General features: G+C 40.8%; 1 protein-coding gene across 1 annotated transcript; it reads right to left on the bottom strand.

Moving 5' to 3' along the window:
• Nucleotides 1-31,663: 31,663 nt before the first annotated feature.
• Nucleotides 31,664-54,800, bottom strand: LOC139463535 (cytochrome P450 3A5-like). Its single transcript, XM_071244804.1, has 14 exons — nt 54,727-54,800; nt 53,249-53,327; nt 51,496-51,548; nt 50,581-50,677; nt 50,237-50,353; nt 49,324-49,412; nt 45,365-45,516; nt 39,696-39,832; nt 38,985-39,093; nt 38,563-38,720; nt 38,243-38,331; nt 35,016-35,153; nt 34,454-34,604; nt 31,664-31,741 (listed from the first exon to the last, which is right to left on the bottom strand). Exons 1-14 carry the CDS (start codon nt 54,798-54,800, stop codon nt 31,664-31,666), a joined length of 1,521 nt encoding a protein of 506 aa, XP_071100905.1.
• Between the last annotated feature and the right edge of the window lie 17,289 nt (nt 54,801-72,089).

The raw sequence follows: 72,089 nt of genomic DNA, 5'->3' as shown, positions 1-72,089 counted from the left end.
TATAAACAAACATGGCGTCGCCCTCGTCATTCTGCGATCGAGTCAGAATTAACCATCGGGAATCTGGATAAACTACAGGGATAATTGCTATAATTATCAAAAGAACAGTCTAATATACTGAAAATCAGTGTCTAACTGTGACGTAGCTAAGGCAGTTTATAAGTTTTGGCAACGTTGGATATATAAATTTCGAAACAATTTTGCGAGGGCACGAGGCCTAGCCAAGCGGGATATATCTGTGCTTGTAGACCTCTGCGGCTTGAAACCTTCTCCACAAATTAAAATAGTTGGATTTGGCCGAAATATGTTTGAATTGTTACCTTGTTTCGTTTTGTCGCTGTGTGTACATCTGACTGCACTTCTTAACGTTATGACAGGACAGACAGACTGTCGTGGCCGCGACGTCTCATAGACTAGGGTTAGAGTAGCTTCCCTTTGACAAAGGGCAGTTACTCTAGCGGACAGACCAATGGATTGCCGCGAAAGGCAAGTAAAAACAATTGTTGTTTTGCGTATATGTTGCTTCGCCACTGTATAAGAAACAGATTTCAGTTGGAACTATATTGGCTACTGTCACTGTCCGACTGACACATCACTTACCCTGTGACGTAATAAATATTAATGCGCACATTCCAGGAAAACTCGCAATTTTTCGGTAATGTTTGTGAGAGAGGGAAAGCGATTTTCAAGCACAGAATTAAAGAATGACATTATATGACAAAGAGGTTACCACGCTTGTGTGTTTGGGGATGGTAAATATCCTGTATTAGGAATAAACACTATGTATTTAGCTCGCCAAGGCTCGCTAAATACAATGTTTATTCCTAATGCAGGATATTTACCACATCGCGTGATAACCTCTATTTATCTGCCATTTCTGAGGTGAAGAGGCAGCCAAAAGTCCCTACCCTCTCGGCGATTCAAATCCAATAAGAACATGGAAAATTGCATGGTCGAAAATATATGTACAATTATTTGAAGGCAAGTGTGTTAGGAGGTGAATCGTGTTGCTGTGTTCGTGGGATTACGATTCATGTCCATTTTGGCAGGATTTTTAGTGGGGTATGTTCCGATTTCGGAATATATCAGGAAAATATTTTGGAACAGCCCGTAGCTCTGTGTAGCGACAAGTCAGTATCAAAAATCGTTCATAGGAAGCAGCACAGAGGTTTACAGCACGGTTGTCGCATCTGGAGCATTACCCATGGTGTCATCATTGATTTTCAGTCATCCGTTCAAAGAATTTTCTTTCCTATTTTACCATTTATGCCCAATGGAATCTGTTTCGGTGGATATTCTCTTGCATTCCCTTGTTTTCATTGTGTTCACCGATAATCTTTTAAAAGTTGATTGTGCTCCCCTTCTTGCTGATCTTCGTCTTCATGCATATGAATCGTCATTTTTTCTGCTCGGATTAACAATATCAAAACAAGGCAATGTGACCTAGAAGTTTAACTTAAGTTTCAGCTATAACGGCCAATTCCCTGTCACTGGTTTACCCATCGGAATTAGTAAGCATTGAGACCAGTGAACCTGCCTCATCGTTGATTATTTCGATGTATGCATAACGATTCAGAGTGACAGAACAGTCCACTAGACTGTTTGACAATGACTTCAACCTTCCACTAATCAACATCTCCTTTGCATGTTATGTCGAGAATTCTTGCAGTAACTTCAGCCTTTGGTGTCTACGTTTAACAACGTCTGAGCTCTTCCAGCAAGATTTCATAGAGCGTCATACGACCCCTGCACACAAGTTGTTTGATCATGGTTACAGCATTTATGGCCTCGGTAAAGCTTTCAAAAAACGTTTTCGGTCGATATCAGGAGGACATTTCCAAATTTGACGCATCACTGACAAAAATGATGTCCGATGCAATTCCCTATTTCGACTTGTACCAGATTTTCCCGAGTTTTCACGTGAGTAAATGACTTGCATTGTGACGGGTGTTACCAGTGGGGCGGGATACGCTCGCGAACACCTGGTATCATCAATGATTCATAAACACGTGCCCAAGAAATAGTCGGAATCCTACAATTTAGCAAAGTTTTCTTATGAATACAAAAAGTGTTTTGTCGCTGTTACATATACAAGCAAGACTTGGGGTATTCAATGTGGACGACTTCCAAAGGAGAAGTTTGTTTGTAAGCGGCACAAAAGATTTTGTTTACAACACTAGGAGGCCAGCGTTGTCAGGAAGATGAATGGGGGAATGTGGGATACGGAGATAAGAAAATCTGTTTGAAACAGCATTTACCACTGTACCTGTTGTGATATATTTAGTCTCAATTTAAACATCCACCATTGCTTTGAAAAATCTATTAAGGGTTTCCTATTCAATACTACGAGAAAACATTCAGTCATACAAATACTCCAGATCTAAAATGCTAACGTGCGGCGTAATATTTTTAAATACTCGTTTTAATTAGTTGCGATCCTTTGTTAAAACAGTGTCTTAAACTTGAGGAAACTGTTTCTCCAAACAAAATGCATAATGAGATCGTCTTAAGCACTAATCACTGACAGAAACAGTGTGATCCTTTGATTCTACGAGGACCCCTAAAACATATTTCATTTGCTATGCTGCCTTAACAGGTAACACTAAGAAGAACTGTCTGCATGTATCAAAAGAAACACCCATCTCGGATGATTCTTCTTTCAAGTAAACAATGAATGTTAAAATTATTGTGAAACATCAATTGTGCTGATTTAATGTGAATTGGCAGCACAGGGAATCCTTCGTACATGGGGCCCCAATTCGCTATCGCTGTGCTGAGTTCTGTCCCATGAATTCGTCCGTGATTCGCCCTGATTGTGATCATAAGTTTCTCAGCAAACCCAGTGATCGTGGGTTTCACGAAAGACATCCGCCCAAGTCCTCCCTAACACACCATGAAAAAACTTAACTATTCTTTCAAAGTTAGATATTCACTCACTCATTCAAAGTTAATTGCTCAATCAAACAAAACACATACATATACAGTCGTTCCGTATCTCTACAACACATGGCTTTAACAGTCGTCTCACTTGAGGAACAGTTTAGTTAACATTCTCTTCTAAACTTGCTGCCGAGCTGTTATCGCTCACCACTGGACTCACTCACTCACTCATACTTTACATACACAACGTCAACGCCAGATAACGCCAGTCTCGATCAACGCCGAGATTCCGCTGGGTGGATGAGGCAGCAGAAATAAATACGTATTTTAATAACAATATTTCGTCTGCAAATATATCTTTAGATTCATATACACTACAACGCAAAAGTCTTTTACTTTATTCCGCAAAATTCCTGCGGTGACTACGCAGAATGTTTGTAAAAGGTTTGCGTAGCTACGCGGTGACTACGCAGAATGTTTGTAAACTAAACTGCGAAACTAATTACCCCTTTTATTTGACCAGTTAGTTTCATTACCCTCGGGCGTCGGCACAAGTGTGGTGTTGGAAGACAAGTTATACATGCAGATCCCATGTGGTGACTGTTTTTTACTATTCATATTGTAATTTCATTCATACTAAAACACCATTCCTTTAAACTTTTAACTGACTACAATAGATAGAACGAGAACAAATAATGAACTACACTTAGATTATTCAATTATCAGCAGAAGACATATTGAATGAAAAGAACTAAAAAGGAATTCGTTTTATAATCATATTTAACAAAACTGCATGTATTATACCAAATTAAAAAACTAATACACGCCTTCTACACTTCGTTCCAATGGACCTGGATCATTCAACTCCCTCGCGAAGGTCGACGGTCGTATCCGAAGTGAATACATTCACGGTGTACATGTATATGTATAACTTTTAACTGCATAATATATATTCATGATAATCAATTATTCTCGTTCCTAATTCTTCTGAACACATTGTGATTTTAAATCTGCAAGCTGAAAGACAAAATCCTTCTTTGTGTAACGGACACAATACAAACGTAACTGCTGATAAAATATAATATATGCTTACTCCTTCACCATTGTTACGATTCCAGCTTTTGTTACCTTATTACTTCTGTTGTTCTTACATGTACATATATGCTCTCTGCCTCATAGCATCCATTCACCTGATGAGGGAGTAAGCATATATTCAGAAACGTTGTGTTCCTCATATTAAAGAACTTGATATCCATAAATTCTCTTCCTTATCAATTTGACTGATAAACTCATAAACTGTTAAAGTGAGTGAGTGAGTATGGTTTTACGCCGCTTTTAGCAATATTCAAGCATTATCACCGCGGGGCACCAGAAATGGGCTTCACATATATACTGTTAAATGCATTTCCTGATAGATACGATACATGTACAATTATACACCTACACATAAACCAACTGGTGCATGTACCTACATATGCCACTTACCCGATATAAACAGATATAATCGTATCAAGATACTTGTATACATGTAGACATGTTCATTCTTCTCAGAGGGTTTGGTAATTGTACACCTTTCTGTTTCAAAAGGTATCTGTGACAACCATTAAGTATTTGGACGCATTGAGTTTTGTCCTGGTTACCGATGGAACCGTTTGAAACTTATACTTAAAACAAATGCTACCTTCTATTTGTCAAATGGCCCCTACATTCCGTATTGTCTCGAGTCCGATGTCCACCTCAAACATTTCTACCGTAAACACCATCTGAAGTGAACGCTCAAGCAAACAGTTCTTTGTCTGGTTGTTATCAGTTCTGCGTCCTTTCTTCATCATCACCAAAACATAACTGATTTTTTAAACTATCATTCTAATTAGGTTACAGTACCATACACACGCTCCATGAATATAAGACTTCCACACGCATACATTGGTATAATGGGGGAACCCCCACGGTGAGTCCTTCACATGTTGAAAACTTCGAAATCCAGTTCAAAATTATTTATATCGCCTCTCCCAAGAGAGTGATTTCTCGATTATTGTAGTCAGATAACCGACTTCAATTTTAGAGACAATGTGCGAATACTCCTTCTGTTTGCGAGTAGACGATCCAGTTTGGTACTGGATTTAAGTATCCAATTTGTGGGTTGTTACTTCCGTGTATAGGTACTGGTGATTGTAGATTTGTCTTCACTGTAAATTAACCAGTTGTTAAAAATACAAACGAGTATACAATGTATATTTGCACACACCTGATGTCCAACTGTATCAATGGTAGCCCTATGTAGATATGATTTGCTGCAGGCAAATGATTTATAACTGACATTTGTTGTGTGGCAGTATCATATTGTATGTTTAGTACGTCGTGTTAATGCAGTTGAAGACGATCAAGGAGTCAAAAGATTAGTTGTTTACTCAGCAAGTGGTTGAGTTTATTGTGTCGGATATTTGAAGATCGGCGCAATACTGCATACTCCCAAGGTTAGTATATGAGATGTACATATGCATCGCAGTGTGTATTTATATGTGTATAGGGGTATGTGCAGGTGCGTATGCATGTGCGTGTGAGTAAGTTATTGCATGCAATAACGTATGTATGTAGAATTTTTAGGACATTATTTACGTTGTTTTTTTTATTATATCTTAGTCATATGTGTTCTTTCCTTCCTTGTGTGTTGATGAACACGTGGTACCATGTATGCATATTTATTTAACATGTCCGCACAGGACTGCATGGGTGAAAACCAAGGCCCACACAACGGGTAGGAGTTTCATAGCACATATCCGACAATAATGACCCTCTTGTATTTTAAATTTATGGCAGACAGCGAATGCCCAACTTCAGCGTTTAATAACACTGTGTAGTTTCACATTATTTCAGAGAACAGATGCCCAAATGCGACAACAGTATATTTTCCCTCAAGACTAGAATTTATATTTTCCATGGCCACTTCAGACCACGTTCCCGGAAGACAACAAATATATAATGTAATATATAACTAAACTAGGCCCAGTGAGCTGACACTTGCAGAACGATGGCGAGTAGTGTCCAGTTTAATCCAAGCATCTTGTTTGGCGCTCTGGGTTAGCTGTGGATGCTTACTTTAAAATAACCACTTGGTTTGAGCTAATCCGAATGGTAAATTAGGAGTATATTGAGTTCAGAAGATTTTCGGTCTTTCCAAAATAGTCATGTTATAATATTATAAGCTATTCTGCTTTCCTTCAAAGCGTGATTAAGTGTATTGACATTCAGCATCCCGTATGCTTTTCGTGAAGATCGTGTTCCATCATGCTTTCGGGTGAAGATCATGTGCCTCTATGCGTAATGCCATGCTGCTGCACCCCCCCTAAATCTCGAACCAAAATGGGTTGGGTTTTTTAAAATGTCTCATGCTTAGCTATTGGCCACAACTGCAAGTTTTATATGAAGATTACCACTGCATATTTGGCATGAAGTTCTCCACCGCAAGCTTTACATGAATATCACCACCCCGTGTTTTACAATCGTATAATTGTTCAATTTTCTGTGCTTTTGGCAGAGATTTCTTTGGAATAATGAAAGTGTTTTGTCGCTTTCTTTTACATAAATATCTCCACATAATCTCATAATCTCTTTGGCCATTTGGTTTTCTTTTCAAATAAATATTGAATAATTACGTACGCATTTGTCCGTCTTCATTTACTTGCTTCTTCCTTGGATCGGACACCGACAACATCACCGATGTCCAACTGCAGCAGTAATGACCACGCCCGCAAGACAACACTTAATTTCCAATTTATTCCAGACAACTGATGACCCACTGCAGAAATAATGGAGCTGTGTTTTAATACATTCCAGAGGATTGTTTGCTTCTTGTTTAACGCCGTACTCGGCCGTTCTATTTCAGACAACTGGTTTCCAACTGCGGCAATAATCACCCTTTTCAATATCACGTGTATTTCCATACATATTTTTGACTATTGCAGCAATAATGACCGAATGTGATTTTATATTCAGCATTATGGTTACAGGTAAATACCGACCCATTTGGTTAGTACAATCTCCGGGTATGTGTGGTGTCATTGATTAGCGTCCTTCATCAGTAATGAGTTGATCCAGGTACGTGTAGGTATCGAAAAAGTTATAATCTCCGACTCAGCATAGATTAATCAATTATAGCAGTTAATCAATACATAAAGTATTTGATTAGCAGTGCTACTACATGTACAACACATTAGAAATAGTTATCCACATGCGGTGAAATTTCTAATCAGCATGTGAATAAGAGAAAGTGACTTAATCAAAGCCATCGCAGACACCTCAAGAAACTTTCAGTTCAAGAACTTTATTCAGTATTATATTTACTACAATATAAGATACTTAGTGTCACATGTTTAAGAGAAAAGGGCATGCACACAAGAATTATATGCTACGGTGTGTGCACGTGTTACTTGGCATCTCTGTTCTCAGCTTCATAATGCTACCAGGTGGTGTATCTGAATGTGTAGTGTGTAGATGGAAGCATGCGTATACATGTAGAATATAAACCACTTGCCATTGGTCAGCCTACAACAACTCAAAACTGTCAAACATCTTTGTGTTGTCTGTACACTAGCCTATTCTTGTGAACTGCAATTTAATAAATATGTTTTATCAAAATATATTTTAATTTCTCTCCACCAATCTCTCTTATACCTTTTTTATGCATGTGTAAATTGCTTAATCTTATTGCTCATGTCACCGACTGATTTCAACCACATGTTTGGGTGTTCCCAAATCTCCTGTATCTCAAAACACTTCATTGTTTCTCCTGCCTAATCTAACGTTATAACATTTCAACTCAAGCCACCATCTAATTCACAACAGATGATGTTAAGAGATATTTTATTTAGTTTTATTGTCTTTGGCCAGTGCATATTTTCACAAACAGAACCGTTAGCTGATATAAGGAATGTAACATTCAACAACTTGTGAGAATATGGGAATTATCATTAGAAGGCTGGTGTTTTTTTAACTGTTCCCGCGCGATTTCAAACCAAAAGTGGCAATGCATGTAAACGTTGGTGTCGTGTCACAATAGTCACTAAAGTCTTCATCAATCGGCGGAATATCACATCACCCATTTTCGAGCATCTCCGCACCCTAACATTACCGATTTACATGGTATATACATTCAATGTAAGGTTTTACATTTCCAACCGCAGTGTACATGTTGTAGGAGTTTGTTATCACCCGAGTCTGCGGCTCGGTTACAAATGATCAGTGCACACTTTCTCCAGCACAATGAACATGGATGGAAATAAAATATATATGGGAGGTGATGATAACTGAATCACAGATAAGTTCAATAGCTTATCCCATCTCGGAATATTAATGGGGGGTGGGTAGGGGTGCGAAAGTTGTCACTCAAGTGTAATTACTGCATGTATGTCTTGTATGTACAATTCTTAAGTACCAAAGGTCAGAATAATAAACCTGGTTATTTATCATAATTTAATTATGATAAACTAACATTTGCTCACACATTACACTATAACCATTATACAATGATTTTGCGTGAGAGTTGTACGCATTATACATGTACATTACATTCTTTTTGCCACACTGAACTGATCATTCTAAACATACTGCGCTGTTTAAAATATCTGACCCTTGTATATTTACAGACAATATGTGAAATATGTCATGGTTTTTGAGCAACTGAGTATAATATCCTGACCCTGGTTTCATACCGCAAAGTGGGCGGTCGGGTAGCCTAGTGGTTAAAGCGTCAGCTCGTCACGCCCAGAAATGGGCGTCACACATTGTACCCATGTCGGGACGATTCCCGACATGGGTACAATGTGTGACGCCCATTTCTGGTGTCCCCGCCGTGATATTGCTGGAATATTGCTAAAAACGGCGTAAAACCACACTCACTCACTCACTCACTCACTCACTCACTCACTCACTCACTCATACCGCAAAGGGCAAAATATGGAAAGGCTTGAAAGATATTTTTGCATATGCAAAACATATCATAATACAGGTAGCTAAGTCATCAGTTATGACAAACATTGCTTGTTGGCAAACGTGACCAAACATACGGTGAAAAGGGTATGTCAAGGTGTCAACTACTTGGATGCACTGACGACAATTGATGTACAGAACACTTTAATGACAAACTAATACAAGATAGTAAGCTGTCTTACTGACCGGCTGTCTGATTGTAATATCCTGTATTGTACGAGTAAAACGTGCTTGAATTTAAATAACATGGGAATTGAAGTATATGTGTCTAATGCAATTGTGTATATACTAATCACTTTTGTAGGAGGACATGCAATGCACTTCATTGTTAATTGTTGTTATCTAGTTCGATGAACCTGCTTCTGACTAACACCTAATATATTTGCAAGGAAAGGGGGATTAAAATTGTATTTACTGCAATTTGTATTCAATTTTCATATTTTAAGACACTGTAATACATCTCATAGACTGCGTTGTGCCTGACTAGATTCACAGCTGTCATCATTCCCCAATGCCATTCGATCCCTTTCCGTCACACTCCCTTACCTAACTAAAAAAGTCAACGACCTTTCAAAACAAATCCTGCAATGATGTAAGCACATCCATCTTGCAGTCAGTTATTATTGTCAATTCCAATTACCTTCTCTGCAAACATCCCAGCCAGCAAATATGCTTGTTCAGCAAGAAATGGTTTCAAACATACAGTCGCTATTAGTAAGGCATCATAGACAAGACCTGATGATAAAGATGGTTCCTGACAGAAATATGTGAATCTTGATATTTCATCCAACTTAAACAGCTACTCTCCACACACAACCTCCTGCGATTGGCAAACATGCTCCTTGTTATGTATTGCCCCACTTGATGTTTAACTGTCTGTTACGTGTGTGTATTGTATATTTCTCCTGTGAATATGCCAGTGGTTAAATCTAATAGACAGGCGAGTGGGATTGATTGTAAAGATAGAGGATTTCCTGTCTTCAGTTATTATTGAAAACCTTGATATTGCATTGAAGTCTAGAGTAGGTCATGTCAAGATCATCGTGACTATTTTCACTTTCGGACGTAGTTTAACACACACACACACACAAACACAATGCCATTTTGCGTTGATTGTTTTCCTCCATGCGTCTCTAAAAGGTATTAAGCACGTATATAAGCGTCAGAGATGTCTCACATTAAGTCAACCTCTTTCTCGCCCGTACTTTAATTACCAAACTCTTGTGTAGAACGAATAGTTACTAATAACCATGTATAACCTGTATAATGATGATGAAAGTAAATAAAATCACATTCTAGTGTGGCGTCATTCTATTGTTGAAACGATCCATAAGTTCAAGAATGGACAATGGTTGTCAATTATTCATTATCCTGAACAAGCATTTCAATTGTACAATTGTTCAGAATAATGAATAGTAAAACTTGGAATAATGAATGACTGGAATACTTGGATAATAAATAGCTGGAATAGACGGAACTATTTGGGTTTTTTTGGACACTCAATTATTTTAAATTTTGTCGCCCGCAAGGCTCGGAGCCAGATCGAATGATAGCAATCACGTGACAGGGTTTATTTCCCTTTTGCTTGCAAATATGTTAGGCGTTCGTCAGAAGCGAGTTCATCGAACTAGATAACAACAAACATGTTACTACACAGCGATCCAGCCTTAGAAGAGATGCTTGTAGCGCGTAATACTCGTAGGCTTTTGATTGCTAAAGAGATACACCTCTACAAATCTTGGAAGATAAATTTCTGCATGCTAAACTGTCATGGTCAGTGGCGCGTGTCATTTAATGAAGATGTTGTGTTGAGCGATGAATTGAACGTATTTTAAGATCGTACACCACAACGCAAAAGATTTTGCGACTAAATTGCGGGTATGAGCACGAGTCTGCACCAGATGTTAAGAACCATGACGTCAGCGGTAAGGGAGACCATTAGCCGGAGACTGTTCTGATAAGATTTCTTCCATTTTACTGTAATCGTGGCCACTTGTCTGTTCCGTGTTGCTCCATCACCTTGATAAAACGTCCCAAGCATTATGTCAGTGCATGGCTGAAAGGTTAGGCAGGTTTGACGCAACTGAAATTCATCCACTATAGCTCACAAACTTGGTCGAGACAGGATACTGAAGACGATCGCGATGACCTTAAGTTGATATTTACACCATTTTATTCAACAGATGGTAAATGTTGAAGGATGCTGCTAGATATGCTTGAAGTATGGAATGTTGTGATGAGTGAGCAAAACATCCTTCACTGTTGAATGAAAGTTAATTGGGAGGCATCACTCGTATGAGGCGCTGTACTTTGCATTGCAGAGTTGTGTCCCTTATTCGTGTCATGGCACAGTAGTCGAAGGATCAAGGCCATGATTCGCGCTGATTATAATGTTTACCTCACTCACGTTGAAGGAACTGTTTACTTAAGTTTCTGCCAAGCTTTTATCACTCGCCACTGTACTTTAAGACACTTTAATCTTCGAAAACACGGTAACAAAATGGAATGGATGAACTACTACACCTGATAAAAACAGCAATCATGTACATGTTTTGAGACACCACCACATCATGACATAAACCACGCTGTGTTGTAAATGTACTGCAATGGGAGGTGTGTAACAGGTGGTGCGTCTTCTGCTGTCTGGGACATGGACGGAACATGCTCTAGAAATCAGATTATGACTATGTATTTGTATATAAGATATACAAGATCAACATTCACTGACGCGAGACATTGGTCATAACGTCTTTTTGTAGGTAGGAAATTTATCTTCGAGTTCTTTACCTACCAGGGACCTACGACTATCGTAAGGATGGTTCTAAGAAGAGTTTGCGCTGCATCACATATGTGTTTTTAATCTTTATAAACGATTGTAGACGATATTGATATTTTATTATATATTACATTGTTTGCCGATGAAACATCCCTATCTTCTAGTAAATGATACGAATATAGCAGCACATTGTCTGAATAACCTCTTGTAGAATATCCTCTTGGGCAGAAAACTGGCACGTCGATTTCAAACCTAATAAAACAGTATGTATTCAACTTTCATTGTTTTGAAAAAGAGCAACGCCACAGTTCAGGAAGTTCATTCTCATAAACATTCCGGACTTTCTCAACAAGAAGGTTGTGTGTGGAACGATCACATTGATAGCCTAGTAAGAAAGTAGGTCCAATGATTCACTGTCTCAGGAGCATTAAGTGTAATTTTAATAGAAAAAAACATGAGAAAATATGTATAAATCTTTCATATTACCGTTATTTGTTTATCGCTGCCACATATGGGACAATTACACAAAAGAACCGGCATTACTACTTGAAAAACTGAATGTTGAACTCAGAACTATTTTGGGAGTGTTCGTGGCACTAGTCACGGTAAACTTTATTCAGAAACAAATCTTACGTCATTAGAAGAAAGAAAGCATTTTCCAAAGTTAATATCTTTTATAAATTGGTTGACCGGATTATTTCTCATCCTTAATTCCAAAAAGTGTGTCAGATGCAAGTGGTTATAATTTGAGAGAGTGCTCACAGCTGCAAAACATAAAGTGTAAAACAAATGATTATGTCAAATCCTTTATTCCAGAAACAGCTAATATTTAGAACTCACTACCAACTGAATACACTACTGTCAGTAGTTTAAGGAGGTTTGATAAAAAATGGTATATACTTTGATGTAAATTATTGATCAATATTCTGTCCGGTTATACACTCCCATTTCAGGCTTGGCTGCAGCGATCTTAACGCCGACAAATTTGCCAGATTTATATCCGACAGCCCGAGATGTTGTTGTGGCTATCGCATGGAAGACGAACTTCATTTCTTTCTTACGGGTCCCTTAAACAGTACATTAAGGCGAACTATGTATTATTTCGTAAACGGATACGATTTAAATTCAATCTTAAATGGTAATTTACATTTAACGTCTGCAACAAATCTGGAAATTGGGAATTCTATGAGAGAGAGGGAGAGAGAGAGAGAGAGAGGGGGGGGGGGAGAGAGATGGGGGGGAGATACCCTTCTATGTATGGTGTTTAGTCTATCTTCTTGCCGATTTAGAGATTTTGTCTGAGTATTTATTTAATGTTGGCTTTGCTATATGACAGTGTGATGTTGTTGTGCTGGATGTAAACAATAACGTAGCTGTAGTTACGAAAGATAATCGAGTAATAAAACACTTTCAAAACAATAATTATCTTTAATGTCAATGATATAATGTATGATATTTTTCTCATGTCACATTCAATACATTGTAATCTGTATGTGTGTAATGTTTGGGAGAGACATTCAGATACGCAAAATATGCTTGTTTGCCAATCCCACATCAGGTAGGTCGATTGATGGCAGGACGACTGTTTTTCATTAAGTTTGATGATATTCTGCATCTTGTTTCTTCTGCGACGTTCTTCCGAAATGTTAGGTTTAGCCCCACAAAACTTTGCAAAACAGCAAGTGCCCCCAACGGTACGGCTGTCATATCGATAGCCTCGTTAAATGTGTCCAGGTGCCAGTCTGAAATACATGTGGGCGGTCGGGTAGCCTAGTGGTTAAAGCGTTCGCTCGTCACGCCGAAGACCCGGGTTCGATTCCCGACATGGGTACAATGTGTGAAGCCCATTTCTGGTATCCTCCGCCGTGATATTGCTGGAATATTGCTAAAAGCGGCGTTAAACCATACTCACTCACTCACTCACTGAAATACATGTAATATTTTAGTGTTTCGTTTTATCACTTCAAATTGATATATGGAGGTGTAATGTACATCCGGATCAGTTAGATTAGCTGGATTTAAGTTATTTAAGAAAACATTTAAACATATTCTTATACCTTGAATAATTCTCAGTCCCCACTTTGTGCTTTTCTTCATTGATTCAGACTGATATAAGTACTTATAGTGCACTAACTCAGTAGCCACTCTTTGAAACGCTTCGGGACGTCGTTTGACTGGCACGGACAATTTGGGGGTTGTAAATCTGTGTAATCAGAAACTGCTAACTCAACTACAATTTGGTTATTTTCTATGATGCCGAGATAGTCCCGTCGAAACTGTTTGCAATAACATCAGGAACGCCCATGTCAGAGTCTTATAAATACATCAATTGATCAAATTCATCGTCCCGAACCAGACTGAGTGTTGGCCATATCAATGGTGTCTTTGGCCAGTAGGGGTCGCTCTACGTACTCGGCGCGTTCGATGATAACAAACAGATGTTTAGGACAACAATTATATTATTAAAAGATCGAAATTCGTTATTTATTTATTCAGGTTTTGTTGCTTATATATACACAGGCAATATTTAGAGTGTTAAGTTTGGACAACTCCCGAAGGTGGAGTTTGTATGTAATCGGCACAAAAGTTTGTTTGCCCCACTTGAATGCCACAGAGTAGAAGACGTCAGGAGGGGTAAAGGACGCCTGGAGGAGTAAAGGACGTCTGGAGGAGTAAAGGACGCCTGGAGGAGTAAAGGACGTCAGGAGGAGTAAAGGACGCCTAGAGGAGTAAAGGACGTCAGGAGGGGTAAAGGACGTCTGGAGGAGTAAAGGTTGTCTGGAGGAGTAAAGGACGCCTGGATGAGTAAAGGACGCCTAGAGGAGTAAAGGACGTCAGGAGGAGTAAAGGACGTCTGGAGGAGTAAAGGTTGTCTGGAGGAGTAAAGGACGTCTGGAGGAGTAAAAGACGTCAGGAGAAGTAAAGGACGTCAGGAGGAGTAAAGGACGTCAGGAGGAGTAAAGGTTGTCTGGAGGAGTAAAGGACGCCTGGAGGAGTAAAGGACGTCAGGAGGGGTAAAGGACGTCTGGAGGAGTAAAGGTTGTCTGGAGGAGTAAAGGACGCCTGGATGAGTAAAGGACGCCTAGAGGAGTAAAGGACGTCAGGAGGAGTAAAGGACGTCAGGAGGAGTAATTGGGGAAAGTTGGGTACGGAGACAAGACGTTCCGTTCAAAGCATGATTTACCACTGTACCGGTTATTTAGTCTGAATTTCAACATCCACCACTGCTTTCAAATAGTTTCATATTTTATTCCCAGAGAAAACATCAAGTTATACTAAGGCTAAGGCTGGTTCTTGATATATTTTGATGTGTAATAACATTAGTGTTGCTATCATGTTCGATGAACTTGTTTCAAACTTACGCCTAATATAAACAAAATGGTGTTAAAATTTTGTGCAGTTTATATTCAATTTGCATATTTTAACTCAGCTCTGTGTCTGACTAAATTCACAGCTGTTATCATTACCCGATGCAGGTCGATCCCTTCCCTACACATTCCCTCGCCTTACTAAAAAAGTCAACGACCTTTCAAATAAATTACCTCAAGGATGTAAGCACATCCATTTTGCAGTCAGATCTTATTATAGCGATTTCCAAACACTTTTTTGTCTGCGAATATCCCAGCTAGCCGGGCTGTTTTGTTCAGCAAGAAATAGTTTCAAGCATAGAATTGACATTCGTAAGGCATTACAGAAATCAACAAGACCAGATGATAAATTAGGCCCCTGACAGAAATATGTGACGGTTGATATTTCACCCCACTTAAACTGCTACTTTCCACACACAACCTCCTGTAATTGGCAACCATGTTCCAGACATGCTCCACTTGATGTTGAACTGTCTGTTACTGCCGGAGTGTGATTGTATATTTCTCTTTTGCATTTTCCTGTGGTTAAATAGACAAGTGTGTGGGATTGATTGTTTAGATAGAGGATTTCCTGCCTTCAGGTGTTGTGGGAAATCTTGATGTTGCATCGAGGTCCAGACTACAGTAGGTCATTTACAGTCAGATTTACCTTTACCCTTTTATTATTATCCAAGGGGTAAGAGGTATCGCACTTCACTGTGCAGAGGTATGTCCCCTAGGCGAGTCATGGGCTCGAATCCACGATTCAGGTAAATTATATGCTTACAACTTTTGAGATACAATCGAGCATGTTTTTTCTACCAAGATTTCAAAGAGCGTCATACGACTTGTTACGAAAGTTGTTTGACCAAGGTTACAACATTCAAGGCCTCAGTAAAGCTTTCAAAAAGATTGATGGTAGACGTGATTTTTTAGGTGAACATATTCACTTGCCTTTGCATGTGTTTGTGATGGGTGCCACCGGTGGGGCAGGATACGCTCACCTATTCGCGAACATATGGTATCACCACTATTTGATAGTGATTCATAAACACATACCTATGTTATAGTCGGAATCGTCCTTGCGACTCTGCTTTATGCAGAGATTTATATTGGATGTAGAAAGGTTTTTGTCGCTTTAACATTCCCAAACTCAGAAGTTTAAAAACTCACATACAGATAAACAGGTGTTGTTTATTTAAGTTTGTGCCAAGCTTTTATCACTTGCCACTGTACTTAAAGATTCCTTTATCTTTGAAAACACGGTAACAAAATTGATGGGTTGAACTTCTCAACAACAACAATTATTTATAGTCTTGGAACAACATCACAGGTTAAAAACCACGCAATGTTGAAGTTGTGCTGTAATGGTAGGTGTGTCAGTCGGGGACAGGGAGGAACATGCTCTACAGCTGTTCGTTGTAAGCTCGAAATCAGATGATAAATATGTTAATCTATAATATTTCGAGTGCGAATAGATTTCTAGATTATTGTATATATTCAATATGCCTATACAAACGAACCACATTTATTGACGCGCAACACTGTTCAAAGCGTTTTTGCAGGTAGGAAACTTATCTTCCACGTCATTTCCCTTCCAGCATCCAACTGGTATCACGCGCTACAAGCTGGTTCTCGGCTTACTTTGCGTTGCGTCACGTTTGTGATGTGTAGAAACACTCTAGTTCAATATTTTCTTTCTGGAAATCGCTTAATATACTTGCAGACGAAATAAATATAACTCAGTTGTATTTGGACTGTACAATATTAATTGTTAATGTAAGAGAACAACCAGTCTAGATTATCCGCCATAAAAATATTTGGCGTATAGGGCAAAATAGCTGTAGAAGTATATAAGCATGAATCACTGGAAATCTGTGATGACACCAGGTGTTCGCTAAAAGTGTAAACATGTCCTGCCCTACCGGTAGCAGCCGCCATTAATTCTTTGCGATATGTCTGGTATATACCTCTTTGTAAATGATAAAGATGAGCAGAACTGTTATCATAACCCGATCCCACTCGATCCCTACCCTACACATTCCTTCACCAAACCAAAATATTAACGACGTTTCAAAGGATGTAAACGCATCTATCTTGCCGTCAGATCGTATCGCAGTGAATCTCAAAGATTTGATTATCTGCAAATCTCCCAGCAAACAGATTTTCAGCAGGAAAAAGTTTCACGTATAAAATCGAAATTCGTGATAATGCTAATTCCTGACAGAAACATAATTAGAGCTAATTTACACCCTACTTATAACACTGGTTTCCACACACACCCTCCTGTAATTGGTCCTAGTCATATACATAATAATTATTGTGCTCCACTTGATGTTTAACTGTCTGTTACTGTGTTACGGTGTTTGTTATGCATATTTATCTGGTATATGTATGAATATATAAGAAATAAAGTTGGCTCTACCCCCATGCGAAGTGTACTAAAGTGCAGTTTTGCCCTGAACTATCATAAACTCATAGGCAAAAGAACTATACACTTTTAAATTGTTTTTTTTCCCAAAAACTATCAAAGCGAGCAAAATGGTATAAGGCTTAAAACAGTTGCCCTAGAACTACACAATCGATCTCCAAAACGCAACGCGTTGGTCGTAAAGAAGCACGTGCAATGGCCAAAGGTCACCCAACAGATTGTCCAGGTATTCGTAAAATTGCACGTGCTAAATTTGTATAAAAAGACTTTGAACCGTTGCAAAGACATCACATGTAATAAAATTACACAAAAGATATGCCACGGTTAACTGCCAAACAAAGAGAGAGAGCCATAGGTATGAAGCCGATGGGAGCCAACCTCTCCCAGATTGCAAGAAACCTAAACTGTACACGTGAAACGGTCGTCAGACTGTTTCAACGCTTCAGACAGACTGGCTGGACACGAGTGACAACGCAACAGGAAGATCGGCACGTACCATCTGCTCAACAGGTTCGTCATGGCAACGGAAACGGCAGCAACAGCATTAGAACACCGTATCAGTCGACGCACGGTGCTACGACGTCTACGTGACGCAGTTATTACAGCTCGCCGTCCCTTCCGTGGAATGGCATTGACCCGGAAACATCCACGTCGAAGAGCTCTGGTATACTGTCACAGGGGGGAGGGGGAACGTTTGGTGCCAGGCTGCATTCAAGAAGTTCATCCCTATGGTGGAGTTGGTGTGATGGTTTGGGGTGGAATTTGTGGCAACCCACGGACGAGACTCTCAGCATCCGTGGCAACCTCAACGGCCAGCGAGATGATGTTCGTCAATCCGTGGTGCTTCCTTTCTATCGCCAACACCAACAGGGAAACTCCTGCAATCTGACAACGCTAGACCACATTCTGCAAGGCTTTTCCACGACTTCTTGAATACGAACAACGTCAACGTTCTTCCTTAGCCAGCACTCTCACAATATGCTGCAGGCAAACAAAACGGCCGCTGTTGCTCTTCCTCCGCCATGTTCGTCCCACGGCGACGTTATATTACGCCTCAAGCAGTCGATTCACCTCGGTTACGGTATCATGTGGTGCAACCAACTCGTTAAGCGCACTGTTTCATGGCTTACGTTTGCTGCAGTCTGGTACCATAAGTGGTGGCAAAAGTTTTTACAATAGTAAACCTCTAAACTCGCAATAACCAGCTACACCGATATGTTTTTATGAGTCAGCTCGTCCCCAGAATGCACTTTGGAATGTTTTGAGTCACGTGATTAGATTAAATAAATTAATATAAAAACCTAAATTTATATCCTACTTATTTCTGCGTGGGATTATGGATGCGGCCTATTTAAACAATAAACTACCCATTTTAGTGGTGTTGTGTTATGTGTACAACGCATTGTGTCTTTCAACGTAACGATGCAGGCAATTTCATGGAAGGGGTCGTCAGTTGACCCTATTCGATTTTCAATTTACATCACTGATCATTACAGATTTCATTTTAATCCCTTCTCCACTAAAACACAAGGATAGTCTTAAATTCGGCATCTTGTAGAAGTAATAAAGTTCGCTCTACCCCCCAGTGTAGTGTTTTGAAGTATAGTTTTGCCCTGGACTATGATAACGTCAAAGCACTCGAGCTTTAACTATGCTAGTTCAGTTCAGGACACTTTAGTACACTTCACATGGGTATAGAGCCAACTTTATTTCTTGTACACCGTAACACAGTAACAGACAGTTAAACATCAAGTAGGGTACTATAATCATATGTATATGACTACGGTCAATTACAGGAGGGTGTGTGTGGAAACCAGTGTTTTAAGTAGGGTGTAAAATATACTCTCAAAAAAAAGAAACGCAAAGCCAGATTTGTGTGAGGTAGGAAAATACATTCATACGAGGAACCGTACAAGGTAGTGAGCCAAAATGTTGTGAAGAGAACACTTGTTGATTGCAGTCATATCAGTTATCGGTACATAGGAAAAAGGCCAAGGTGAAGGTCAGCTAACATCAATAATGCGTATGTCCCCCGTTGGAATAGATAGCGGCCTGATACCTCGTGCCCATGGAAGAGACGAGTATGCGAATCACACCCTGGTGAATGGAAGCCCACTCGGCCTGCAACGCAAAAGCCAACTGCTGCAACGTCTTGGGCTGTGGTTGACGTCGGCATTGCAGTCTATCCAATTCACCAGACAGGTGCTTTATCGGGTTCAAATCCGGGGATCTGGAGGGCCAGGGGAGAACATCAACGTTATTGTTGACAGGACGTCTTGCTCGTAGACATGCCGCTCTTAAACGATTTTGTACGGTCTGGTCGTAGATTCTGTCCAGACTGGGTATTTGGAATACGGTTGAGGTGGCTGTGGTCGTCCCATGCTGTTGAAACCGAACCCATAGCCTTTTGATGGGGCTGGTCGCTATATTGGAAACCCTGGCTACAGCTGATCGGGATTCCCCTGCCTGCAAGCGGTTTATGACGTTGTTTCTTTGCACTTCTGTTAATCTTGGCATGTTGTTGAACTGTCACTGTTCGATTGAAGCAGATGCCAGGCAATCAAAAACTCTGTACTTTGATACCGTTCGTAGTGCTGCTGCACGTGCACTTCTGTTAATCTTGGCATGTTGTTGAACTGTCACTGTTCGATTGAAGCAGATGCCAGGCAATCAAAAACTCTGTACTTTGATACCGTTCGTAGTGCTGCTGCACGTGCAGTACGTGCAGCTCCATGGCCCTTTTGTTAATGCATTGGGTGCGTGTTTCCGAATCGTTCATGTTTCCCGTGTTTGTCCTTGTGATCATTTTGATCCGGGAAATTTGTCGCTTACACTAAAACACATTAAACCTCTTCAATTTGCACCTCTTGGTCCGCTAATTTTGTTTCAATGGCCAAAAATATACGTATTGCGATTCTATTTTTGAAGAGTATATAATTGTCTGAGATTACATACACTAGGCCAGCTGCCTACTCGTCCGAATTTAATTCACTAAAGTCTTGTGTAGACTGTATGGGATTATAAAATACCATAATCATGATGATGATGAAAGTAAATTTTAACACATATACGGCGTCATTCCATTGTTTACACAACCAATGGTTGTCAATGATTCATTATCCCGAACAAAGTAAATAATTTTATTAACTTACACTTGCAAAAGATGGAACTATTTCGTATATTTTGACGCTCAAGTGGATGATTTTACCTTTTGTGGGTAAAGGTATTGCCAGCGGGGCTCGAACCCAGATTGCCCAACGGTCAACCTCGGCTATGGCGACACATGACTGTGGGTGTGAAGCTTCATTGTTGGCACTATTGTTTCATGGAGAGTTACTCGAACATTCCCCTCTACCTAATGTGTTAATGTTAATGTCGACTTGTGCTACATCAGCGGTATGATAGTGAGCCTACTACAGTGTTCTGCGCCAAGTGTTAACAACCATGATGCCATCGGTAAGGAACACCTACAGAGTTACCCTGTTGAGATCAGACTTGTTCCACTTCATTGGCTTCTTAACTGCCGGCATGTTCTGAGCTGCTCTATTACCTAGCTGAAAGCACACCAAGAATTGATGTCAGCACATGACTGAAGGTTAAAGCAGACTTGACGTAACTGAAGTGGGCCCATCATATGATCAACCAGATCGGTCGCTGTGATTAGTTGTGTTCCTGAAGTATGTCATGGCACAGAAGTCGTAACATCAAAGCTATACTTCGTGCTGATTATTAAAGCTAAACTCACTGACACAACCTTAAAAGCCCCCCAAAAGACGTTAAAAACTCACATATAGATAAACTGGTGCTGTGAATATTAACCCTATGAATTAAAAAGTCGGCTCTCTGAAAGAACAGTTTATTGAAGTTTCTACCCAGCCTTTATCACTTGCAGCTATACTAAAGACACCGTTATCTTCAACAAATGATTGGATGAACTCCTACACGTGCCCAAAACAGCAGTTATTTATTTATGGTTTGGAACACCATCCCAGCATTAAAACCGATGTTGCAAAATGTACTGTAATGGTAGGTGTGACGGCCTAACAGGTGATGTGTTTTATATCAGAGGACAGGAAAGAACATGTCCAACAGCTGTTCATTGTTTAAATATGTATATCTATAATATTTCGTCGGCAAATTTACTTTTAGATTCATTTATGATAAGACAAAAAGTTCAATTTATGGCTGAACACAAGACTCATATTCATTGACGCGAGCCAACGCGATCATTACGTTTGTGTGGGAAACCTTTTAAAAATCTTTCGCTAGTAGAAGCCTATGCGTACCACCCGCCACAAGCATTCCTTCGAACTAAGTCTGGTTCTCGGTAGATTTTGCGTTTCGTCACGTTTGGGATGTATGTAAATATTCTTGTTGCGATCTATTTCGATGAATTGATTTCAGAAATACATTAGCAGAGGAAAGGTGACACAGTTGTATTTATTGAAAGCTGTAACCAATTCTTACTGTTTAACTCATTGCAATACGTCATTTATATACCACTTTGTGCCTGACTACAATCCACACAGCAGTTCTCATTACCCGATCTCACTCGATCCCATTCCTTAGCATTCCTTCGCTGAACAAAAACCCAACGAACTCTTAAATAAATTACTTCAATAATGTAAACGCATGTATCTTGCAGTCAGATCTTATTGTCTTGAATTTCAAACATTTGATTATCTGCAGATCTCCCAGCAAACAATTATATTCTTAGAGATGCTCAGCAGGAAATAGTATCATGTATGAAATCTAAATGGGAAATCAACAAGATCAACCGATAATGATGATTCCCGACAGAAACATAATTATGACTTGTCCACCTTCCTTAAAACACTTGTTACACTCTCCTGTAATTGGCCCTAGTTATATACATATGATTACACTAACACACTTGTTGGTCACGTGGCATGTTTTCAGATGAGCCCCGATTCACTTTGCAATTCCTTGATAGACGTGATCGTGTCTGGCGACATCGAAATGAACGTCAAGCCACTGTCGATCTGAGACCTGGTAACAGATTTTGCGGTGGATCGGTTATGGTGTAGGGTGGCATCTAATGACTGGGTGAACCCCACTCCATATTGTGCAAGGAAGTCACTAGGACAGAACTATCGGGACAACATCCTGACACCCTTTGATGTTCTGTTTGCAAGGCATGAGGGTCGACGTGTTGTCTTTCAGGACGACAACGCACGTGCTCACAGTGCACGAATCGTCAATGATCAGCTTCAGCAGCACGACATACATCCCTAGACAGCCATGGCCAGCAATGAGCCCAGACCTCTCACCCATTGAGCACGGCTGCTGACTACGTTGGCGGAATATTGGTTTAACCGTATTGGACACGTGCATACATGTTTAACCGTATTGGAAACGTGCATACATGTTTAACCGTATTGGAGTGAGTGAGTGAGTATGGTTTTACGCCGCTTTTAGCAATATTCCAGCAATATCACGGCGGGGGACACCGGAAATGGGCTTCACACATTGTACCCATGTCGGGAATCGAACCCGGGTCTTCGGCGTGACGAGTGAACGCTTTACTGGTGGAATATTGCTAAAATCGGCGTAACACCCAACTCATTTATTCACGCTCTGCAAGGTTGAAGGAGAGCATCTTCTGGAGACGATTGTCTGTCATGTTGTGTATTAGTTTATCATGTTCATAACACTGGTGATGAATAACTGCTTTTGTCATGATACACCCCCTACTTTCATACTTTCGTTTGCTAACTCTAAGGGTCCAGAGGCACGTACATGTGTATTTGTTTGTTTACAGGAAGTATTGACGTTTAAGGTGGCCAACTTCCTCAGCCAGAAAAGGACATCAGACTGAAAATATCTCCCAAGTGCTGAGCAAACCGGAGATGCACCAGATGCAAACGCTTTAACCACTAGGCTACCCGACCGCACCTAACCATATTGGACACGTGCAAACATGTTTAACCTTATTGTCACTGTTCTTCGAACGAGACGTAAAAGGTTACAGGAAATTACCGCTAAGAAGAGTAATTACCTTGACAGGATCATGTTTCTTGATTTCATAAAGCCCAGGTATATTCGTTCCGAGGTGTCCAAGATGACATGAGAGCTTTGAATTGAATCACTGGATTATTTGGTTCAAGCCCTGTTGATTACACGTCACCGCCATACGGCAGGTGTATTGTTGAGTGGGAAACAAACAAAAGCAAATTGCTACCAGTAGATTAAACAATACTTACCCTTTCTTCGAACACTCACAGTCTTTTGAAAGTAGCTGATACCGTTACTTATACATAGACACCAAGATTGCGTGCTCTGCGTCATGCTTTTCATAAACAATCGCCGCTTCTCTCGCATTAACCTCTCTTAAACCTGCTGGTGCTCTCATTTTTGTACTGTTGCTCAATTAATATTGCTGCGTCTCCTATATTCTTGGTGATATCCATTAACCTTGCTGCTTCTCTGTTTCTCCTTATATGTTGGTAATTCTCCGTCAGTCATGTTTCGCGATTTCTCTTCCTCCACTCTCAGTATTGTTGACACTTTCCTAATCGTGCCACTCCTGCCTTATTCTTGCTGCTTCCTACTTAGTCTGTTAGTCTCTTAACCAAACTGTTGTCAGGTGTAGCGATATGATGCAGGGGCATTTACACATGTGGACACACACAATGCCAGCGCTTGGGGGAAAGCTGATTTTGTTATAGGGTTATGATGAAGAGTAGCCAGCATTCGTTGCTGTTATGATGTACCTTACCAACATAATATGGCATATACAGGAGATATTTAGAGCCGACAACCAAAGAAGACGCTTGCATGTAATTGGCACAAACGGTCTTGTTTACATCACCAGAAGTCTATATATGCCAACAGAGATATAAGAGAGAGTAATACTTCAACGTGGGTTACAATGTGGGATGCAGGTTGAGATAGATGTTCTTCTTGGAGCACCATTTACCAAAGAAAATGTTATTATTGACACATTATCAACATAAACATCTATTGCTTCTAAATATCTTCTTATCAAAATTTTGCAGAGTTGTGTCCCCAAAGCGTGTCTGGTCACATTGACGTGGGCTCGATATTGCCTGGTTATGATCATCATCAGCACTATACTTGTGCTCGTGGGCTTCACAAAAGTCTAAGCATCAAATAATCGCATCTATTGCCGCACACATAAAGCTGACACTTCGCGCAAAAACACGAATTCTCTCACTCATCCACTACTCACTCACTCACTCACTCACTCACTCACTCACTCACATAACCGACAATCCTCCAAGCCACACAAATCCAGCCCCTCCACCAAAGCCATCAATCACTAACCCAAACCCCACAAACCCTCTCAGTATTATAGACACAACTAAGACGTTAAACACTCATATGCAAATAGAATGATGTTGTGAATCTACACCCTTTGTTTTTAAAGTCTGCTCAGTGGTGGAACAGTATATTTACTGTTCTCTTCTGAAGTTTCTTCTTAAGTGAGCTTTTATCACGCACCGCTGTACTTAAAGTCAGCTTTATCTTCTGAAGCAAGGTAGGATGGATAGGAGCTTGGTTTAATAATGTATATGGAGAATCTACCACATTTTCTATAGACCATAATACTTGATGTATTGACCTTTACACCAAGATAGTTCTTACAGGTATTTCTTCCAATGCATCAAAATGTTTACGCCCCAAAATCTCTGTCCCGTAAAGAAATATCGGACTTGATTAAATCACATATTCTGAAAACAAATAATTGTTTGTCATATCTCTGAGAATATTACTGTTCCGTTAACACATTTTAAGCTTTCACAAATTACAAAGGGGGGCACGGGTGGCCAGTCGTCTAAGGCGCCGCAATTCGCTGTGCAGTGGGTCCCTTGGGAACGCCAGAGACCTATGATTGTGGGTTCGAATCCGGTTTGCCCCGATTATGTTTCTAGGTTTGTCAGCAACATACCCGTGCTCATGGGTTTCACCGATGTAGTAAACGTCTTAGACCTGCATCACTTGGGGCTTTCCTCCAACATTAAGCTGACACGCCGTGATATGTCTGGAGTACTGTTAAAAGCGGCGTTAAACACAACTCACTCACTCACTCAAATTACCAAGATAGGAGGCTCATGAAGTGTACACCTAAACGTACAAATGTCCAGGTTTTCACCTTTCTACGAATATTTTATTACCTGCAATCTTTTCACCATTCTGAAAGACAGTTATTTACAGTTAACTCGCATTTTCAACAATAACCTTTTAATTCATTAATTTGATTCTACAGACCACTAAGTGCAATCGAAATTAGAAAGGCGTAAATGAAATCAACAAAACCAGCTGACAGTAATGTTGCTGCACAAAAACATACGACGTTTTCTTTTTCATGTAATAAAAACATCAAGCAATTACTAATCAATTCCTGCAATGATGTAAGCACATCCATCTTGCAGTCAGTTATTATTGTCAATTCCAATGTCCTTCTCTGCAAATTTCCCAGCCAGCAAACATACATTTCAGCAAGAAATGGTTTCAAATATACAGTCGCTATTAGTAAGGCATCATAGACATGAACAAGACCAGAGGATAAAGATGGTTCCTGACAGAAATATGTGAATCTTGATATTTTACCCCACTTAAACAGCTACTCTCCACACACAACCTCCTGTAATTCCTCTTTGAGTGGCATTTCTTCTTTGAGTGGCATTTAGAAGTTGGAATGGTAACTAAGACAAAATTGTTATGGATGAGCAACTTCTTTATTACAATTGGGCGACGTTTCGGTGTAGATTCTAACACCGTTATCAAGAAAATGATGTACAAACCAGGTATGAGCATGATATATGTACATAACAATAGATAGTAATTCGCCACCATGTTCCAGACATATATTGCCCCACTGGATGTTGAACTGTCTGTTACTGCAGGAGTGAGTTGTGTATATGTCTCATGTGTATATACCTGTGGTTAAATAGACAGGTGTGTGGGATTGATTGTTTAGTTAGGGGATTTCCTGCCTTCATTGTTATGGGAACCTTGATATTGCATCTGTTTTTTTTCGCATTGTTTTTTTTCCTGGTGTCTTGAACACAAATCACAAATGCAATGGCCCTGTTAAGTCGAACAAATTATATTAACCTAATGTAGATCACCGTCAATGTCAAAATGAAACTTTGACAGTGTCGAACATTCGAATAAGTCGAATATTTTCTTAGGTCCTTAGATCATATCATTTAGTATTAAAGCACAGGGTACGGTAAGTGCCTGTTGGGGACATTGGTTTACAGTGGGTCAAAAGGGGCCCAAATCAAACCCTTTTATGTAGCAGCTTTTCTGATAGCAATCATCCAAAATGCAAAAGTTCTGTCCAGCAAATATGTCATAGTTAATATGATACATACTATGGCTTATATTTTGAAGATTTTAGTTTAAATCCGATTTATCAAACAGCCAAATACCATTAAGCCAAATGAAATTTGAATACAGTGAATGTACTTACAAAAATTGTTGATCATTAGATATTGAATGCATATAGCTACAGGGTGCAACTGGGTTGTATAGAGTTGAAATGGAAACACAATGCCAAAATGTGTTTTGCTATATGCGTCTGAAGAACTTAGTACGTGTGTACATGTCGGATATTTCCCACATTAAGGCAACAGAACTTCCAACACCCCACATTCAAATCACTAAGTCTTGCATAGAATTGACCACAATATAATAATGTTTAATAATGCAGTACGATAACGGCTCTGCACCAGGTGTTAAGAACCATGACGGTAAGGAAAACCAAGAGAGTCAGACTGTTGTGATAAGACCTGTTCCAGTTCATTGTTAGCTTAGCCCCTAGCCTGGTCTTTGTTGCTCTAGCACCAAATGAAAGCGCACGCCCATGGAATGAATGTCAGCGCATAAAGAGAGTTGAGCGGGTTTGACGTAACTGCAATGTATCCATACAGCTAATCGACCAGAGAGATCGAGACAAGATTCTAAAGGCGAGCATGATGCCCTCTAGTTGATATACACCTTTCTCTTCACTGATGGTATCTCTTGGAAGGTTATATATGCTGACTTGTGGAAATGTTATTGGTGGTACGTCCCTGCCTAGTATTCTTGCTACTTTCCTCATAAGATCGTCTCTCTTAATCTTGACGTTTCTGCCAATGGGCTATAAAGTAAGTATAAAGTAAGATTGAGGTCGCACTCAGATATATTCGTGTCATATGACGGCTTGTATGTAATCGCATCTGTGCCAGACAAAGACAAACCAATGTCTGATATTACAAGCAACGTCTCAAAGGAGTCTGCCAGGTCACCGGGACTGGCCGCCCGTTCCACTGAGACACGTGTACGACAAGCACAGGTTACTGAGGGTCACGTGTTACCCAGAGTCCTCCCATGTAGGTTAAAAGATATAACGCCATCGTCAGCATGCTAACCTTGGCCCTTGTGTTCAGATAGAGACTACTAACGTGGTACGTTTTGCTGTGTAGTATATGGACGATGTGATAGACGGGAAGAAATAGTCAATTTGAAAGTTATGAAAATTATGGCCTGTTTGTTTGTTGGGTAGGCCGGACGTAGTGGAATAAGGTTAATTTATGAAGGGTGTGGTCTTGATCACTACCAATTTATGACTATGGAAAAATACATTTCAAAACAATTGTCAGAGTTCTGCCCTTGGACAGGAAGGGACTTCATACCGTTACGGGTCCATAGCACTAATCCAACTACATATTTTCGTTAATATCTACCATCTCCAGCAACGAATGTCAAAATATACGAGACAGAAACGGGAATCCATAGGCTGAGAGAGCTGGGAAACAGTGTGTTAAATTAATGGAAGAGTTTCAGTACAGAGTACAGTTACTAATTATAAATACAAGCACATGTGACGTGTAAGAGCATAGCTGAGAGAGTGACATAGGTGTGCGAGTGTGTGTGTGTGTGTGTGTGTGTGTGTGTGTGTGTGTCTTTCTTTGTGTATTTTTATGTCTAAGCATACATGTCTATGTTCCCATTTATGTGTATCTCTTCAGTTGGACTTAGTGATTTACTTATCAAGTATTGCCACCTTGCTAGGATGTTCAGTATGTACACTGTATGACAATAGTATAGTGCAAAAGTGATTTTAATATGAACAGCGAGAATGTGATATTTCTGTCGAAGGTGATGGATATTTACATTATGGTCGATGTGCGAGATTTTACGTGCGGCTCTGAAGGGTGACATTCGATTTTCACACTGCTTTCAAACACGTTGTACATTGAGCGAGGAGAATGCATGCTTGACCCTGATCATTTTGTAAACATTTTGTTTTATTTTGCGGAAATGAAAATTTTGTTACAAGTTTCATGGCCAATATTTGATAGTGGTTCAATTAAGAACTGACTTTCACTTTGTGTGAGTTCATTGCAGTATGAACCTTCATAGAGTGAGGGCCAAACTGTATGAACGTCGGAGCTTGCGAAATTCTTATGCTTTTTTATATCACTATTTTGTACATCAAAGGATCTAGATATATACGCAATATTTAGTACGTGTGACTTTATTTTTACACTGACAGCCATACAACAACCAGCTGTATCGCGGAATGAAATATAAATATAGTTCCTCAAAACGAGAGCTGACATGAACGTATGTGTGAAAACCTTTCTGAAAATATGAGACTCACACACCACTTTTAGTTTCTGCTACTAGAAACATATGTTCTAGTTTTTTCCCTTTTTGTTAATTTTATTTGGTAGACCGTTTTATTATTTGCAGGTGTTATATTATTTGTGGTGTTATGAATGTGTCTGTATGTGTGTGATGTTGTGTATATGTGTCTCTGTGTGGTGGTATGTATTTGTGTCTGTGTATGTGTGTGGTGTTTTAAATATGTGTGTTGTGAATGTGTGTCTCCCAATGTGTGGTGTTGCGTATGTGTGTCGTGTTGTGTATTGTGTCCTCCAATGTGTGGTGTTGCGTATGTGTGTCGTGTTGTGTATGTATGTCTCCCAATGTGTGGTGTTGTGTATGTGTGTCTGTGTGTTGTGTTGTGAATGTGTGTCTCCAAATGTGTGTTGTGTATATGTGTGTCTCTCTGCGTGTGGTGTTGTGTATGTGTGTCTGTGTGCGTGTGGTTTTGATTCGTATGTTTCTCTTTGAGTGTGTGTATATGTGTGTATGTGTCCGTCATATCAGCAAATCATTCGGGTACATATTTTCAACGAAAATAACAATAAAATGGCTCATTGTAGTACGGCAAATGTTTCCCAAACTATTTCCATACAAATTTGAGTGCATCCACACTGTCTGGTTTCCGCGCTTAAACTGTCCAGTGTATATCAGTCGTTGCTCACTCGCAATCAATATTATTTCACTTAAAATAAATTGTTTGGATAAGAACAGAAAATGGATACCACGTTTATAATTGAGCTTATTCGGCATATATGAATACAGGACAGGAGAAATACAAATACATATAAATACATACCCTTTAAAGCAGTTAAAACAGACACAAATACAAACTAGACTGATTTGTAACAACTGTATGTATTAAAGTTCATCTGAAAAATATTACCAATATATATCTATACAGCTGTATCATTGATATCAATACCTTGGTGAACAATTGTTTGTAGGACCCGTAAATTGTATATTGTAAACTATTCCGTTTGAAATGTGACGTAAAAACATCTCTGCTATCTTTTATGAAGAAAAGAGTCTCAGCCTCTAAGACTGAAGAAAAGACATGACTCTACCCAAAAAATAACCTCGTACTGTTGGTCGAGTGTACAAGTTCTGTTGCAGGTTCTGACACTTGCCTGTATCTGCGACCTGACATAAACATGATGTGGCGTTATTCCAGGAGGCTTCACTCAACGCTTGATTAGCGGTAGCCCTCAAACACTCACTCTTCCTTTTTGAAGCTAAGGATATTGACTTGTGTATGTACTGTAACCCAGTCGACTACTTACAAAGCGGCATGATACTGATGCACTCAAATTAAGAACACTAACAAGGGTGAAGTTTGATATTAAATGAGATGCTGCATAAAATTGGTGAATGCATACGATTTTCAAATTCATTTCTTTAAATACCAATCCCCAAGAGTGTCGGTTTTATATAGTTGTTGATTTGTAGAAACATTATTAGGGAAATAAAACTGACAAAACCCTTTCCATATTCATAAGAAATCAATGCTGAAAGTAGAGTTGACTGTACGATTCCGACTATGTCATGAACATGTGTTTATGAAGCACACTAAACTAATGGTAGATGAGGGTGGCATGCCCCACCGGTGGCACCCGTCAAAAACACACGCAAAGGCACGTTGTTTGTCACCTAAAAAAAAACACGGCATATAGACAAAGATAATATTATTGAGTTTATTCAACATTGTACACATATACTTATACGTTAGCCAAGCCTTTTCACAATCATAGTTATTTAAATGTATCATTTACATTATTAAGTACATTATTATCATACAATACAGTACACAGGCACTAGCATATACACAAATCCATGTTTATTAGACATTACATATACTCGCAAGTACAAAGGTACAAAAAGCCTTCATTTTCTTTCAAGCTATGATATAATTAATTGGCCCGACGAATGACACCCTTGTAAATATTTTACGCTGTATTTCCTAGTTGTTCTTTACGTAAGTTATGATGAGATAGACACGTATATTTCAAACAAAGCAGTTTGAACGGATAAGATATACTGCGATGTAACCACAGTACACGTCTTAAGTGGCACAATCACGTCTGAGCATCAACAATTGTTATTCACTTGTATTCACTGCTTGGGTGTACATGTAGGTGTATTTAGTATGCCCCTTTTGTAATTGGAACGTGTAGCTGCCAGCTTTCTACTTTTTGCACAACTCTAAATATACCCCCAGGCATATCAGTAACTTGCATGCCCAACGTCAGCACGGCAAGACCATCAGCAGGTCAAATGCATGTAGTCACCTGTCACCTGTAAGAACTCCTTCGGGCCTTTGAAACTGTCTGCAACAACATTGGAATCCATGGCAACCCTTACATCATGATGGGTTTCATCATGATAGGTTTCTGGGATTTCTGAGGGAGACAACTTTTCACAGAAACTTGGGTTAAGCGACTAGGCCACCAGTGTCCCCTCTTCAAGATACAGTTTTGTAAGTGATCCAAAAGGTTACTCTCCTTTATTATTATTATTATTAGTAGTAGTAGTAGTAGTAGTAGTAGTAGTAGTAATTGTAGTAGTAGCACATGAGCTTCTGGTGCATCTCCGCCTTGCTCAGCACCTTGGAGATAATTTCAGTCTGATGTCTCTTTCTGGCTGAAGAAAGTTGGCCACCTTAAACGTCAATACTTCCTGTAAACAAACAAATACACATGTACGTGCCTGTGGACCCTTAGAGTTAGCAAACAAAAGTATGAAAGTAGGGAGTGTATCATGACAAAAGCAGTTATTCATCACCAGTGTTATGAACATGATAGACTAATACACAACATGACAGACAATCGTCTTCAGAAGATGCTCTTCTTTAACCTTGCAGAGAGTGAATAAATGAGTTGGGTGTTACGCCGATTTTAGCAATATTCCACCAGTAAAGCGTTCACTCGTCACACCAAATGCCAGGGTTCGATTCCCCATATCGATACAATGTGCGAAGATCATTTCTGGTTTCCCCGATGTGATGTTGCTGGAATAGTGTCAACACCGTCAACCACACTCATCCGATCACTCTAATACTAAAGGAACATGTATTTCCATTTAGCTTCATGATTACAATCGTGTGACACCCTTCATGCCTAATTAATATGCGAAGGCGTTTGTTAAAATTCTCATACAAACCTTTTAGGTGCATGAAGGATGTTCACAATTTTTTTGTAACAATTAAGACGTGTCTTTGAATACTGCATCAAGGATAAGTTTAGTTTATCAGATGCCAACATATATTTGTAACACGCCACATATTATTTCTGGAAACAAATTGTCCACAAACACAACCCTTACATACGAAGGTAGGAAGAAAATAGAAAAGCTTCTTCTTTAAATCTTAAGGTTTAAACCGTGTGGCCTATGAGGCCAGCTCAAAACTCATTTTCTTGTTCTTGTAAAAACACAGAGTTGTAGCGTCAAGTATCATGACACATAATTCAACTATTTTTTCATAAAATAGCTCAACAGCTTAAACCATTCAACTACTGTTCAACCATCTGGCCCATTGGCCAACAAAGTTTACTTTGCTCAAAACTCTTCTCTTTTGCGAATGAAAGTCCCACAAAGCTATGACGAGAAGTATGATGATATGTAATATTTTAAGATAATTCAGCTAATTTTTCACATTAAGTTATTTGTCCATTTCCTCAAACTAATTTTTTAAATTTATTTATTCATGTTTTTATATTGCTATTTCAGAACGTTAATAAATGGAAATATGCCAAACATGAATAATGGTGCTGCTACACTAACGACAACTTCCACTCGTACAAGCATGCCAGAATGCAACGTGAATTAATTATCAGATTGTTTTAACAGTTTTAGCATTTGATAAGAAATATATATATACACACACAAAGAAAAAGGTTAAGCACACCCTAATAAATTTAATTATTGTTTGGTCCCAATATTTGTGACAGTCATGAAAGATATAATTACGGGAAGAATTATGTTTTCTCGAGATGATATAATCAGTCATAAGTGACGAAAGCTCTCGTGCCATGGTATGCCCGTGCAGCATGCTACCCTCGAGTATCTCTAAAAGCAGTATATCCAACCGTTGAAATTGCTTTCCTAAGCTCGGTGTTAAACAGTTATTCCATGACATTGTGTGACCATGGCACGAAGGCGATTATCAAACGCCACAAGATGGCAAATAAGCACGTTGCATAACGTAGGAATGTCTTGTAATGCCATTGGTCGGAGTTTGGGGTATCATCACACAGTCGTAAGCAGCACCGGAACCGTCAGGAACCGGCTGAAAGAAGCAGGACTGAGGGCTAGAAGAGTCATAAAGCGTCCCCTGTTGAGAGATCACCACAAAGCTGTTCGTTTAGCATGGTGCATTGTGCGACGGAACTGGAATCTGAGAACTTGGAGACGGATCAATTGGTCAGACGAAACTCGCTTTCTGCTCCACGTCACTGATGGAAGAACGAGAGTTTGGAGGCACCAGACCTACACCCTCAGGAACATTAAACCGACTGTTGCATAAGGCGGGGGCTCGGTAATGCTTTGGGGGTGTATCTCTCATGATTGCAGGTTGGATTTGGTCACCATAAGGGGCACCTTAACAGGGGCTCAGTACATCCGGGTCGTTTTGAGGCCAGTCGTCGTCATTCATTTTGACAACCACCCTCTTGCTACTCGACCTTCGTACATGGATGACAATGCCAGGACTCATCGTTCGCATGCAGTCGTGGATGACACGAGGGCCAATGCAATAACGACGGGCCAACGTCTGACTGGAGGCATGAGACTTAGGCTGAAATGCGTCATCCGGGCACGTGGTGGTTATACCCACTACTGATCTGTTTCACGTGTCATATCAAGTGGAGACTTTAAGGAACATTTTCACACGAAACATCAAACGTAACTCGTTTACTTAATTCTGCAGCTCCATACTTTTGTTAGGTATTGTCTAAGTAAAAAACAGTACCTGTGTTACCATAATGTATTTGTCAGTAAATTGCAATCACACTCACCAATATCTTCTTTATTTGTTGTCAAATGTTTGTTCTATCCGATGACATTGGTATCGCCCAGCTCCTGTGGTCAGTCATCCCATGACATGATTTTTGCCATTTGTCATGGTTCAGAAATAGGGGTGTGCTTAACATTTTTCTTTGTGATATATATATAAACATATACTGAACAGCATTGAAAACGCACCACCATGAAAATGGATGTATTTTTAACTGGGCATAAGTCATATGAAAATATAAAAGTGAATGAGTAATATACGACGTTCTGGACGAAGCATGAAGAAGAACAGCTCGTCAAAACACATTCCTGACGAACGTCGAGATGATAAACGAACGATATGGAAATGATAATGATGAAAACAGGAATGAATTGTACCTGTGTGTCGGGCATTCGTTCAAACTTCACAGTTCTCAGAACATGAACCAGGGCTATTTTAGCCTCCACCAGGGCAAGCCGCATCCCAATACAGATTCTAGGACCATATCCGAAAGCCAGGAAGGACAGCGGATTAGATTTTTCATCATGTCTGAAAATTGCATTAAATGAAATAATGTCAGATTGCAGGCTTTGCCAGACAAATATCATATTTTACATATTTTCAATTACACACAATCTAAAATATTGAAGTAAAAAAAGTAGAATCTTTAACTTAATGTTAACGGCAGTCCCTTTGCTGACAACAATGTGCTTAAGAACTTTGGTATTCCGTGTTTCCAAAACAAGCCTGAATAGAAACAAACCAGACTGAGCTCAGAAAGGGGGATCTGTTTTCATAATGATTGATGCAGACACAAACTGTGAATAGTGTCAATGAGCGTGTCAGGGTGCATTGCGTGTATGCCATGTCCCACTGCTGGCGCGAGGGAGGATGAGCTTGGTCTCTTCCCCCGCTGTGACTACAGCAATATCATCAGACCCATCTGGTGGGTAGCATTACCTTTCTGGTTTGAAGGACTCTTGGTCCTTGAAGAGCTGAGGGTCTCTTTGTAGTGCGAATGTTGGGATAAAGATGGTTTGTCCCTCAGGGATTGTCAAATCTTTGATCTGAATAGTCTCAGAAGCTCTGCGATGTAACCTGAAACACAGGATAAAGTCTGAATCACCTTTTCACTGATGTAAACTGCTCCTTGTACCTCTGACGATGAAGGGTAGCCGAACATTTTCTCATTGTTGTTGAACATGACAAATTATGTTTCCAAAATGATCTAATTGTTTTTGGAGGACCCCGGTCCTGTTTACCTTGTGATAGATTACCTTAATATTAACGATATCATCGAAAACATGATGTGTCAACAAAGTCTCCAAAGACTAATCCGAACCGAATAGATGTGGTCGGCAACTTATAGACATGTGCAAAACCCTATCCATGCTTGTCTTAAATGGGAGATTCGGAAAAGGTAAATATATGGGTACTGTCACTTGTAAAGACACAAGTATTGTTGACCATACTTTTGCATCGAATATAGCCGTCTCTTTAGCCAAAGACTTTGAAGTTCTCGACTTCGACTGTTTATATAGTGAAGTTCCCAGTGTCCGCCCCTAGTGACGTTATCAACGGAGGTGCAGAGAGTCGAACCGCGGCAAGATTTTCCTGACACGTCTTATAACGAGACAAGGCCAAGGTGATTCGACATAGAAAATCAACAACAGTTCGTGACAGTACGTCTGATGGTTGTGATGACCCAGTGGCCCTTATTGACAATCGTGCCTCTGAATTAACAACAATGTTTTTAAACACAGCCACAGATGTGTTCGGGGTTAGAAGGAAGAACACTGGTATAATTAAGCCCCAAACCAACTTTAATTAATGGTATGACAATGATTGTCGTGATATGACATTCAAAAGCTAAAAAGCCTGGTTGATAAATGATCAAACCTGTTTATAACAAAGTTGGGACGTTCTGAAACCAGAAAATTACAGACCTATCACTATATCATCCTGTCTAGGGAAATAGTATATATAGTATTCTGTAAGAGGCTCAAGAGGGATCCCGGAAGGGACACCCTACTGTTGACAACGTTTTTCATTATTGAGTTGTTCCTCAGGTCAGAAAGTTTCTGTGTCTTTGTCGATCTTAAAAAGGCTTTCGATAATGTGTCGAGATACGGACTATGGCTTTAGAAAATATCCTATAGTATCTCAGGAAATATATTTACTTTAAAAAGAAATATGTACAATGATACACAGTCATGTTTAAATGGTCAAATGTCTGGATTTTTCAACTGTGACTGTGTGGGGTTCGTCAAGGAGAAAACTTGTCACCTATGCTGTTTGCTCTTTTCCTTAACGATGAAGAAACATGTTTGCAGCATAATAATTGTGATGACATTGATACTGGTATGCTTAAACGTGTGCTGATGACACAGCACTCGTTCCAGAGTCCCCTGAAGATTTACAACATAACTGGTATAAGTATGATAATTACTGTAACACATCGACATTTAAGATAAGATAAACATGCAGTTGTTATGTTTTGTACTTCTGCAGATACTTTACATAATAGAAAAAATTGAATTGAAAATTCATGATGACGAATCAAATATTTGTGACAGTTTTGCTTATTTAGGAATCATTTTCCATAGAAATTGAAAGTTTAACCACACCATAATAGCACTGAAGGAAAAAGGACCAAAAGACATGTATTTTTTGCTATCTAATACTAGAACTTTAATCTTGCTTTAGTTTGAGTTATTGCCTACTATTATATGGTTGTCCCGATTCTCCTATACTGCAGCGGGGACACGCCTGGCCCAGTGTTCTGAGGCGCCGCGATTCGCTGTGCAGAGTTGCGACCCTTGGGCACGACAGAAACCTATGATTGTGGGTGCGAATCCCGATTCGCCCTGATTATGTTTCTAGGTTTGTCAGCACCATACCCGTGCTCGTGGGTTTCACCGAAGTGGTAAACGTCTGCGACCTGCATCACTTCGGGCTTTCCTCCCACATTAAGCTGACACGACGTGATATAGCTGGAATACTGTTAAAAGCGGCGTTAAACCCAACTTACTCACTCACTCACTCACTCACTCACCTATACTGCAGCGAAGTCTTGGGCTCATTGACAATGTTCATACACTAATCCTGAAATTATGTACACCCACCATATGTTGTATGGTGAAACAGGTCGAGCACACAGGTTGATATCATTGTCAAGAAACGTGTGTTATGCTTTTGGTGTAACCTTATATTGACACAGAATTTTAGTAAGCTTTTAGTTATTATAAACGGAATTGTATATCACAAACATCGTGATAATGTTTATCATTCACCATGGTTATTATTTTGTCAAAATTATTTCTGATACTTGTGGTCTAATGCATGAATGGAATGATCGATTAATAGATAGTGGAGAGTCGTTATTAAAGATAGTTGATCAAATATTTTAGGAACAGGCACAGTGCCTAACGGTCAGCATAATAAAGTTGTCTGACATGGTGTTATTATACCAAACTTCGGTTTTGAAAACTACTGATCTTATAACGCCAATATATGTGTCCCCCTGCTTAAACCTCGAACTTCTAATCATTCTTTACCCATAAGAAAAAGAATGTTCCTATTTGAGTAACAAATGTAAACAATTCCTTAAGGAATAAAATATAGTCGTCAAAATTATTGTAATCTTCATCAGTTAAATACGTGTCCATAGCTTTCCACTGTCAGACATCTATGTAAACCTATAAATTGTATCCTCAATATTGTCATTTAAATGAACAGCCGATGTCTTGTACTTGCAATCGTTATATTGTAACTGTACACCATGCGCCGCTGTGGGCGGAGGAATAAGTGAGTGAGTATGGTTTTACGCCGCTTTTAGCAATATTCCAGCAATATCACGGCAATATCAGAAATGGGCTTCGCACATTGTACCCATGTCGGGATTCGAACCCGGGTCTTCGGCGTGACGAGCGAACGCATTAACCACTAGGCTAACCGACCGCCCCGAGTGGAGGAATATACATGATGAAGATGATGGTGGTGGCACGGATTCCTATGCATCGCGCCCAGGTCACAAGTCAGGTGAAGGTGGCTCTGAATGAAATGGAATGAAACTATCCTTAAAACGCAATTATCTTAGTGAGGTATCAATATCCAAGATACATGGCATCGGTTACGGTGTGGATTAAATTGTCACGCTTTTAAAACTCTGTAACTTGTAAACTTACGCAATAACTGGTGGGTAGAGTCTGAGCGTCTCGGTGATGACGTTGTCCAGATACTTCAGTTTCCCAATGTTGTCGTAGTTGGGTTCCTCCTGGGGAAAAGAATAAGGACTATGTCTACTACTGACTGACGAGACTTGAGACGATCACTACGATCGCAATAAAGTATGAGAAATCGTCAGGTTGCAATATCAGTTAAAATTATCTTCTCATTTTACAATGACAAAGTTTGTGAGTGAATCCCACAGGTAGGGGATGTGGTCCTCGCATTATATATTAGGTTAAAAGTGAACATATCTATGCACCCAAATGTTCATACTGACATTTCCAAGCATTTCTCTGATTTCATTATACGCCTTCTCTTGTACATTCGGGTTCATGGCGAGACTGTGCGACGCAAAAGTCAGTGTCGAAGCAGTTGTTTCGTATCCAGCAATGAAAAACAGAATCCCTTGGCCAACTATTTCATCTGTTGTTAGACCTGTAAAAGTCGTTTAACAATAGAATACGAAAACGAAGTTGTGTCATATATTGAACGCCCTACACAGCTACATGTACATTATTATGTTGACGGTAGCCAGTGAACAATCGAGTATGAATCAACAGTGACTGATATCATGAGCAAGGTCCCCCACCATTGGGGTACGATGACGGGTAATCAACCAAATCACTGCCCGCCCTGTGCCAGACATGTTGTTCAAGCCACGTTAACACCCAACTCACTCATCAGTGTGCCTGTACTCACGTCTGACTGAATGTTTCTCTGGGATCTGACCATTGGCTGCGTGACCGTTTTCGTGTCTATCTGCCTCTATCTCAGCGTCCACCAAGAGTTGCAGGAAGTCGACCCTCTGCTGTAAATACAATATGTTTTCTTGCCGAAATCTTCAAAACTCAGTCGTTTCATTTTCTCTATCATCATTTTTGTTGGCATTAGTGTTTGTAAATACAAAAGAGGTTTAAAGAATGGATAAAGAGATAACCATGACTAGATTTTGAAAGAAGTCTTTGGAATAGTATCCCTGGATAGTAATGATCTATTAATAGAACGTTCCACGCAGTAAACATTTTCATGACTTATCAATATATGTGTGAACGTCATTAAAACTGAACGTCTTAGCAAACATGGCAGCTTCTGTGTAGTAAACATTATCATCTATTCTTCACCAATATATATTCTAACACATTTCCTTGTTTCATTGTTTCTTATGATACAGATAGTATTTTCTGCGAAAACATTCACATCGATTGAAAAATTATTCAAATAAGCGTTATACTCCTTTACCAAGTATGATTCTAGTATGCTTCTCGAAACAAGATATATGACAGGGCTTTTACATGAAATAATGTTTCATCTAAATGTCTAGTTTCAGGATTTTAGAGACTTTTTTCTACTGACCGATTTGCTGTTAACACGTTATCAGAAATGGACCTCAATTCAACAGTAATGTCTAACCTCTCGACGCTCTTTTGTGTCGCTCTGTCGTTGTTTGATCATATCCGTAATATTCGTTTGAAAAAAGTTTATGACGTGTTTTGGAAAGAATCCAACCCCCAGCTTCATGATGATCCAAACAAGTGGGGGACAGAAACCTGCAAACAAGGAAAGCGAGCAAGTTGTGTTTTAACGATACTGGGCATGAACAATATTTGAGACGACGTGGGAGGAAAGCCCGAAGTGACACTTTGGTGGAAATATTTGGACAAAACTCTTACCATAATCATGAGAAATATGTGCTAAAAGTCGAGCCCATTGTACTTATCCGTGTATATAGTAATCATGTGCTTATGAATCATTTGAATTATTATAGTGTATACAGTGAGCATATGTCAATTTGAAATGTATACACTAAGGGCTGCAACTTCTGGGTTACTGTTTGTTTGTTTGCTGCTGAACGCTTCACTCAGCAACATTCCTACTATATGAAGGCACTCTGTAAATAATCGAGTCTGGACCAGACAATCCAGTGATTGATATCATGAGCATCGATCCACACAATTTGGATACGATGACATGCATCAACCAAGTCAGCGAGCACCTGATCCCGCCAATCGCCTCTTGCGACAAGCATAGGTTGCTGAAGACCTATTCTAACCTGGATGTTCATGGGAGTAGACAAGCATGGCTTGCTGAAGACCTATTCTAACCTGGATGTTCATGGGGGTAGACAAGCATGGCTTGCTGAAGACCTAATCTAACCTGGATGTTCATGGGGGTAGACAAGCATGGCTTGCTGAAGACCTATTCTAACCTGGATGTTCATGGGGGTAGACAAGCATGGCTTGCCGAAGACCTATTCTAACCTGGATGTTCATGGGGGTAGACAAGCATGGCTTGCTGAAGACCTATTCTAACCTGGATGTTCATGGGGGTAGACAAGCATGGCTTGCTGAAGACTTATTCGAACCTGGATTTTCATGGGGGTAGACAAGCATGGCTTGCCGAAGACCTATTCTAACCTGGATGTTCATGGGGGTAGACAAGCATGGCTTGCTGAAGACCTATTCTAACCTGGATGTTCATGGGGGTAGACAAGCATGGCTTGCTGAAGACCTATTCGAACCTGGAAGTTCATGGGGGTAGACAAGCATGGCTTGCTGAAGACCTGTTCTAACCTGGATGTTCATGGGGGTAGTCAAGCATGGCTTGCTGAAGACCTATTCTAACCTGGATGTTCATGGGGGTAGACAAGCATGGCTTGCTGAAGACCTATTCTAACCTTGATGTTCATAGGGGTAGACAAGCATGGCTTGCTGAAGACCTATTCTAACCTGGATGTTCATGGGGGTAGACAAGCATGGCTTGCTGAAGACCTATTCTAACCTGGATATTCATGGGGGTAGACAAGCATGGCTTGCTGAAGACCTATTCTAACCTGGAAGTTCATGGGGGTAGACAAGCATGGCTTGCTGTTGACCTATTCTAACCTGGATGTTCATGGGGGTAGTCAAGCATGGCTTGCTGAAGACCTATTCTAACCTGGATGTTCATGGGGGTAGACAAGCATGGCTTGCTGAAGACCTATTCTAACCTGGATCGTCACATGTGCTTGATTACTACTGGACATAAAAGTTGACTATTGTAAGGTTGGATCGTTGAAAGAGAATTGACTGTTTGACCGTTATTAAGCGGTATCGGATCATCGTTAGCCTTGAAGCTGGCCCTGATTTCTCAAAACAAAAGTTAAAGGTGGTTTTTTTTAACTCAACTGCCGAATTGACTTGAATCTTTGAAGACAGATATGTATATCTATGGTCATAAGGTGTAGTGATAAATATTCTTTGGGTCAAGGAATGAAGTTTTCTTCTTTTCCGTGTGGGATAGTCATCTATAGCGTGGAAAAAAATAAAGATTTTAAAGATTGAAATTGATCTTACTTCTCTTGCGAGGATTACAACAAAATGAGAAAATCCTTTGAGTGATTTTAGAATCAACATGCTAGTAATTCAAATGGTCTCAGACATTTTTGTAAATTTCAAGAAAGTCCTGATTGGATTGTATTGAGGCTTCCGGTTAACCTTTGAGACAAGGATTTGGTGGTACATTTGCTGTACCCTGTACCATCTTCCTCTCTCTGTAAGATTTTATGGAGTTCTAGAAGTACAAAACAGTAATAAAGATGTCCTTAGATTTTGGAGTCAAGTCCAATTTTGATAGTGTTGATAGTATTCCTCAGTTAACATATTGGTCTTTCATGTGCTCTTGTGTGATGTGTCACTTACTATACAAAGTTCTTCAATCAAACATGAATCATCCATACAATCGTGATAAGCACATATATCATTATATAAATGCATATCCATGTGATTCAGTGACCAAATCACTTTGATCATCGAATAAAAAATATATACAAATCAGCTTCAATACAAAAATACTGAGATGTGTAACATTTTTGCATCGCTTTCACTGTCTACCGTATCAAGAACCGTATCTCGTTTTGTTTGTTTGTTTGTTTGTTGTTTACCGCCGTACTCAGCCATATTCCAGCTATATGACGGTGGTCCGTAAATAATCGAGTCTGGACCAGACAATCCAGTGATTAATATCACGAGCATCGATCGACACAATTGGTGACACGATGACATGCAATTTTCTAGCTATCTCACGGCGGGGGATACCAGTAATGGACTTCACATAATGTAATCATGGGGAATCGAACGAGGTTCGGTACGACGTGTTAACGTTTAAATTACGAACTACCCCCACCGACCCTAATAAGGGCAAAGGTTGACGCCTTGTGCGAAAAATCTATATTATTAATGTCAATGTATTTGTCTTTTTTTATATATTCAAATCAAACTGCTATCATATTTGCAAAATAATCACAGTAGACAAAACAAATTCATTCACCGCAAAATGTACAGACGAGGCTGTTGAATTTCACCTACACATCTATCTTCAGAGGTTCAGGTCAAATTCTCAAAAATCACACCAAATGCCACCGGACATTTACTGAGAAAACAATATGTGAAATGCTGGAATTTCTCATTGACAACATATATGTAAACGTTTGGGGTAAGACATTTGGGCAAGAACCAGGCATGCCCATTGGCACTAATTCCGCTCCACTTCTTGCTGATCGGACTGCCAAAGCCAAGATAATTTGGCGAAGCAGTTAAGCTTTAGCTACAGTTATTTTGAGTTATATCTGTTATCGTTCAATAACCATAAAATAGCTAATTCCCTTCCACTGATTTACCCACCTGGGCTAGAAATAAAGGTTACCAGTGAGGCCAGGGCGTCTCATCTGTTTCACATTTAGATCTTTGCATAAAGATTCAGAGTGACTATACACTCTCCACATGACTGTATGACACTAGGGACGACTCCAGCTTTCCAACAGCCAACTTACCCTTTGTATCGATCAATACTCTTGCAGCTCCAGTCATTGTCGCCTATATTTCACAACTTTTGAGGTACAACCGAGCATGATCTTTGTGTTAATAGAGTGGCCAAACCCTCAAACTTCCGACATACCCCACATTTTAAAGCAGAACAAAGCAAACTTAGGATTTTCTTTTTACCAGTGAGGCCGCCATGTTCCACCTATAGAAGATGCTTTCAAGCAAAACATGTTTTTGTAAGCCGTAATCCCCAAGTCTCTTTAAGGCTCGGGGAAAGGTGAAGAGGATCATCCATCAACAATGAGAGAGTGAGTATGGTTTTACGCCGCTTTTAGCAATATTCCAGCAATATCACGGCGGGGACACCAGAAATGGGCTTGACACATTGTACCCATCTCGGGAATCGAACCCGGGTCTTCAGCGTGACAAGCGAACGCTTTAACCCATAGGGTACCCGACCTCTACCTATAGAAGATATGTTGAGAGCCATGTTTCAAACGACAATATGGCTGCTGATACATCACTCATCTCATCTGCAGTGACAGATCATAGGTCATATGAACCTTAAAGCTTGAGTGACAGTGACAGTGGTGGCAGAAACTAGATGTATCTTACTGTATTGGAAAAAATAATGGATTTGGTAATGAGTAACTGACTACTAGTATATTGAAGCAGTTGCATATAAGTACTTAACATTGACTCTTCCAGGTAAGTCAATATGATCAGCAATTATAGTACATAACATAGGCGATAATTATCTTATGTATGATAATAACACGATACATGGAGTTCCTGGTCGAAACCTACATTTTGACATTTAATCTTCTCATACATTCCGAAGTGAAGACGAAATATTGTCATTTTCCTGTTTAGGCGGCCATCTTTGAGGCCATTTTGTCCGCCTTATTGGATATATCAAATTTCTCAAGCTCACATTTGTAAGATACTTAGGGGCACGGGTGGCCCAGTCGTCTAAGGCGCCGCAATTCGCTGTGCAGTGTTGCGTCCCTTGGGCACGCCAGAAACCTATGATTGTGGGTTCGAATCCCGGTTCATCCCGATTATGTTTCTAGGTTTGTCAGCACCATACCCGTGCTCGTGGGTTTCACCGAAGTGGTAAACGTCTCAGACCTGCATCACTTCGGGCTTCCCTCCCACATTAAGCTGACACGCCGTGATATGACTGGAATACTGTTAAAAGCGGCGTGAACCCCAACTCACTCACTCACTGTAAGATACATGTACTTAAACGATTCATGTGTTCAAATAAAACAAATTTGTGTACAAGAATGTTAGTGTTGTCATAGTATTTTTTTAAATATGTTATTATACATTTCCTTGACAGAATGGGGGTTGGGATCACATCAACAAAATTTTCATACATTATATTATACTCACATTAATTGTTGATTTTTTCGTAAGCATTCAGGCAGATTTTGAGATATCACACGATTTTATTGTCAATATGAAGGTTACATTATCTTTAGTTTTGTAATAATTTGATTATGAAAATTGAGGGATTTTTTCCTGTTTTTCACACATTTTGACATTTTGACCCGTAACTCGACTTAAACAATTTTGCTAATTGTTTATTTGTTTTATTGTAGGTTTACTAAGTCAACACACTGATTCTGTTTATAAAATGAGCATTGCAATATGTTAACTGACTTGTTTAGAGCCATTTATTTGATTTACTTAATTTTGACACACATATGTGCATTTTACCACCAAAAAACATGTCTGCCAACAAAAGAAATCACCGCAACCATTGTTTTCTAAAGCATAAATAACATCTTGTGAAGAAAAATGGGGTTGCTGCTCTACTGTGGGGAGGGGTTACTCCTTAAATGGACTCTTTTTAAGGGTTGGCCGCTAGTCTATAAGACTTTAATAGTTTGATAAAGAGTACAATATGCAAGGCCTTAGTACAGTTTTCAAAATGTTTAATGGTACACCCGTGGAGGACATTTCTAGATTTTATCATCACTGACAAAAATGATGTCCGATGCAATTGTCTATTTTGACTTGTACCATATGTTCGCATGTTTTTTGGTTACTTTTGTCATGTGAATAATTGGCTTGCCTTTGCATGTGTTTGTGACAGGTGGCACCTGTGTGGTAGTATATAATCATCTTTTCGCGAATACCTGGTATCATCACTGTTTGATAGTGATTCATAAACACATAGTCGGAATCGTACAATCGACTCTGCTTTCTGCAGAGATTTGTTATGAATATGGAAATGGTTGTGTCGCTTCTATTAAGAAGTATGCAACCTACTTGCTAGCAGTGGCAGTAGTCTTCTTGGCCCTGCTTGTCCAAACATCAGCTTAGCATGAGCGACGAATGGGTTGTTGAAATCGTTCTGAGAATCTACTTTTATACCAAAGGCAGTCCTTGAAATCACGTCCATAGTGAAAGCTCCAAAGTATCTGAAAAATAATGATTATAGATTAACGCTTTGCAATGGGTAATAATACTAATAATGATAATAATACTTTACATGGATGACCTTGAACTTATTGCCAATGGAGGATCCACACTCAAAAAACAAATTCTCCTTGTCGTCGTCTTTTCTAATGATATCGGCATGTTCTTTGGACTCAACAAATGCAACATTCTTCATCTGAAACGCGGCAAGGTAGAAGAGGGAGGATCAGTCAGTTTACTTGGAGGAGGAGTTATTGACCATCTCGTGGAAGGTCAGGCCTATATGTACTTTAGGATGCAGGTAAGGGACAAACTCCAGAATGCCCATATCAAGGAAAAACTTCGGGCAGTGTACACATGTAGACTTAAGAAAATCTGGAGTTCAGAGCTGAACGCTCGCAATAAAGTAATACTTATACTGTGACCATCCTTTCATATTCTGTTGGTGTTGTTGATTGGACTAAACAAGAAATTAAGGGTATTGACACCCTCACACGAAAAATCATGTCAGACAATAGATCCCACCAAACTCGCTCTTCCCTCAATCGCTTAAATTACCAATTATGATAGGAGGACGTGGTTTCATTAACGTTAGGGCTCTTCATGATAGAATTGTTTTGGGCACTTTGTCTGATGATCCTCTTGTGAAGCATGTCAAGACTCATGATGAAAACAAGTTATTCCACAGTTTTCTAAAACGAGCCAAGGATGTTGAACATAATCTCAATGTCGGTGTTGATTTTGTTGATGGTTCTGTACTGCTGGACGGTACAGAAATGCGTGTCAACCAAGCGAAGTGCCATATCAAGTCGGCCCAGACCAGGCAATCTGAACGACCACTGCATCGAGTTTATTTGCAGTGCGTTGAGAAGATCAGCAATCCTTCGCTTGGATGAAGTCGTCTGGCCTTAAAAGTGAAACAGAAGGCTTTCCCACTCGAAACCACCAGTGTGTGATTTTGCATCAAAATGTAAATATGAAATGTATATTCTGTAATTCTTTGGAATAGGCCCTATTTAAAAGCTCAGACGTATGCAGGCCATCAAAATTGATCTTGTCCTTTTTGATAAATCCAATGAAATCATTCACATCATTGAATTTTCTGTCCCTTTTGGCAATAATGTGATTTACAAGATTGAGGAAAAACATGGCAAATCTGCGGACCTCGCTTTCGAAATGTCACGTTTGCATTCCAAGTACCAGATTGTCCGACTCCCCGTTGTTCTCGGTGCCTTAGGTTCGGTACCTCCAAATCTGTTGATTGACATTGGGAGAGTACCCGGGTTTGCTTCCAGGAATACAGCCCTTCTGACAATCTGGGTAATGCAGAAGGCTGCAGTGTTGGGGAGTCTTCACATTCTCCGAAAAGGTCTGGGTGGGTTTGACTAGGCAGCGCTTCCTGAAAGAAGTCCCATTCGCTGTCTGGGCTGCGTGTAGCGGGGAAAAGGGCACTAAGCTGATGATGAGCCTAACAAGCCTGACTGTGCCAGGATCACCCAAACCGTCTTTGCTGCATTTTATATTTCAATCTCTACATAAAAATAGGCTTTCTGTTTGCTGATCAGGACCAGTCACTTCCCACTCGAAACCGTCAAGTGTGATTTTGCATTAAAATGTAAATATGAAATGTAGATTATGTAATGAATTTAATGAGGCTGTCAAACACATTGTCGGTGGATGCCCAGCTTTGGCACAAACACAGTATCTTAAGCGACATGACTGAGTGTCTCGATCATTTTATTACCGTATTCGACACGCTTGTTGATTTTACACAGAGGTCCACCCCTGGTACCACACAGAATATGTAGAGGGCGTCATGGAAAATGAAAAATACAAAATTCTTTGGAATATACCCGAATACTGCCTCAGGCCTCTCTAGCCAAAACACCTGATCTTGTTCTTTTTGATAAATCAAATGAAATCATTTATATTATTGAATTTTCTGTCCGTTTTGACGAGATTCGGAAAAAACATTGCAAATATGCGGAGATCACTTTCGAAATGTCCCACTTGCACCCCAAGTACCAAGTTGTTCGACTCCCCATTGTTCTCGGTGCCTTAGGTTTCGTACCTACTAATTTGGTGACTGCCATTGGGAGAGTACCCGGGTTTGCTGCCAGGAATACAGCCCTTCTGACAATCTGGGTAATGCAGAAGGCTGCAATCTCTTGGTGGGTTCGACTAGGCTGTGCTTACTGGATAAAGTCCCATTCGCTGTCTGGGTTGCGCATAGGAGGAGGCAAGGGCCCTGGTCTGATGATGAGCCTAACCAGTCTGACAGTGTCAGGATAGCAAAACCCCTGTTTTCTGCATTTTTATTTTAATCTGTATATAACAATAAGTCCATTATATTGCGATATGTCCACACCACAGGGGCATGCTCAAAGTGCTACACTATCATAACCCCAGTCGATGGATCAGTGTTCACCATATACAACCCAAGTAGCCTTTGAAAGTATACCGAGTTTGAGATTTTATTCAATTGAAAATCGACAGAACAGTTAAGTAAACTTATTGTATGTCTATCTAACCATCACTCAGTTCTGCAATAGTATGTGAAAAGTAGTACGTGGTTTGGTAATCGATCCATGCAATTGGGATACGATGGTATGTATCAACGAAGTCTGCGAGCCTGACCACCCGATCCCGTTAGTCACCTCTTACGACAAGCATAGTCGCCATTTACGACAAGCATGGGTTGCTGAAAACCTATTCTACCCCGGACCTTCACGGGTCAGAATGGAGAGTAACATAATGTACTGTAACAAAATATACCCCGGACCTTCACGGGTCAGAATGGAGAGTAACATAATGTACAATAACATAATGTACCCCGGACCTTCACGGGTCAGAATGGAGAGTAACATAATGTACAGTAACAAAATATACCCCGGACCTTCACGGGTCAGAATGGAGAGTAACATAATGTACAATAACATAATGTACCCCGGACCTTCACGGGTCAGAATGGAGAGTAACATAATGTACAGTAACATAATATACCCCGGACCTTCACGGGTCAGAATGGGGAGTAACTTAATGCACAGTAACATAATGTACAGTAACATAATGTACCCCGTACCTTCACGGGTCAGAATGGAGAGTAACATAATGTACAGTAACATAATGTACCCCGGATCTTCACGGGTCAGAATGGAGAGTAACATAATGTACAGTAACATAATATGCCCCGGACCTTCACAGGTTAGAATGGAGAGTACCATAATCTACCCCGGACCTTCACGGGTCAGAATGGAGAGTAACATAATGTACAATAACATAATGTACCCCGGACCTTCACGGGTCAAATATATTTGTAACAACATGACCCCTACTTAAAAACTTAAAGCCATGTGGAGGTATTCTTTAAGTACTGACTAAGCGCTTGTACAGTTCGTACACTTAAGACATTTTCAATTGACAAACATATGGTAAAATCAACTGTGAGGGGTAGTTTCTTCTGCCCCTCACGGTATAGGCTGAGTCAAACATACCTCTTCAATGGCGAAGAGGATTATCTGTTAACAAAGGGTCACTAGGGCATGCGAAGACACAGGATTGAAGATGAAGATGGAATGTGGCATTTTGTTTGCAAGGGTGTTCTCGTTTTGATAAAATGTAGCTAGAATGCAATCTCACCAAATATACGCTCTTCCAAGAGTAAAATAGAAAAATCCCGAATACAAAAGCTTACAATAATAAAATGTGTAATTATCTCGTATATGTAGTATTCGAGAAATTCAAAATATCCATTTCAATGCATATGATCGAATTAAAGGTTCAGTTTGACATGTCAACACAATACTTACTCCTTCATAGTAACCCCTTCCTTTCTCCCGACGACTTTAGAGAAGTTACTTGAAAGAGTCGTTGCGCAGTCGTTGATAGCAGCACACATCTAGGATTAGAGAAGTTGATTTACATACCTACCCACTGTTGTTAATATTGTAAAACTATGTAACACAGAGCTCCATTAAATGGGACAGAACGTTGCTGAACTTACATTTGTTGTTTTTTTGTTATTTAAAGCAACACTCAGCAATATTCCAGCAAAATGACTAGACCAGACAATCCAGTGATTGACATTATGAGCATCGATTGGAATTCGGTGACATGCATCAACTAAGTCAGCTATCCTGACCACCCGATTCCGTTAGTTCCCCCTTACAACAAGCATACGTTGCTGAAGACCAGTTCTATCCCGGAATCTCCACGGGACTACAGAACTAACAACCTGTATGAAAACGTTATTTACCTCAGAATGAGGACCGTTCTGGATGAGATGTACACTTATTTGCTTGTTTGTTTGTTTGTTGTTGTTGTTGTTGTTGTTGTAAGGCGACACTCAGCAATATTCCAGCTGTGTGACGACGGCCTGCACATGGTCCGGGCTGGACTGGACAACCCAGTAATTCACATGATGAAACGTAATCAAGCAACTCGCCGATCCTGGTCACCTGATCCATTAGTAACAAGTAGACGTTGCTGGGGACCAATTCTAACCCAGAATCTCGACGTGGAGTATATACCCTACAATGAGTGAACGTGGTTTTACGGCGCGTTTAGCAATATTCCAGCAATATCACGGCGGGGACACCAGAAATCGGCTTCACACATTATACCCATGTCGGCAATCGAACCCGGGTCTTCAGCGAACGTTTTCACCACTTGGCTACCCGACAGCCCCATATATACCCTACAAAGACGACGAGAGTGACCCACCTTTCTCAGTTTGCCGCCGCTAAAGCTGGGGGTGATTATGCTTCTCACTCTCTTCCAGTGGGAATCTTCCAAGAAGAACACACCCAAATTGAATGGGAAGGGCACGAGTTTGAATTTCTGGAAATAGATAAAGAAAATGTTACACCTGACATGTAACACCGATTTGTAATATTCATGCCATGGGAGTGAATGAGTTTGTTTTGAATGTCTCGTTTAACACAATTACAGTTGATAATGACGTGCCATTAGAGGATGATATATTCTCCCACGTATATCCGTTACTACAATAACGTTATTGCCTTTGAATAAATATCATGGATAAGCTACTTGAACGTATTGTTTACCATCCGGTTCCTAAAAGTGTTGAAGCTCTTGACAAACACTTCCTTCAGAATGTCCAGATCAGATATAACTAAGGCTGGCTTTTGTCCCAAAAATACCCTTAAGGTCAAGAAACAACAAAGAACTTGTTAAAACATTGAATAAGAAAACAAAACATGTCACAGCAATGCCGGGTACGGATGTTCTGTTTTAAACAAATAATGGAAAAGCTTCAGTGATTACATTTGGCGCAATGTTAGAACTATGAGGGCAAGTTTGCGACAAGTGTGTTCACGCCGGCGTCACGGAAAGCCTGAAAGTAACAAGACCGAGTGAGTGAATACGAGTAATGTTTCATGGTGCTCCGTCAAAAATCGTCAGGTAATCCAATTACAAGAAGCGACACCGGAGTACGATGTCACACAATCGACCAAGTCACACAGTCAGACCCCCCAATACATTTAAGTCGACTCTTGCGACATGCACAGGTTACTGGCGTCCAACTCTCCCCGGAATCCCGACTGGGTTCTGACAATGGAAATGGACAGGTTTGTGACCATCCTCAGGAACAGTTAACTTCTAACGGAAGTTGATGAGACCAAGACATCTAAACAAAGGATAAACTATCCTGTCGTAGTTGGTTCGAGTCCCCGATTCGCCCTGATTATGATGAATGGTTTGTCAGCACGTTACCTGGGATCGTGAGTTTTCTAAGGCCTGTATTACTTCGGGACTTTCTCCCACATGAAGCTATCGTGTTATCATCTACCTGAAATACTTCCAAAACAGCGTTAAACCCAATTGAAGGATGTATTCTTCTTCAAAAACTCTCTGATTATCTTTTCTTCTTCTAAATAACTAAACTATCATGGGAAGGATGCTACTTCTGCGTCCGGAAGACGCTTAGTCAAAGCATTTAGTGTACGAGATGCACTTACCCGTATATATTTCCATATTGTCGGTTCCATTCTTTGAATTTGTGGAAGAAACCCTGTTAAAATAGAAAGATAAATTATATTTTTGCCTTGTACCTCATTTCATACAGATAGTGCCACGGAACTGTAGCTCACCTGGATATGAAATCAACAGTTTAGATGTCAACAAGGAGCGTCACCCAACGCATGTATATTTTCTACATAATAATGAGTATAACTAAATAACAAAGAAACAAGTAACTATATTTCCACCGTGTTACTCAACTGCAAGAAGACATGTTTTACCAACTACAATGTTAAAGACCTTATTTATTTTGTTGATTTAATAACACTTAAACTATGGAGACACAGCCATTATCTTGCACGCAAAGATTCAACTCTCAAACCTGACCTTCACAAACATCAGCAAGGATGGGCCCTGCGAATATGATTTTCCACAAGCGAACCAGAACGTTCAGTATTTGCGTTTGGGTATATTTTTTTACATACAAAATACACGAAAAGACACAGATGAAAGTAAATTCTGTTATTTTATTAAAAGCCATATCGTTATTTCCTGAAACGATTGACGAAACATCTGTGTGGTTATTCGGTTTACACGTAAAGTCAAGTCTCGTTAATCCGACAATCGGCTTTATCCGAAACTGATGATGGGAACCGATTAAATCAGTACTATTTAAAACCCGTTAATCCGACAGTCTTTTTGCGGAATTGCTTATCGTGACCATATATATGATTCAGTGTTATAAACATTCTCAACGCCGATGTCACGCAAATAATTAAATGATTATAACAAAATCGATGTACTGTACAACAAGATTTGGTTCCATGCGTATTTAAGTTCCGGCGGAACTTCTACTACCAACATTTGTTCCTTTTGAGGTGCATATCGCGCCAAACTTTGGTTCCTAGTACACTGAAATTTGTTCCGGTCACACAGCAGAAACATACACACGGATATACTAATGTTCTACCTTGTGAAACTGGCATGTGTCTAAAAGAGGGTTGTTTTGACGGGGCTATATTAAAACATGGGCCTTGGTTATTGTTGGGAGGGGTTGGGGTGGTTGTAGGTGTGGAAGGGTGGAAGAGAGAAAGGATACATGAATTTTAAGCATGAAACAAATACTTGAAATGTATTAGTTCCGGTCGGAACAAATGCTCGGTGTGTGAATATTCATATTTGGCATTTCCGTTAACAGTTTAAAAAACCCAACAAACTCTTTAAAAAATTGTTTTTGATATATCTCTGTTACCATGGTAAAAGCAAATTCTGTTGTTTCATTTTCTGTTAGATATCTTCAGGATACTTCATCCCGATAGCCCTAGTATTCACTGGCGACTGCAGTTTTGTGTAATGTACTTGACATAAACACAGTTATTTCATGGAAGCACCGTGCAGCAGTACTTCGGATTTCGGTTGCGTTTGGGGCTCTGTATTCTATCCGTTTCTGTCATAATTACATGTTTTCACCATTGCTTTTATCATTAATTAACTATCGGAATTTGTTTTATGCTTTCCTTTTTCATCACATTCTTTTGTTTCTTTTCTAAATAATGTTTATTAGTTTGCCTGTTTTTCAAGTTGCACATTAACAATAAACAGGAACATTGCTCATAAACACATCCAAACATTTGGTCGCGTCATCGGGAACTTTTCACTGCAATTTTAGGTATTTAATCCTGATACCTTTTCCAGGGCGGAACTAAAATTGGGGGGAGGGGAGGAGAGGGGGAGGGACACAAAAATGTTTACTTTGTTTCCAACAAGGGGGTATGGTGTTGGTCCAGGGATGCCGCGATTCTTGAAGTAATTGAAGTTCCAGGTTCCATATCTGTAACAAATAAACCACTGTAATGCACGAAGCTCTAATGTCAAGGGCACTACAGTTCAAACCTCGAATGTGTGGTTTCAAGGGGTACTATCAATGTTTCTGGATACGAATCAAGAAACAAATCGTTCAAATGACATGCTTCCTTTGCATTGGTATGGAAGCGTATTAGTGCCGTATTCTCAAAAATGATATAATCTACGTAGGTGATAGTACCACCTACGTAAAAGATATATTTTCTTAGAATGCAGCACTTATACGCATTTATACTTTTGTGACTTGAAAACCAAACTGAAAAGTGACGAAATCTTCTTCATAGGCATTCGATATTGTGGCTAAGTGAATAGAGTGCCTTCAAAAGAACTCGGTCGCTGGTTCGATCCTCTGAACACGTCATACCAAAAGACCCCGTGGGGATTTCTGATTAGAAATAGGTCCCAAGCAACCTTTGGTGACTGTAAGAGGTGAACCAATAGATCTGGTAGTCTGAATCGATGACTTGGTTCATAGCGTGGCATCGTTCCCCTACGGCGTGAATCTTTGTTCACAACATGAATCACTGGATTGTCTGGCTCAGACTCGATTATTTGCAGACCGCCGCCCATCTTCCCGAGGCAAGGGAGTTACCTGGCTATGAAAGGGTGGCGCCCAGTCAGTGCGATCTCATCGATAATCAAGATTTGTATTACTATATAAGGGTCTTACCTCGCGAAGTGCATCAAATCACTTGACCACCTGGATTTATAATATGAAAAGGTGTAGAAAATATCGACGCCCAGTTGACAGTGCAGGTGCTCATGCAGCAAATGCTGCAATCGACAGAAATCTTCACGGCAACCGAGTGTCGACTTCGTTACGTGATTTTGATTGGACTATGCAGACTCGTTAGTCCAGCCAAATATAAGTCCATAATTCCAGCCTAGGAATTTTACAGTCGGTTAACTGGCTTGCCTCGGGAAGATGGCTGCCGTCATTCAAAATAAATATTGCTCAGTGCGGCGTAAAACAGGAAACAAACAAGTCATACCAAGTCATAAAGAGGCATAACGAGGATAAAACATTGACTGGTCGCATTGGAGACAGTATAATGTGTCTGAGTGTGGTATTCATGTTAAACTTCGTATCTCAGTGAACAATTGCAAGCACTGTAAAATCGCCATGACGCCGGACAAGTACAAACACACACGTGCATGTACGTCGCTATATAAGTGAAAAATCTTAAACCCCATTTCACCTCACCTCTCAGATTTGACCAGAACTCGATGGGGTCGTTTTGACGCGACAATGACTAGACTAAGCAACATGCACATACATGGCGACCTCACCATGCAACCTGTCAGATTGACCACGAGATAAGTGGTCCACCTAAAGCGTAATACATGTAAACCAGCTGTCTACTTACATATAGATCAGCAAAGCCGCCGCCACTGCCAGAAGCAGATACAGCGGTACGTCCACAAGCCCCAAGATCTCCATGTTGATGTGACGAGCAATATCCTGCAAGCTTTTTCTTTATCCTCAAACTACCAGAACACACCCCACCCCGTCCTGGGCACAGCAGAGCAGCCACTATCCAGAGATCGGAGGGTGACCTGCTTTTCGTGTACATGTGACTGATGACAGGGGTGTGCAAACTGCGCACTTGACAGTGTACTCAGTTTTTAACCCCTAGTGCGGCACGAGGGACGTAATCAGTTACATTTGATGTTAGTCCATTCTGATAAATATCTGAATCATGCAATAACGATTTCAAGAAATGCCGTACTATTATCACCAACTAGTTTCGGAGATTTCTGAACTCACAAATAAATATAATGGGATTATACAAAAATGTGTTAATCGGCAAAGCATAAGATTCATGAGGAATGAGATACACTATGAATTGACAGAACGATTTCTTGATTTGGCGCTCAAGTGAGTGAGTGTAGAATTTGTCGGGAAACAGTTGCCGTCAGCATGGCACGGACCCCCCTGTGTAATAGTCATGTAATAGTCGTGTAATGGACGTGTAATAGTCGAACTCAGCTACCGTGACAAATCATGGAATTATGTGACATTAACCATTGAATATTTCCAAATATATATAGTTTAAGTCTCAGAAAATATTATCTTTAATGTTGTGCAATATTATGTTACTTATAACGAACGTCATGATAAAGTAATTAGATAACAATTTTATGAGAAACCAAACTACAGGAGTATACACTGTAAAAAACATCCTAGTGCGGGGCTTTATATTCCATAGAATACCGTACGTATAAAATCCATATAATGCGCGTACACATGTTGTCAAAACGTTTAGGTTTGTAAACTATGTCATATTCTTGGTCCTAGAAAGACCTTGGTCGATGCAAAACGTCGGAATGCGTTTTACCCGAAATGAGATTTCAATAGTCTTGAAAACTTAGGTTTTTGAGGGGCGGCCGGGTAGCCTAGTGGTTAAAGCGTTCGCTAGTCACGCCGAGGACCCGGGTTGGATTCCCGACATTGGTACAATGTGTGAGGCCCATTTGTGGTATCCTCCGCCGTAATATTGCTAAAAGTGGCGTAAAACCATACTCACTCACTCAGGTATCTGAGCTTTATTGACGAAGTTGCGTATTCTTAATGCCAGATTCGCCCTGATTACAGCTTGTCGGCCGCCGAGTGACAGCCGTGACACACTAAATGGGTCACAATTGTATTGTATTTGTTGTGCAGTGCCATGATCCACTGTTCGTGGGTTCGAATCGCAGATTCTCCCTGACTACAGCTTGTTAGCACCAGCCGTGCTCGTCGTTTTCACCAAAGTAACGTCTACATACTCGTCGAGGACCTGCGCCGTTTCGAGGTTCCCTCAAGCTAAGACACGGTCATACAACTGATGTACTTTTAATTCAAGCGACTTTGAACCAGTGTACAGTTTACTGGGGCCATACTGAAAGTGACGATATTGTAACCGTTACCGTTGTAAACTCTGCGTAAGTACACAAAGGGATTCGCTCGGTCGTTAGTGAAGCTGACGGTATTTTACAAATTGTTACATCAGATGCTAATTTTATTGTATGGCTATCAAAAGCTGAACTGCCATTTCGTACCAATGGTAATTCACTGTGTCGACAGTGTAGCTGACGATATTTCACCAACTGTTACATCAGATACTGATTTCGTATGTAGGTTATCGTTATTGGGCGGGGAGGGGGGTTGGGGGTTGGGGTTGGGGTTGGTGATTACGTTCAGTGAGTGAGTGAGTGAGTGAGTTTCACCACTTCGGTGAAACCCACGAGCACGGGTATGGTGTTGACAAACCTAGAAACATAATCGGGGAGAACCGGGATTCGAACCCACAATCATTGGTTTCTGGCGTGCCCAAGGGACGCAACTCTGCACAGCGAATCGCGGCGCCCTAGACGACTGGGCCACCCGTGCCCCCACGTTCAATAGGGCGTTGTATGAGTTGCATTTGGGTTTTTTTTAAAGTTATTGCCAAAGACACCCCTTTCCTTATATCAATAGTACGGCCATATCAATCAATCAATCAACCATACCATGCATGTGTTTCAGTTACGACTAAAGTATACACCTGTCTGTCCTTGCCCAAAACACTACAATGTCTTCGTGACTATTGATGAAAAGGGGTTTGTTTGATCACCATTATATTTCATCGACGTGTAACTGTTAACATTGGCATGAATCTGGTGATAGCTGTGTACGATAGGCCGGGTGACATTGTCCCTCCTGATTCCAGTTTCAGTATCTTGAGACGTTGAAAGTATTGAAAAGATTAAATCATTGAGAATATTAGTTGTATTGCAAAGTTTAAACATATCTTGCGTAAGTTGAAAAAATAATTTTGCCGAATCTTGTTCCACTGCAGTCAGGCACTATTTCACCTTCATCCTGGGGGCTTATTGTTACTATGGAGACAAGATCAGGCACACCAGGAACTGTATGAGGTCGGTAGTGAGAGGAGGGCCTCAAAAAATACCTGATAGCTAAACAATAAGCCGAGCTGCTTCTCGTTTTCGGATATCCATTCAGTACAGCGCAGACGTGAATTCGTTCCATACTGTTCAACGTCAGGATGAGATATATTCAGCGGGTGGATGGGTGTATTTGAACACGTGTTGGTGATGTAGGATCAGCAGGTGGATGGGTGGATTTGATCACGTGATGGTTATGTCGGACCAGCGGGTGGATGAGAAACACGGATCGCCTTGCTTCACCAAGGGGGTAAAAAACAGGGGATCTAATAGAAATACTGTTCAAAGGTATTTGAACAACTATCAAATATTGGTCATTAAGACCATGTAACTTGTAATTGCATCAACATTTTCATTTGCTTAAAAACAAACCAAATCGGTTACAACATGACAAGAACTGTGTCGCAAGTAGGGTCATCCAGGTATTCTCCTCGCTCAGTGTACTACGTGTGTCATGATGTCAATCACTTGATTGTCTGATCCAGATTAGATTATTTACATACCGCCGTCATATAGCCGGAATATTGTTGAGTGCGGCGTTAAACAACAAACAAACAAACTTCCAGGCAATCCAAGTTTCGCATGCTGACGATGCCGTTATATCTTGTTGAACCCGTTGGGTTAGAATTGATCCTCAGTAACATGTGCGTGTCGTACTCGGGTCTCAGTTGAACGGGCGGCCAGTCCCGGTGACCTGGCAGACAGCTTTGAGACGATGCTTGTAATATCAGACAATGGTTTGTCTGGCACAGATGCGATTACATACAAACTGCCGTCATATAGCGTGAATATTTCTGAGTCCGACCTCAAACAACAAAGATAAAAACAAACCTCGCTACGTCCTCCGCACATTGCTTTATTGTTCATTTGCAGGAAAGGCTGGATTAAGAGATGTTAAAACATTTTGTTTTCGTGTAACCCCAAAACGGGTCCGCCTGTTTATGTTAAATCGTTTACTATGTGTACAATTTGTACCAGAATCATGGCCAAATCGGTTTTTTAAATCAGCCAATTTTAAAGAAGGGTTACCCTACGTTTCCAGAAAAGTGTAGACCATTTTCACAAAGAAGCTGCTTGGGTAAAGTTTTTGGCTCTTTTATATACAACGGACTCACTAGTTTTTTGAAGAACCTGAATATTCACCGACTACGCCAGATGAGAATCGGTCGTTCGACCAGCAGCTTTCGTAGAGACGATTGAAAGTAGATTGAGAGATCTGGCAGCTTTGATTCGATGATTTTGTGTAAGGTTGTTATGTTTTCTGAAATGTAAGTCCATCCAATAATTAAAACCGACCATAATTTTTTTTCTATATTTGGAGTTGTCTTTTTGAACAGGATGACTCACTGAATGTGATCATGCAAGGATGTTTTCAAGCTGGTGACATCGGTTTGGTAGGTTGAACTTCCTGTACTCTGAAAAGGAACTGACTAAGCTAGCCAAAATTTGTGTTTTATTGTAGCTTTTAGGCCATACTGTGCATGCATCGAAATGTAATGGCTTTTATGCTTTAAAAACGTCGACATAAGTCTGACATTTGGTTTTCGTGTAACCCCAAAGGTTAGCCAGCCGGCTTGGCTATAGTCGGGCAAGACGGTCGTGTCGGCTCGGCTAAGGTCGGGCAAGACGGTCGTGTCGGCTAGGCTATGGTCGGGCAAGACGGTCGTGTCGGCTCGGCTATGGTCGGGCAAGACGGTCGTGTCGGCTCGGCTATGGTCGGGCAAGACGGTCGTGTCGGCTCGGCTATGGTCGGGCAAGACGGGTCCGTCGGCTCGGCCCAAGATGGAGCTCGGCTTGTTTATCTTGCATTTGTAAAACAGCTTCTTTGGCTGTTATTGTCTTGTAATTGTTTCCAATAAGTTATTAACGAGATACAGAACCCATCTCAATACATAAAGTTTGAAACCAATTCGTACCTTTCTGATCCTTATGGACATCGAAAACAATCACATGAAAATCCATATTACTAAGTTGTTATTCTTTAAGTAACCCATTAATCATATTGAAAGTATCAGCGTTATCATTAACTGACTAAATGGACTGTTCACTTCTTGACCCACTGCCGATATCACAGGCTGATAGCCATGTTAGCTAAGTGGTGAAGTAGTGCATTCAACTCTTCTGCTGCTGACCCAGATACCAGTTGCATGGTATGGTACTGACAAACCTACAAACATATTGTAATATGAGGGTCTTGCATTACAATCCTTGAAACCAATTTCGATTATCACGAAAATTTGTGTTCTCTGTTAAGAAGGCTGAATTGATGAAATTTCATCCGAATTTCAAATGAAACTACGCAGATATCCCCTGAGGCTGTGCCCTTTCACCTGGGTACACGATACCGTCCTGTGTAGTACTCTATATACACGCATGAACTATCGATAGTTTAAACATCACTGTGATTACTGTACACAGTTTTGAACGTTCATCTGTGTCCACGAATCGGGTTGATAATGTTGCAAGTGAAGGCTTACTGCACCCTGTATCTGAACAACAGCTTGTTTCCGTGGATTTGTTATTATCGTCTCGTTGTAGTCAAGGTATCAGCGGGTATAGAATCTCTAGTGTCCTGTGTTACAGGTATGTAAAGGAGAACATACGAGCTCAAAGCTCCTCGCGTGTTCTCTCATTCAAAAATCCACCCCAACCTGTATAGTGCATTCTTTGGGTATAGCTGTTTATTTGCAAGCTTTTGTATTCGGGTTGTTTCTATTTTTCTTTTGGGAGAGCGTAAATTTGGCGAGATTGCATTCTATCGATAATGTATCAAAACGTGAACACCCTTGCAAACAAAATGCCACATTCAATCGTTATGTTCAAATGTCTTTGCATGACCTGTAGGACTCATAGTTAATGGATGATCCTCTTCCCCATTCCCCAAGCCTTAAAGAGACTTGAGGATTCCGGGTTAAAAAAAAAACTCCCCAGAAGCCCATCGGGTTGTGGTTAGTAGGTTTTACTCCACTATAACAGCAATATCACTGCGAGGGACTTCAGGAACAGATCGGGCTGTGATGAGCCTCGGTGACTTGGTTGATTTTGTGTTGATTACATTGTCCTTGAGTCCAATATTGCCTCGAAGAAACTATAACGAATGTGTCTCATCGTCGCGGCGCGTGGTCCTGTGCACAGCGCACAGGTCACAAATCAGGTAAATTAAAGCAACGTTTGTCCTGGATGGGTGACCGTGTCCGGCAGCTTGGCTCCTGAGAGATTCTACAGCTTTGGTCCTGTCCCACTCTGTCCATGGTACACAGTGCGTGTCCCCTTGGGCGAGTGACTTTGTTCGAAATGTGCCTCTGCTCACCCAGTAGTGAATGTGTACCTGGAAGGATGATATGGCCATGTGGTTGTTAACCTTCTAGCGCATCACAGGCAGCTTGGGTTGTATGATCCCTAAAGAGTTGAGAATGATGGTTGTGTGCACACTGATCCATTGACTGGGGTAATAATAGTATAGCGCTTTGAGCACGCCCCTATGGTAAGGAAATAGGGCAATATAAGTTGGCCTATTATTTCCAGAATAAAATACAAAAATGCAGCAAAGAGGGTTTGGAGGATCCTGACACAGGCCGGCTGGTTAGGCTCATCGGCTCAGGGCCCTTGACTCCTCTTCTCGCAGCCCAGGCAGCGAACCCACCCAGAAATCTTCGGAGAATGTTAGAAAAAAACTTAACACTGTAGCCTTCTGCATTAACCAGATTGTTAAAAGGGCTGTATTCCTGGCAGCTGACCCGGGTACTCTCCCAATGTCAGTCACCAGATTGGGAGGTACCAAACTTAATGCACCGAGTAATGGAGAGTCGGACAACTTGGTACTTGGGATGCAAACGTGACATTTCGAAAGTGAAGTCCGCAAATTTGCCACGTTTCTCCTAAATAAGTGTCAAACGGGACAGATAATTCAATGACAAATGATTTCATTGGATTTATAAAAAAAAATGACAAGGTCTGGTTTCTTGGCCTGGATACGTCTGAGGCTGTAAACGGGCCTATTCCAAAGAATTTGTTTTTATCATTTTCCATGACGCCCTCGAGGGCACGGGTGGCCCAGTCGTCTAAGGCGCCGCGATTCACTGTGCAGAGTTGCGTCCCCTGGACACGCCAGAAACCTATGATTGTGGGTTCGAATCCCGGTTCACCCCAATTATGTTTCTAGGTTGTCAGCACCATACCCGTGCTCATGGGTTTCACCGAAGTGGTAAACGTCTGAGACCTGCATCACTTCGGGCTTTCCTCCCACATTAAGCTGACACGCCGTGATATAACTGGAATACTGTTAAAAGCGGCGTTCAACCAAACTCACTCACTCACTCATGAAGCCCTCATTTCATTTTACATCACACATTGACGGTTTTGACTGGGAAGTGACTGGTCATGAGCAGCAAACAGAAAGCCTTCAGTTTCACTTTTCAGGCCAGTCGACTTCATCCAAGCGAGGATACTGCAGGGCTGCTGCCTAACCTTCCACTAAGTTCAGTGTCGTAGTAGTTGTTTCGTATCCAGCAATGAAAAATAAAATCCGTTTGCACACAATGTCTTCATCTGTTGTTTGACCTGTAAAGGTTGTATTTTACAATAAAATACGCAAACGAGGTTATGTCACATATTCAACGCCCTACTCAGCTACATTACATTTAATATCCTTAGTTGTTAAATATTGCATTAAAATTGAAACCCATTGCAAACCATTAATGTTTCAAGGTTATTTTTCCGATACTTTGGAGCTTACACTATGGTATAAAAGTAGATTCTCAGAACGATTTCAACAACCAACTTGTCGTGCATGCTAAGCTGATGTTTGCAAATGAAATTGCAAGAAGAATACTACCACTGCTAGCACGTACGTTGCATACTTCTTAATAGAAGCGACAAAACCCTTTCCATATTCTTAACAAATCTCTGCCAAGAGAAGGATCGATTGTATGATTCTGACTATATCATATGCATGTGTTAATGAATCACTATCAAATAGTGATACCAGGTATTCGGGAAAAGGTGAGCGTATTCTTCCGCACCGGTGGCACTCGTAACAAACACATGCAAAGGCAAGTCAAATTTTTACCTGAAAAAATCCCACGGGAACATATGGTACAAGTCTAAATAGACAATTGCATCGGATATAATTTTTGTCACTGATGCGTCAAATTTAGAAATGTAATCTACACGTCTACCACAACACTTTTTTCGAATCTTTACTGAGGCCTTGAATGTCGTAACCTTGATCCTGTGCAAGAGATCCTCTTTGAAATATTGGTAGAAAGAGCATGCCCGATTGCACCTCACAATTTGTGAAATGTGGACACCAAGAACTGGAGCTGCTAGAATGTTGCTCGACATGTCTGTTGGAAAGTCTCTCTTGTGATGCACTCATGTGCAGAGTGCCGTGTCACTCTGAATCTGTATGCATAGATCTAAATATGAAACAGATGAGGCGGTAACACTGGCCTCCTTTATTTCTAGTCCATGTGGGTAAATCAGTGGAAAGGCATTGGCTATTTAACGGTTATGGAACGATATCAGATCATCGATATACCTGAAGCTACAGATAGTCTTCTTGGCCAAATTACCTTGTTGTGCTTGTGCCAATCCGAGCAGAAATTCCGATTCATATGCATAAAGAAACGGATAAGCAAGAAGGGGGGCACAGTTGGTGCCCATTAGGACGCCAACGTCTTGCCTAAATGTATTACCCCAAATGTTACATACATCGATACGATTGATAAGAAAGTCCATCATTTCACTTATTTTTTTTCTCAGTAAAGTTCAGATGGCATTTAGGTTCAGTTGTTTTTTATCAAATTGAACTGATAAATATGTAAATGTAACTGAACTTCCCTCCTTGCAACAATCTTGTTTATAAATTCTACAGTGAATGAATCCGTTTCCTCTGATGATCTTTGATTTAATGCAAATATGGTATCAGTTTGCTTTGGATATAAAAAACACAGCTACATGTAATAATAATAATACCTTTGCCTGTACTTGGGGGTGGTGGGGTTGCGGGTAATTTAAATGTTGTCACACCGAACCATGTTTATTTCCCCACATGATTACATTGTTTAAAGTCCATTACAGGTATCCCCGCCTATCTAGATACCTAGACAATTAAAGTGGCGTACAACCATATTCATATTCTGGATATACGCGATAGAAGACTTGGCACTTGTGGCATCCTTCCGTTTTTTATGACCTCATAATTGTTACCTGTTTTGATGATATATGACCTTATTTCTGATGTTTTGATGTTCTGATGACCTTCATGACGTCACTTCTGGTTCTCAGAACATCTTTGACGACACTTTTCGTTCAATCTCTTGTGACAACATGTGGGTCATGTATTACGTAACTTCCGGTTCTGAGGTCATCTATGACGTCACTTCCGGTTAATCGTTGTGACGAGATATATACTTGTTGCTCTATAGCCAACCGCATATATACGTATACTCACCTCACCTATGATGCTGATGACATGTTTCCCTTTATATATTGGTGATAAAACGTATTCTTAACGTCAATTCCGGTTCTGAAGTCTTCCATGACTACACCTCCGGTAGTTCTACATGTTACGCCAAGCGACTAACAATGTCATAACCCTATCACCTTGATCCATGATCCCACATGTTAGCCAATGATCCGTCCAACATAGTTGACATAAGGCTAACTTACCTTATTTTGTGGTACTTTCTGGCATCTCACACACACACACACACACACACACACACACACACACACACACACACACACACACTATCAGATAAAGTGTTCTTAAGCCATCTTGCCACAGTTGCCATATAACGACCTTTTCTGACGAAGGCTTGCAAGAGATAAAGAACCTTTTTCTTTTCTTCCTGTGGTTCTGAGTAGCTGAAATATAGTATATCAGAGCTCTGATGGGACATAATAGTCTATCTGGATGATCCACTGTTTTACTCAAGGATGGGATAGAATATTGTCTATCTCCTAGAGGCCCAAACGCTGATGCCTGGTTTTTGACGATAAATTCTGGTAGCGATATGAAGGATATTGTGCTCCAGTCTTGTGAATGTGTAATAGATGCAATATTAACTGCGTAAAGCTCAAACACTCTAGCAGCTGTAGCTAACGCTAAGAGGACTTTTAGTCTTTTTAGAAACTGTTAAAAAGGGTAGCCTCTGCCATTGGTTCATATGGGGCTTCCATCAGTGCAGACAGTACGATGGATAAATTCCATTTGGGGAAAATGCGTGGGATTTTTATGTCTTCCAGTGAAAACGATTTCATGTGTCGATTTAAAACTGGGTGAGATCCCATGGATTGACCATCATGTTGTAGAACTGAGGCTAATGCTGATCTATAGCCTTCAATTGTACCATATCTGAACCCTATCTCATTTCTCAGGTGAAGTATAAAGTCAGCCACCATAGGTATTGTCATATTTTCGTCAGGCAAACCTCTATTCACCACTGGCAGAACTTTCTCCATCTGACGTAAAAGAAGCTGAGGGAGCTGGTCTTGATGAGCTAGCAACCGCTTCTGAAGCTGATTTAGAGAAGCTGGAAACTCGCATCTTTGTCGCGATAGTTTCCAGGCGTGAAGGTGGAGATTTGTCAGGGTGCCGTAAAATATGTCCGATATGGATTGGAGGAGGAGATCGTGACGTTCTGGCAGTTTGAGAGGCTTTCTATGAGAAGTGGAATACGTCTTGGAAACCACGCTCTGTTGGGCCACGCTGGGACTATCAGGGACTATAACGCAATCTGTGTCCTCGATCTTCCTTATTACTCTGTCCAGGAGAGACCAAGGAGGGCAAGCGTAGGCGAACATCCCTTGCCCATTCATGGATAGGGCGTCGACCTGAATTCGAACCTTAGACCGTTTACTGCAAAGCGTAGGTAGGGTCGACAACTTGGGTGTATAGGCACTTGCAGGTAGGCATCCTGTAGGTCCAGACTGACCTCTCAATCTCCTAGTTTGAAGTTAATTCGTTACATTTTTACTGATTTCATTTGAAACTTTGGGGACGTACTAGGTAGTTTCGTATATCCAAACATGAAAATGTCGTTCTTTGGGGTGGACTACAAGCCTCGACCGTGACGTGTGTTCAAATAAAATATTTCATCAAAGCTAGGCCAAGCGAAGCTTTTAAAGTCAGCACTAGACCAACCTCGCATTACTTTTTCAAGAAATGCAGTCAACTGTCCATCATTCAATTTCCAAGAAGCCTGTGCCATATATGGATTTCTAACTACGATCTATCAATGAAACAAGCCTGGGTCCCACTGCGGCTGACCTGCCTGACATCGAAGTGTATTAATCCCATTGGTTGACTGTATGTAAATTGGATTACCATTCTGTTACACTAGCAAAATATTAGCCAATGAAATATCACATGATTACATTTTTGTGAAACTTGACCCAGTTCATTTGCATGCTCTACTTGGCCTGCCATTGTGATAGGAGAGTTTGGGAATCTCTGATTAGTGGTGCGTGAAATCTCAACAATCACAGAGATTAGTCTGCCCTTGAAGAACTGGGGAGCCAATATCGATGGAGTCATCAAACCTCGTCTTAGTGGATCTGAGATATTGTGTTTAACCCGTTGAATAAGATTATTTCGATGAGAAAGCGGGAATTATGGACATCAATACATGTGCAGTTTGAAGATCTAAGTGCATCTTCAGTATGTTATCCGTGAATGAAACCAACTTGTTCCAAATTCATCTCAACTTTTGTGTCACAAGGTCGACCAGTAAATTCCTCACAGTTAACAGGGGGAAGTACATGTCTGATGCCTGCTGCAAACCAGTTCATATACGTGCTTTTTTCATCTGGTTTGTAGCATTGTCAAATTCTTTGAATTTGTTCATCTCAACATTCATCCTGGTATTAGGATGTATTAGGGTCTAACCAGATCAAATATTTCAATGGTAGGAGATGCGGGGAACGGTCAATTGTTAGTTTTATAGCATTGTCTCCCTTTCTGAGGACAAGGCATGCTGAAAGCTTTACTGGTAGCAGTGTTTAAAACCACATTCATTTTGCGACCACATTTTCAGTGAATTATAGATAAAGACATGTATGAAAACCTTCCCTCTTTTCTACAGGATTTTCATAACCAGCACGTTCAATAAGCACCGGATCCTCTGCCTCGTTGCTTGGTGGCTTGACACATGGGATCAATTGATGGATTTCATAAACAATATCTTCAAATGAGTAGTCGTTTGATTTAAACGTGAGTGTACTATTAGCATCCTCCTGAGAAGCGCCCGGAAAATCCTCTCGGTCGTACCTGCGACTCCTGGCTCGAGCTGCATGAGGATTGTGCTGTATAAGTGTAATAGTTAGGCGATACATAACTGTCCGAGCTATAGGCGCGATTCTCAATTGTGACTGTGGCTGAAGGAGCGCCTTTTTGTAATGGGACCTTTTAGTTTTAGCACGATTTTCTTCAACACAAGTCGTGTTAGGCTGATAAGCCCGGCTGGAAGAATGGTGTTTATTTTGTGAGATTTTCGTGATACATGTTTCTTTCCCCGAGAAGCACGGGGTGATGTAGGGCTATGGTGACTACTCTCCCTAGATACAACGCGTCTTTTTGTCCTGTGAACTTTCTGACCTGTGACGTGTATGTAAATGGGAATGTTTGCTATCTGAATCATATGATCTAGATCTTGTTGTATCCTTCAGATTTGCATGTTGTTTTAGCTTATTTATATCCTGTGATATAGCTTTGAAACGCTTGTTTTCCTTTGGCTGAGGTCCCAGGACCAGAGCTGTATGCCTGCTCCTTAGTTTTTGGTTGAGTAACCTGATTTTTCCTCAAAAGAAAAACCGAGTTCTCTTTATATAACACTTTTCACATTCGATTTAGATGAAGTTTTGGTTTTGTGGAGAAAAAAATGTAGACTTTTTATCCGATGATCTAGTCTTCCTCCAAACATTTCGGACATGGTTGTTGTCAGCGATTGAGACCATTCACTCATACTCAAGTGTGTGTGTGTGTGTGTGTGGGGGGGGGGGGGGGGGGGGGGTTATAACCATGGGTGACCAAACTACCCATAACACCCGGGCATAAGGCTGTGGTCCCACGACCAGAGCTGGATGCCTGCTCCTTAGTTTTGGGCAGGTGGGTTGAGCAACGTGATCTTCCCTCAAAGCAAAAACCGGGTTCTCTTTATACATCCCCCCTTCAGTGCCCGTGTGTTTCTGTGAAGAAGTCAGTTTACCCGAGAGACAACACTTGTCCACATTTGATTTAGATTTAGTTTTGGTTTTCGGAGAGATCGATGAAGACTTTTTGTCCGATGATCTAGTCTTCCGTCTGGATTTAGACTTAAAACAATTTAGAGCGTTACAGAGCTTGTCAATTTTTTCCTTTGGTAAGTCTCTGCAGTATGTGCATCTTGATCTAGGAGTGCACGTGCTCTTTCTACAAGTACGACATCTCGGGTGATCAATTGATCAATTCCACACCCTGAGCAGAATCCCGATGCCGGTAGTGGGGAGGCATCCATACCCCGCAATACGTAAACTAAATTTACCTACTTACGTCAACGATCTTGCTTCTTATACCACTGTTCCCAGCAAGCTTGACTGTAGTAGGTCGTCTGCTGCAAACTTGACGATCGTAGGATGTCTGAATTATTGACGTGAATTATTAACCAATACGTGTTTGGATTAATGAGCAAAACTGTTTGCTTGTTGATCCAACACACACGGGAAAGAAGTGATGTTTTCCCGCCTTGCGCATGCACAGATGCAGTTTGACAAGGGATAGGGTTTACCCCTAAAGTATGGGATAATTGGCAGTGAAGAGGAGACACAAATCTAAAGATTTTATTGTGTGATTATTGCCAAAATGGGAATTGTGGCTATGATGTAATAGAGGTAGGGTATTCGCAGGAATAATATATATACCACAACATTTTTTTTTTGTATGGAGGGTGATTTGTCTTTATTATTCTTTGATCACAGTGATTTAGTCAGATTATGCACTTATAATCGTATGTGCTTATCATGTTTTTCTCCCTCCCTCCCTCTCTCTCTCTCTCTCTCTCTCTCTCTCTCTCTCTCTCTCTCTCTCTGTCTTATTACTCGACAACAACCATCGGTGGTAAATGAGTTATACAACAACACAAACTACAGTAATAGATGTACAGCTTGATGGCATATATTGAAGAATACGTCACAGTATAGCATTCAAATGTCTGAGGAACTTTGAGAGGCTCTTTTTAAAGTACCTACTTTACCATATGTGAGCAGTTTACGATATCTACTTATGTTTAGCCAGTGTGTGTAGTATTCATTAACTCTTTCAGCGCATAAGGTTAAAGAGGAATTATAATTGAATACATAATGGAACTCGTCACCAATTACTTGGCAGTCACACAATATACATATCTTTTGTTCTCGTGATATAATTTCCCCTCGGCCTGTTTCTATTGGTAGTTTGTGCTTATCAGTTCCAGAAACAGTAAAAGTTTAGAAATATGATCAGGGAAAAGTAAATATTATACATCATCCTGTTCAAAAAGACAACACTAAATATTAGAAAAACTTGGACACTTTTAATTTACTCAATAGATGTACATTTGACAAAATCATCAAATCTCACACAAGATCATCCAAACACAGCTGCCAGATCTCTCAATCCACATTTCATCTTTCTCTACGAAAGCTGCTGACCGAACGACTGAATCTGATTTAGTTCGGTAGTTGTTGACATCCTGTAGGCTGGCGCCAGCACTCTGAGTTGCAGAGTACATGTACGTCTAAGCCGGTATATACATACGTCTGGGCCGGGATACATGTACGTCAAAGCCAGGATACACGTACGTCTAAGCCGGTATACACGTACGACTAAGCCGGTATACACGTACGACTAAGCCGGTATACACTTACGTCTAAGCCGGTATACACTTACGTCTAAGCCGGTATACACGTACGACAAAGCCGGGATACACGTACGACAAAGCCGGTATACACGTACGTCTAAGCCGTTATACACGTACGTCTAAGCCAGGATACATGTACGTCTAAGCCGGTATACACGTACGACTTAGGCGGTATACACGTACTTTTAAGCCGTTATACACGTACTTTTAAGCCGTTATACATGTACGTCTAAGCCGGTATACACGTACGACTAAGCCGGTATACACTAACGTCTAAGCAGGTATACACGTACGTTTAAGCCGGGATACACGTACACGTCTAGGCCGGTATACACGTACGTCTAAGCCGGGATACACGTACGTCTAGGCCGGGATACACATACGTCTAGACCGGGAAACACGTACGTCTGGGCCGGGATACACGTACGTCTGGGCCGGGATACACGTACGTCTGGGCCAGGATACTCGTCGGCTAGGCTGGGATACACGTACGTCTAGGCTGGGATACACGTACGTCTGGGCCGTGATACTCGTACGTCTAGCCTGGGATACACGTACGTCTAGGCCGGGATTCACATACGTCTGGGCCGGGATACACGTACGTCTAAGCCGGGATACACATACGTCTGGGCCGGGATACACATACGTCTAAGCCGGGATAGCATTGTGTGGTAGCATAGAGTGACATGGTGTGATGGTGTGTGACACCATGGTGGTGTGGGTACATGGTCTGGTGGTGTGTGGTAGCATAGAGTGACATGGTGTGATGGTGTGTGACAACATAGTGGTGTGGTTACATGGTGTGATGGTGTGTGACACCATGGTGGTGTGGGTACATGGTCTGGTGGTGTGTGGTAGCATAGAGTGACATGGTGTGATGGTGTGTGACAACATAGTGGTGTGGGTACATGATGTGGTGGTGTGTGGTAGCATAGAGTGATATAGTGTGATGGTGTTTGACAACATAGTGGTGTGGTTACATGCTGTGGTGATGTGTGGTAGCATAGAGTGACCAGGAAATGGGAGAGATCCTGGTAACTGTGGATATCATGCTCTAATCTGTCCTCCCGCATGTATTGCACCATGACGAGCGCTAGCGTAGAGTGTTCCCAGGCTGTTCTGGATGCGGGTGGCGGGGTGTTCTTTGTGTTAATCCATTATCTGGTCAGCTATTCGGGTCATGTCTTAAACGGTGGCCCTCCACCTCTTCCGGTATCCTGTCCGGGGCGGTCTTGGTGTGGCTGTCGTTGAGGATGGGGCCTGGTGGTGTGGCGGTCTGTCTCTCCGTTGACTTGGTCGGCGTTGGGGTCGGGCGGGGGGGGGGGGGGGGGGGGGGAAGGGGTAGTGTCGGGAGAGGAGATCTCTCTCCTCTTCCTCTTCTTCCTCCCGTGTCTGGTGCCCTCTGGCGAGCGGAAAGGTTCCTCCCCTCTGGATTCGAGAGGAACGAGGTCCTTTGCTGCGACTGTGGGCTGGGGGTAGGAGGAAGGGTCTCATCAATCTCCATGCTGGAGACTGTAGGGATCTTCTTCCTGGGTGGCATGACTTTCTGCACAGGGCATGGTGCAGAAGGGGCAGGCGCCGGTTTCCTTTTAGGCTTGGATATGGCCGGAGCCTTGTCCAGAGGCCTCTTCCTTTGATCCAGGTCAAAGGAGATGGATAGTGTTGAGGTCTCGCTGCTGTACGAAGTCTGGAGGGAGAAGTCCCCAACCCGGTACCCGTTTGTCCGAATACAACGAGGACACAGTATAAATAATCAGGACATCGAGACAATTTGTTATAATAAAGTGGACAATATCTTTACACCAACATAGCGTCAGTGGCTTCCATCTTGGTTGGTGGTCATCTCCGTTTCAAGTGAAATTCACAAAACAATCAGTTTCTTTTATCAAATAGTATTGTCCTTTTACTATACAAAGTGTCCGAATAGATCGAACATGATGAACGATCTTAATTTTGCTAATGTCTGATATAGTACAAGGATAGGTTCAGACCAAGCGACTGGGAGGACAGTTGGAGGACATGAAAAAGGTGGCCGGAAATTGCGGCGCTGCACGGGCTTGAACTCAGCAAACGTTTCTGATTGGCGAGGTAAGGTGACCACAAACGTTTCTGATTGGCGAGGTAAGGTGACCACAGAAGACGACTACTGTGTAGCCTATGGCTAGTTTAGCAAGTGCTAAAAGGTTGGAATAAGTGACATTCATATTTCATGCGATTTCGAGGTGTGATTCGAACCGGGTGCGAAATCTTGAATAAGGACCAAGAAGGCGGGTTTCACTCCTTGTCTGTATGTATAGAGGGGTGTGAATATATTATGCTATACACGCGACCGTCGAGCTCCAGTGATCGTGATATAACGAGCTGACACACACTTATGAAGGACAAGGGGTGTTTGTGAGAGGGAGAGAGATGGTTGGGGGGGGGGGGGGGGGGGGGGGGGGGGGGGGTTAATGTAAACATGAGAGGAGCCAACATTTATCATAACTTTATGGTAGTGGTGTGGCGAGGTGTATGTGTGTGTTTGTGTGTGTGTGTGTGTGTGTGTGTGTGTGGGTGATGTGTGAAAAAATGTCACGGTTCTATTTTTTTATCAACTAGAAAAGTTATAACATTTGAACATTATTTATGGGACCGCTACTTTATTAAGAGGGAGGAGAGTAATAGAAATATGTTACATTTATTTGGGGAGGGGGAGGGGTCATGATTCTTTCTTATATAAAATGGGGAGGGGTCAGCCAAAAATGATGTGTGTCTTCATGGCAGAGGCGTTATTTGTCATAAGAGATGCCCGGTCCCTTATTGGTTCTGGCTTGTTAGATTTCCTCCAGCTACACGCTGTGTTTGCCTGCCCTTATTGCACTCCGGAATGACAGACCAAACAAGAACGAATGTTTCGTGGGCTTGGTACAAACACTTTTAAGAAC

The sequence above is a fragment of the Haliotis cracherodii genome, unplaced genomic scaffold (genome assembly GCF_022045235.1).
Source record: "Haliotis cracherodii isolate W230 unplaced genomic scaffold, xgHalCrac1.p SCAF_16, whole genome shotgun sequence".
NCBI classification, from domain to species: domain Eukaryota; kingdom Metazoa; phylum Mollusca; class Gastropoda; order Lepetellida; family Haliotidae; genus Haliotis; species Haliotis cracherodii.
The sequence above is the reverse complement of the archived record's forward strand: the minus strand, read 5'-3'. Positions and strand labels throughout refer to the sequence as shown.

What these genes read in the sequence shown, in the direction of transcription:
- LOC139463535 (XM_071244804.1), bottom strand. Translation starts at nt 54,800, where the DNA reads ATGGAGATCTTGGGGCTTGTGGACGTACCGCTGTATCTGCTTCTGGCA. An exon ending in CTCTACCCACCAGTTATTGC is followed by an intron (nt 35,154 to 38,242) that starts GTAAGTTTACAA and finishes CCTGTGTTTCAG; the next exon opens with GTTACATCGCAGAGCTTCTG. An exon ending in GAGTCCTTCAAACCAGAAAG is followed by an intron (nt 34,605 to 35,015) that starts GTAATGCTACCC and finishes TGCAATTTTCAG; the next exon opens with ACATGATGAAAAATCTAATC.